This window comes from Carya illinoinensis, chromosome 11 (genome assembly GCF_018687715.1).
Source record: "Carya illinoinensis cultivar Pawnee chromosome 11, C.illinoinensisPawnee_v1, whole genome shotgun sequence".
NCBI classification, from domain to species: domain Eukaryota; kingdom Viridiplantae; phylum Streptophyta; class Magnoliopsida; order Fagales; family Juglandaceae; genus Carya; species Carya illinoinensis.
The window spans coordinates 9895551-9967639 of record NC_056762.1 but is presented as its reverse complement, the minus strand read 5'-3'; the positions used below and the strand labels follow the sequence as shown (position 1 = coordinate 9967639).

Below are 72089 nucleotides of genomic sequence, written 5' to 3'. Positions count from 1 at the left end.
TCCAAAATGATCAATTTAATTTAATGGTGTAGATCATATCACATTCTGACACTTCTAATTACCTTAAATAAATAAAATCGTTCTCTTGACACCATAATGAGTGGTAATATTGACTATGCTAATAAACTAAAACTTATGCGATTGGTCAAGTAACATGAGGTTCCTAAATCTTATAGAAATTCCACCATTGAATTTCTAGAGAACTGTTACAAGTCTCATCTCTTACTAATGGGACAGTTTAAATCCTTGATCTTCAAGATGAGGAGGAGGAAGATATTGACGTGGCACTACACCCCACATTTTTTGAGCCTATGCTGAAAGGTTCTATCAATCCTCTTCTCGAGGTGCCCTTTGAGTCCGTGGGTGGTTAGCTTCTAGCCCCAAGGGACTTGGCCAGTATGCAAAATGTTGGTGATGGAGTGGCTTTTCAGGTAGACTAAGGTGTTTCCATGCCATGTTTCCCTCCACAACTTCTGGTGGGGGATACTTTTATCCTTCAATTTGATTGTCGGGGACTATCCTTAAATGACCCTTCAAGCGTTAAGGTTAGCGGCAATTGTGCCTCGATTCCTTCTCCACCCTTCACTGTCTCCCATCTTGGTAGGAAAGTTTCCTTGCTAGCTAACACATAAAGGGTTCCTTGGGTGAGACTGAGCCCTATGGGGGAGTTGGATCAACAAGCCCGACCAGTGTGACTTTCACTCCCTGCTCACCTTTAGCTTCACCTTTATCGCCATTTTGAATAGGCTAGTTGCTCTAGGCCCATTTTTGTTGGTGGGGGACTTCGTTTCTCAAGACTACATTGTTCTTCTAAATCTTACTCTTTAAGCCCCACCTTGCAAGCAAACAACCGGGTGAAGGTGAGGGTTCTTATCTTCAGTAAGTTTTTCAGTTTTGATGACTATATTATTTGTTCAATATCTTCTTAATATTGATTGGTTTTATGTCTCATGGGTCATCGAACTTGCCGGGTGGATCGTAGACTGCAAGCTGTACCTAGAGGATAAGGGTCGCTCCCTTCATACCTATGCCAAAAAAGCTCACCAAATTATCTCAAGGGCAATGGTGGAGAGATGAAAGCTGATGGACCCCCATTCTTATTGAGAGTTATATTCACTAAAGGAGGATGTCGCCGACCTCTGGGATGGGGTGGCAGGTCTGTGCCAAGATCTGCAAAAGTCCAATGAAGAGGTGATGAGGCACCATTGAGGCCAAAGTTTTGGAAGAGGAACACAATGCTAAGCAGGATAAACTTCAATGCCTAGAGCAATAGTTGGAAGGAGTTAGCAAGCGAGCCTCAGAGTATGCCAACAAGCTAGTTGACTTGTTGAATTTTCGTCGAGAACTCAACGTGACTCTTGATTACACTCATGGTGAGAGGGCTCAGTTGGAAGCTCAGTTTGAGGCAGCCAACAAGGACCTCAAGCAGCATAATGAAGAGTTCCTTAAGCTCAACAAGGTCATGGAGATCCATAGGCAGAAATCAAGCAAATTCTAGAAGAGAGCTGCCAAGTTTGAGACTAAGTTGAGGGCTTTCAAGGAGGAGGTTGTTCATCTTTCACCTCAGTTTGTGGCAGCTAGGGGAGTTTGTGACAAAGCATAAGGGCTAGGCTACATATATGGTATGCAGAAGTTGAGGTGCCACTTGTTAAGGAATCCAGGTGCAAATTTGTAGTCGTTGAATTTGGACTTCATCAATCCCAATTGTGTTGTCTTTCACTTATTGATTCTCTAGGCCAAGATGTGATGCCCATCGCCTTTCTTCCTTCATATAAGAACCCTTGAAGACTATTGTTTCTTGTTCTATTTTGATTACTTCATGGACATTTACGTGAAGTATGTTTCATAGTTATACCATTTTGCCTCTAGATTCTTGTTGTGCTTGCTTGGATCTTGATACTCTATTCTTGTTTTTATTTTGATACTCGTTGTGGAGTTGATGTCTTTCTACATATGTTTGAGTACTTGCTATTATGACCTATTGATTTCTGTATGAGTACAAGGGTACTCAGTTTAAAGGGCAAGGGTTGAAGCAGTCAATGGACTGTCATTGCCCATTGATCGTTGTGCGAATGCGAGAGCACTTAGCTTAAAGGGGAAAGGGCTGAAGCAGTCTAGTGATTGTCATCAACTGTTAACCACCATTCAAATGCAAGAGTGCTCAACTTAAGGGGCCGAGAGTCGAAGCAATCAATGGACTGTCATCACCCGTTAGACACCATGCAAATGCAAGAGCGCTGGGCTTAAGGTGGTGACAGTCGAAGCAGTCAATAGACTATCATCACCCGTTAGCCACCGTGTAAATGTGAGAGTGCTCAACTTAAGGGGGCGACAATTAAAACAATCAAGAGACTGTCATCGCCCGTTAGTCGTTGTGTGAATGCAAGAGCCCTCAGCTTAAGGGGGTAAGGGTCGAAGTAGTTAAGGGGATGTCATTGCCCGTTGATCGCTATTTGAATGCAAAAGCACTCGCCTTACAAGTTGGGATAGGAACATCCTGAAATAATAGACACATAAGGTGGAAAGGAGATAATTTTTTCATCACATTCGATATACATGGATACAATTAGGAAAAAGTATTTCCTTAAGTGCTCGGCATTCCACAAGTGAGGTAGCTCCATTCTTTGTGCATTTTTGAGGCAGTACGACCTTGGTCGGTTGTTGGCAATTACTACATACAGTCCTTACCACTGCAGGCCAAGTTTCCTTTTATATATATATATATATATATAGTTGTTTCTGTTTCCTTTAAGACTAAGTAGTCAACTTTAAAGGACCTAGGCTTGACTATCCAGTTGAAGTAGTGCTTCGCTTTTCTTATATTGATTGTTGTTTGGACTTTGGCCTCCTCTCTTCTTTGTCCTAGTAAGTCTAAGATGATCTTCCAGCTTCTTATAATTGGAGTCTTGGTCAAAGCATTGGACCCTATAGTTGGGCATGTTGACTTCTATTGGTAGGTTACCTTGCTCCCATAGGTCAAGGTGAAAGGGGTTTTTCCTGTTGTTGCCCTGACGGTGGTTTGATATGCCCACAAAATCCCTGGAAGTTCCTTCTCCTAGTTTCCTTCTTATTGGTTAGCTTTTTCTTCATAATCCTAAACAAAATTTTGTTGGTCCCCTTGACTTTTTCATTGGCCTATGAGTGACCCAAAGATGAATATTTAAATTTGATTCCCAACTCTATGCACTAGTTGCAATAGTGATTAAAGACAAATTGTCATCCATTGTTTGAGATGATACTCCGATGAATGCCAAATCGACACACAATGGCTTTTCATAGGAATTTGGTGATGTTGTTCGTCCGTAATTGTAGCCAACACCTTTGCATCTACCTACTTGGTAAAGTAATCACGATGACAACTACAAACCTTATGCCTCCTTTGCTCGAGGCTAAGAGGTCGACTATATTGACTCCCCATTGTGAGAAAAGGCAAGGTGACTTAATCTATGTCAATTTTTCTGGCGGGGCCAATAATAGCCCTCTCTAATGGCTTTTCCCAATTGGGCTTTACCACCGGAGTGATTCTTACACACTCCATGTATATCAACTAATATGTATTATACTTCTTCCAATGACACACACCTCAGGAGGGGGCAAAGAAACCTCACATGTATAACACCCCATATATAAGAGTAAAGTGTGTCACTTTATTCTTAACCTTCCTCGCCTCCCATTTTTCATCGGGGAGTTCTCCAGCATCAAGTTACTTGATCACATCTAGTGTCCATTCCAATGCTTCTAGTTTTACTTTTGAAACTTCAATTTCAATGGCAAGGGTTTCCAGCGTCCTGTTTACCACTTCCCACTATAGTGTGGATTCCTCCATGCCAAGGTAGTTTGTCCTAGTTTTTTTGCCTGCCAGTTTTCTTCTCATGGTATTTGCTTGGTGCTAAAATACTAGAAGCAATCGTGCTTCTCTCATACTAGTTGTAGATGCTTTTTTAGTTTCTCGTTCATCGCATATTCTCCTATGACTTGACTGACAACTACCTGGGAATCAGCCCTTATATTGACTTCCTTCGTTCCTAATGCCTCGGCCATGGTGAGTCCCACCAGCAATGTTTCATACTCTGTTTCCTTGTTGGTGGTTTTGAAGGTAAGCTTTATTGCATAGCAGTGTTTTTCTCTAGAATCAATTGTGATATGTACCCCTACACCTCCTCCATGTGGCAGGATGAGTCGTCAACAAAACCTACCAGGGCTTTTCTCGTCGGTGCAACTTGGATTTCTTCTGAGAAGTTGATGAATTCAACTATCACATCTATCGGGATTTTCCCTTTCACGGTGAGAAGATACTCAATGTCGAATTTGCTTAATTCATGAGATGCCTATAGGAGTCTGGTTTTTAGAGCGCTTTCTTCAAATGGGGCTTCCTTTAAAACTTTGATTGAATGAACTTGGAAATACTCCCTTAGTCATTAGGTGGTTGTTACAACGCAAAGGCTAGCATGTCCATCCGAGGATAACATGCCTAAACTCTTTTGAAGGCTCGTCTCATGTAGTACACAACAGTCTTTGGCTACCCTTCTCCTCCTTCACCAAAGCCACTGAGATTACATCAAGTGAAACGGATATATACAAGTATAGGGTCTCCCCTTGTCCCACCTGACTAAGGAGTGGCTAGTTGGATATATACTCCTTTAACTTTTCAAACCCTGGTTTCATTCGTCATTCTAGGATTGAGCTTTCTGCAACACCTTGAAGAAAGGCAGTTACTTGTCCGTAGACCTAGAGACGAACCTATTAAGCATCGCCACTCGTCCCTCGATTAGCCTTTGCACCTCATTTATATTCCGAAGTGGCTTCATGTCAATTCTCGCCTTGATCTTTTCTGTGTTGGCTTCTATCATCTTTTTTGGGCACAAAAAGCCCAAAAACTTGCCTAAATCAACACAAAAGGCACATTTCATCAGGCTAAGTTTCATCTTGTACTGCCAGAGCACAACAAAAGCTTCTAGTGGGTTGGCTATATGTTGCTCAGATTCTCTACTCTTTACAAGCGTCTACATAAACCTCCATTTTTTAGTTTTTCTACTTATTGAACATATGACTCACCAGTCTTTGATAAGTTGCCATGTCATTCTTCAGCCCGAAAGGCATAACTTGATAACAATACAACCTGCGATCCATTATGAATGATATCTTCTCTTTATAGTCTTGGCTCATCTAGATCTAGTTGTATCCTGAATAGGCATCCATGAAGCTAAGCATGCGATGTCCTACCATGGAGTATACTATCAGGTCAATGAGCGATAAGGGAAACTGTTTTTCAGGCATGTTTTATTCAAGTTGGTAAAGTCAATGCACATCCTCCATTTTTTGTTTGACTTCTTTACTAGCACTACATTAGACAACAATTCAAGGTAGTGAGCTTCTTGAATAAATTATGCCGCCAGCATGCAGTCAACTTCTTTGGCTATGACCACATACTTTTTTGTGCTAAAGTTCCTTTATTTTTGTCAAACCTTCTTGGCCTTTGGGCTTATGAAGAGACAATGCTCAATGACTTTGTTGTTTATTTCAAGCATGTGTTCATGACTCTATGTGAACTTTGTGTTTGATCAAGAGATGCTTTAGTTGTTGCCTTATTTTGGGCCCTATTCTAGTCCAATCCTTGCGATAACTTCAGGATGGTTTAGGTCTAGGACCACTTGCTCTAGAGACTCATTTGTCTTTGCTTGCTTTAAGTTCTGCTCATCCTTAGTTTCCACCTCGTAATTAATGAGCTCCGATGGTAGTTATGGCACTTCTCCAAAACTTGAGCTTTCAACCATTTGCACGTCTTTCCCTCTATTCTTGAACTCTTGTACATAGCATAGTACTTGCTTGTCACGGACTTCTCCTACACCTATTTCCTTCAAAAATTTCATCTTCAAGAATAGGTGGAGGTCATGGCTTTTAGGTTATTCAAGTTTGGAAGTCCTAGAATAGCATTGTATAAGGAATGAGCTTTAACTACAAGAAAATTGATCATAATGGTGGCGATGGAAGGCCCTTTGGTAGCAGAGACAAGCGTAGTTATTGCACCTACAAGGTAGACCATGTCTCATGCGAATCCTTTCAATGACATGGGCAAAGGGCGTAATCGGCTTGGGTTGATTTCCATCTTTGTGAAGACATCTCGAAAGAGGATGTTGGTTGAGTTGCTGTTATGGGTCAAAATCCCCCTATTGGTGTAGTTGGCTATCAACAACATTACCACTAGTGCATCATCATGAGGGCACTAAACCCCTTCGAGAAGACTTCCTTGTATTTGTCCCTCTGAACGTGTGCTTTTCTTCCAGAGCAAGTGGAACCACCTTCGGTGAATCCTCTGCTATTGTCCATATTTTTCCCGAGGGCGCATTGTTCCTAGCCAAACTTTGATGAGAGGCATCTTCAAGATTTTCCCGTATTGTCCTTCATCGTTAGGACTTCCACTGCGGTGTGGCCTTTGGATCTACTCCCTTCTTTGACCCAACTGTTGTCTTCTAGGTGTTGAATATTGGTTGATTACTTGTTCCAATTCTTTGTTCTCCCTCATTTTTTTTCTATCTTCTTCTTCTTCAGGGAATAACAATCCTTTGTATTATATCCTTTTGTTTGGTGGTAGGTACAGAAGCAACGATTCTTCTGTTTCAGTCGCCATTGCCTCATGATTAGCCCTCGCTTTTTGGCACGTTCAGGCTCATGTGTGCAAATTTAGAAGATGTGCCTCTGTCCTGTCTCCTGTCATAGTGGCCTTTTTTGCATTCGCTAATGATGTTCCGTCGCTTGGCTTTTTGGAGCTTTTTTCTGCTTGTTCCAACTTAGACCTTCTCGGGGCAGTTAGAGTCCTGAGCATATCTTCTATGTTGACAAAATTGTCTACTCTATCCATAGACTCCCATAACGTTGTTAGAGTTCTTCTTACCAATCCCGCCATAAAATGGACTTCTAGGTCATACGCCTCCCAGAAGCATAGCGAAATTGATTTTTTTGTCCTGATCATTTGCAAATATGTGTTCCTTATTAAACCAAACTAGGTACGCCTTCAAGCTCTCGTCCTCCCGTTATTTGACGACTGGGAGGTAAGCAGCCGGTTACCTTCTCCATTTACTCGTCATGAACTGCGTTAAAAACTGCTTGATGATTTCTTCAAAGCTATCTATAGAGGCCAGGTATAGAGGTCCAAACCATCCTCTTGCTATCCCCTTCAGATTCAAGGAGAAAGCTTTACAAGCAATCTCTTCAAAAGAACCGTGGAGATTCATGTGGACTTTGAAAGTCTCTAGATGTTTGACAGGATCTTTAGACTCGTCGTACAGTTCCATTTTTAGGACTTTCAATTTTAATGGGAGTGGCACTACCATTATCTCACGACTGTAAGGTAAGTTGGTGTTGTTAAGTATAGTGTCAACTGAAAAGGATGTGCCTATCTTCCTGGACATCTCCTCATATTTTTCCATAAGATGATGGAGGGCCTGGTGCATCTTTTTTTCCTCCTTGTCGTTGAGTTTTGTCTTGGTCGTGCTTTGCAATTTCGCCTCATTTCTTTCGACGTGGCTCAATATAGCGTTCTCTACACTTTTTCGCCTAAGAGCCTCATTTTCTAGCTGGAGATTTTCTTGATCCAAAGTTATTTTCTTCATCCTTTCCTCCATCTTTATAAACCTTCTTTCCATCATGTTGTCTGCTCAAGCACTTGTTGTCGCTGTTTCTTGGTTGCAAATTATCTAGAAGCGTCTTGCCCCTCTGGATTTTGACCATTATGACAATTACTAGTGATAGTGGCGTGTGGATTTGAATTCTTTGTTGGCACGCGATGGTTATTGAGCTTTGATTCTTGTTTTGTGGGGCCCTGTCTTCTAGACCATGGCCCCCTGGTTGTGGGCTCTACCCATTTTTCATGAGGGTGCATTTTAGGTAGAGATGCGTATGCTTGATTTGATCATTTTAAGCCACATAAAACTTGTGAAAGGGAGTTCTATATATAATATTAAGATTTGCTTAAGCTTTTGTTGAATTTTAGGATCTAAATAGGAAGGAAAATAGATTCATAAAGTGAATAAATATATATATATATATATTTGTGTTAATTTTTATGAATATTATTAAATGCTTAATATTAGGCCTATGCAAAAAGCTCGATGGGCCGATCAACCCGTGCAACCCGATTAGGTCCAACTAGGAAAAAATCAGTTCACATCAAAAGTCTGTTTTGACTCTATCGGACCCGATGAACATCGGGCCGTCACTTGGAACTCGCTATTTTTCTTCACTTTCCCTTCAACATCGAACCCTAGCCGCTGCCCCCGTCTTCTCCTTGCGGTTCATGGTTCTTGGAGATGCAAAAATCATGGATCTGAATACAAGAACAACAAAAATCAAATTCAACAAATCTTCACATGTTCTCTCTCTACTCCCATATCTTAAGATTACGAGATTACGAAACCATTACAATGTCTTGGCTCTTCAAATCTTTCCAATTCGATGACCCTGATCTTCCTACTCCCACTCCCACCTCTCTTCCTCTCTGGAGCACTCCCCCTCCAACTCTCCACCTGCCCTCACACTCAACCCTAATTCACCTTCTAACAGCTGGTAAAAGACACAACGCTCATGGTTATGATGAACAAAATCTGGGCGAGCCTGGTCTTATGAGACCTAGATCCGAATAGAGACTTTTGGAGGCACGACTAGGAAAAACTAACATGGATTATTTTATTTTTTATTTTCTGGTGTTCTTTTATAAAAGACATTATTCCTGAAGATCAAACCTAGGGCTTTGAGGTAATTTAAAATGGGTTTATTTCTGGCTTTTTGATTATACTGGTTGTTTCTAGCTTTGGTAGTTTTCCTTTTGATTCTACAAGGAAGAGGATTGGAACCAATTAGTTGGTCATAGATCCATAGGAGAGTACGAAGGTGAATGATCTAAAGCTTTTGGGTTTCCTAAGCTTCTGCAAACAACAACCAATTGGTCATAGATCAGTATAAGAGTAAGAAGGTGAAGGATTTAAAGCCACTAGGTTTCCTACGCTTCTGCAAACAACAATTAGTTGGTCATAGATCTGTAGGAGAGCAAGAAGGCGAAGGATATGAAGTTTATGGGTTTCCCACAATTGGGTCTGTTTTGGAACGACTCATGTCTAATGGGTTTGACCTGATCCAAAATTTACGAGTCGGGTCGAGTCAAGTTGGAGTGATATTTTCATGTAGGTTGGGCTGGGCTGGGCCCAAATCTGGTTTGGGTGGGTCACTGTGTAGGCCTACTTAATATATAATGGTTTGATTTGTTCTCAACAACCATGCATAATCCTTGTATTGATAAATGCTCTTACTACAATTGCAGCCTTTAGAAGATGAGAATCGATTATGTAACTTCTACATATTAGGAATTACACAGATAAGATGAGATGCTCCTTGTATTGATAGATGCTCCTACTTAAAGTATCATATACATCATTAGTTCTATGCAAGAACTCCTTGTAATTGAAACTTTTTTTTCTCAGCGTAATTGTGAACTTATAAAATGAGTCTGTTTATCATAAAGAGATTCATTGCTTTTATAATATGGGATAAGAAGTGTTAGAATCACAAAAATGTCTAGTAAAAATAAAGTTCACAAACTAATATTAGTTATTAGATATGATACATCAAATATAATCGATAATAAAAAATAACTTTGCAATTCATTATGTTATAACAAACCATGTTAATTTATAAACTCTCTCTTTTTAATATATTTTTATTAATCAAACCTTTCATATATGGCATAGAGATGCTAACAATTATCTAATTTAAATTTATGAATCTATGATAGGTGCAGCTTGGTCCAAATATGTTGAGGTGGCTTTTACACCCTTTCAATCACACAATCCCATCGCGATTCTACCAATTATATAACAAACCAAATCACACCTAGTTAATTTATTTTTTCAAAGAAAATCCTAAAACCCTAAGATATAAAACCCTAAACTTTTAAAACTTGAATGTTAATTATCTTTAAGATAACTTCAAAATCACTATTTCGACTTCCATCCTGTGAGAGTCTGTTAGAATTGGCTAAAATTTAATATCAAAATATCGCGACGATCAAATTTCAATGATTAAAAATGTGGCTAATTTTTCATTGAACCAAAACGTGGTTGATTTTCGTTGAAGCTTGATAGCCATCATGAATTAAGAAAAAAGAGTAATTAGAAATTTTAATTGCGCATAGATAGATGTATTTTAGTTGTGACGAAATAAATGATATTAAAACTTTTAGTTTGGGCTTGGAAAACCTACAAGTAATTTTAAATACAATTATAGGATGTACAAATTTCATGTATTCCCTTTAGAAAAATGTAGATTCCACTATTAAAAAAGGAAAATGCTTCTTCTATCGAGAGAAGTTTCTTATTTTGTTTTTTTTTTTTAAATTTATTGGTTAAGGAATTTTTTAATGAGTCGTTTTTTTTTTTTCAAAATGTTTAAAGGGATTTAAAAAATATTTTTTTTAAAAATGTGTAATTTGCACTATTGGTACAATGTAGGGGTCTTCTCGATGACCCTCGCATTGTCTATTAAAAATGATTTTTATACGAGTTTCAGATTTATCAACTATTTAAAAAAAAAACTATGTGAAACTTGCCTATCTTAAGATTGCAAATATCATTTTTTTTTTAAATCAAAACATGCCTTTATTAAAAAGTATCAATTACAACTTTATCCTGTAAAATCAAGCTATACAAACCCTGAGGGCCATCTTCCATCCATACTAACTCTTCACTATGTTTAAAGGAAACTTTGCTAGAAAATCAGCAGTCTTGTGACTCTTGTTTGCCTCTCTAAAAGTATGAGTAACTAACCAATGAGGTTTGTTATTTAACATTCCCATTATATCTTCAATTATCTAGCCTCCCCACTCCCAATTCTCATCTCTTCTATTTACAGTTTTAACAATACTCAAAGCATCTCTTTCGAACTCTACTTTACCCACCTGCACCTCTTCACATAGCCTTAAAGCTTTCCACATGGCAATAGCTTCTGCTTAAGTAGCAGACATGGCATTAAACAATGGCATACAAGCAGATAGCAAAATATCCCCCAATTGATCTCGGATCACAATTCCAACTCCCATCCTCTTACTGTCCTTTATAAAAGCAGCATCCAATTGACCTTTGTTACCCCTTCCCTAGGCATCTTCAATCTCACCAACTCTCTTCTTGCATGGTTTTCCATTGAGCTTTCTATACAATTTGCTTCCTTAAATAAAAAATTGTCATCACAACTTGTTTAAAGACAGTGGCTGGGCTAGTAAACTGTGCTTCAAATATGAATCCATTACTTCTCAACCAGATGTTTCTTAAAATTCAGCAATAAAGCAGTGGACACGCTCCAGGGACAAAGCTTCTGTGACTCAGGTGGTTAACATTTCTGAGTGGACTGCCCCTCCTTCAGGCTTCTATAAGGCTAACTGGGATGTAGCAGTGAATAAGGGGAAATCCAGGATCGGTGTGGGAGTGATTGTGAGGGACTCGAGTGGTACGGTGATGGCTTCAATGTGCTCTTCCATGCTCTTAGACCCAGATCCTTTGCTAGGGGAAGCCGTAGCAGCTCTCAAAGCATCTACTCTTTGCTCTAATATAGGACTGGATCAGGTCATGTTAGAGGGGGATTCATTAGCAGTGGTCCAAGCAGTACAAAGCAGGGAAGAGTGCTGGAGTCCCACGGGTCTAGTGATCAGGGATATTAAGCTTGTATTGTCTAGAATCTGTACTTGGTCTATCCATCATATTTCTAGAAGGTTGAATGTAGTGGCACATGTGCTAGCTAAGTTTGCTTTGACATGTTCGGGGGAACATACTTTTATGGAGGATTACCCTCCATGTATTCGGAATCTACTTTAGTAATGAAATCTTCCTTTCAAAAAAAAAAAAAAAGATGTTTCTTAAAATTGTAGCAATCAGTTCTAGTTCTTCCACACTCAAAGTTTGTGTCATCTTCCTGCATACAAGCCCAAAATCTACTTCTTCTGATGACCACTTTTGAATTGGACTACTCCCATTTGCCTAGACATCCACTGTTGCAATACAACTCCAAATCACATGACAAACTGTTTCTTCATATTGATTACAGATTGGACAGCAAGGTTTTTCAAGCACCTTTCTTCTAAACAAGTTTCTTCTTGTTGACAAGCAATTATTTAAGGCTTTCCATAAGAACATCTTAATGACCCCTGGGACTTTTAACCTCCAAATGTCACTCTATCCTTCCTTTTCAAAAGAAACAATTGAAAACTCCCCTAGTATCATTCTTCTTCTCTGCATGTCAAAGTGATATGCAGATTTCACATTAAAGACCCCACTCCTTGAAGGTGCCCATATTTGCTTATCTAGTCTACCAGTTTTACTAAGAGGTCAGCCACAAATAATTCCTATTTCATCTTCGTTGAAAACTTCCTTCACCCCATCCACCTTCCACTCACCCTTACGTTAGTCAATTACCACAACCACCCTATCTTCCTCATAGAAACATTTAATAGGAGATTGGACTTTGTACGAGGATAGTTAAGGAATCCACCTATCTCTCCATATTTTAATACCCTCCCCATTGCCAACCCTCCACACTAACCCCTCTTTTAACATATCAATAGCGCCCCCACCCCCCCTCCCCCTCCCAAAATAGACTTCTCTAGATTAAAGAAGGACTTCTACCCAGGTTTGCCTCAAACATTGGATGATTATAGTACTTGTCATGCAAGACCTTTGTTGTAATGGACTCTAGATTTAGCAAAACTCTTCAACACTGCTTAGCTAAAAGAGCTTTATTAAAACTCTCTAGCTCCCTAAATCCAAGGCCCCCACATTTCTTTGAAGCTCCCATTTTGTCCCAGCCCATCCAGCTTATCTTTTTGTCATTTTCTTTAAAGCTCCACTAGAACTTGGCCATCTCAGCTACTATTTCCTTGCACAGATTTTTTGGGAGTGCAAAAATACTCATACAATAAGTTGGAATCGACTAAATCACAACTTTTAAAAGAACTTCTTTCCCAATAAGAGACAGGAAGTGATTCTTCTAGTTGTTTATTCTTTGCCACACTCTATCTTTAATACATTTGAAAGTATCATACCTAGATTTCTCAATCATTGTAGGTAATCCCAGGTACTTTTCAAAACTATTCTAAACTCGAGCACCCAGATCTTTTGTAATTCTCTCCCAATCCCCTATTCTTCCATTTGAGCTAAACATGATGGTAGTCTTCTGTTTGTTGAGGCATTGCCCTAAAGCCTTTTCATATAACTACAAAATGCTTATGATCTTCACCCATTCCTCCCAACATGCTCTTCCAAAGATGATGCAGCCATCAGCAAAGAGGAGATGAGTAAGCTTTATTTCTCCTCTTGCCACTGCCACACCTCTAATTAGATCTACCCCTTCTGCCTCATTTAGCAAACCACTCAAACCTTCAACACATAATAAGAAAAGATAGGGAGATAGAGGACATCCCTGCCTTAGACCCTTTGATGGTATTATCACCTCTCTAGGCTGTCCATTCAACAAAATAACATAAGAAACAATGTTGATGCAAGCATGATCAAACTAATCCATCTCCGCCCAAACCCCATTTTCAACATAATTGCCTCAAGATAGCTCCACTCAACTCTATCATAGGCTTTTGAAATGTCTAGCTTCAAGGCCATAGCCCCCATTTTACTCTTGAGTCTGGTTTTCATAGAGTGTAAGGCCTCATAAGCTACCACTATATTGTTAGTGATCAATCTGCCCAAGATAAAGGTACTTTGATTCTGTGAGACCACTCCATTTAACACATTTTTCAATTTGTTTGCCAAGGCTTTTGCAATGAGCTTGTAGAAGACATTGCACAAGCTTATTGGCTTGAAATCCTCCACCTTTACAAGCTCAGACAGCTTTGGGATCAAAGTTATGTATGTGAAGTTCAAGGAATTTTCTATCATACCACCATTCAAGAAACTGAGAGCTGCTTCATTGAACTCTCCACCAATAGTCTCCCATAAATTCTGATAAAAACAAGTAATGTAGCCATCTGGACCAGGAGATTTGTGAAGGCCCATATCTCTCAACACTGCCTCCACCTCCTCCCTACTAAATCTCTTTTCCAACTCCTCATTCATACAACTTATTACTTTCAGACCAATGGGATGTATGCATTCCTCAATAGCCTCTCTTGAAGGAGATTCAGATCTATACACATCAAAAAAGTGCCTTCTGAAAGCCTCAGCAATCTCATCCTCTTCAACCATTAAAACTGATTGAGCATCCAATACTGAAAGCACTTTATTTCTTTTCTTTCTTTGATTGGCACAAGCATGGAAGAATTAGTGTTCATATCTCCCAAGTTATACTTATTTCTTTTTGCCCTTTGCCTCCACCTTATATCCTCTTGCTCAAGCAATTTCCCAACCTCTTTTTTAAGCTCTTTTTAATTCAGCTACAACTTGAGGACCTTCCATATCTTGCAATTCTTTTATCTATTTTGATAGCAGCTCTATGTTTCCTCCCCTTTCCCTATCCCTCTTTTTGAAGTCCTTTGTTAGCTCACCACTACATCTTTGCAACAAATTCTGCTGCTTGATGGGTTCAAGTGTTAGCTGTTTCCTCTCCCAAACTTTTTTCACCACCATCTCACAATCCTCTTGCCTTAACCAACTTGCTTTGAATTTAAATAGAAACCTCCTTCTCGTCTCCCTATATCTTTCATTCCTTGCCATCATTAAAATAGGTTTGTGGTCTGAGCTTTTGGCAACCAAACCTTCCACCTTTACTAAATGGAACCTCCCTCTCCATTCCTTGTTTGCCACATACCTGTCAAGTCTTTCCTTTGTAAAAGTATGGTCATCATGACCATTACTCCATGTAAAACAGTCTCCCACATATCCCATATCAAATAATTCATTTGTTTCTAAGGCCTCACGAAACATCACCATCTGTCCCTTAGGTCTCAACTAACCCCTTAGCTTTTCACTTTGGGCCAATATTTCATTAAAATCCACTACAACACACCAAGCCATTCATTCTCTAGGTTTTATCCTAGACAACAACTTCCAAGTAAATTCCCTCTTGGCTGCCTCAGGGTGCCCATAAAAATCAGTGAAATTCCACTCTTTTGCACTACCTTCCTTTACTTTAGCATTGATATACCACTGTGAGAAACTAATAATCTTCACTTTCACTCTACCTTCCCAGAACAGAGCCAAACCCCCTCTTTTCTCAAGTGAGTCAACCACAAAACAACCCTTCATCCCTAGCTTAGTTTTCAATCCCTCCACTCTTCTTGTTTTCACCATAGTCTCCATCAAAGAAACCATAACAGGCCTCTTATCCTTAACCAAATGGCTAAGGTCTTGAACTATCCGAGGGTTGCCAAGCCATCAGCAGTTCGAACATAAAGTAATCATTGATCTTGGTGGGGCTGCTTAGCAACTTCCACCATAAAGTTTGCATTCATACCCCCCATTTCAACAACTCCCCTTCTTATTCTTTTTTTCCTCTCCCCTCCACAGTCCCAACCTCTTCTATGTTACATACTGCATTTCTTTTCAAAGCCATATTAAAAGCTAGAGACTCACCATAAGATTTTGAGACATGAGCCCTCCTCTTCCAGTTGTTGGTTCTCCCCCTCCTTAATTCATCATCATGCTGCAAGTTTGCTGAGGAAAACTCACTAGTAGTAGCATATGAGATTACCTCCTTAGGATCTTCCTTTGAGCTCATTGTAATTGGTACTAGGACATTATCTGCTTTGATCAGCTTTGGTTCCTCAACCCCTTGTGTCATCCCTAGCACCTTTGCCATTGTTGTTCCACCCTCCATGCTCCTCTTATCCCAAACCAAAACATCTTCACCCGTCACATCCTCTCCACTTTCCTCCCGATCAACACTAGTAGAGCTTCCTCCTATTCCTGTAGATTTTGACTATCTATCAGCTATACTATGACTAGCTGTTGAGGTCTCATCCAAGCTTCAAACTACTTTGAGGCATGCGATACCTCATATTTATGTGTATTTTTATTGAAAGATTATCTAAATTATTATAATAAGTAGTTCTCTTATTTTAAATTAAGGAAAAATCTATTTGCAAGCATAATTGTGCACTAATATGTGCACCAATCTAATATGATTGGTCAAAAAGTAGATTTTATTGAAAATAATGCTAATTTAAATTTTAAATATGAAAGAATCATTATTGGTACACAGATTAGTACGCAACTTTGCTTATATGTAGCAAAACTCTAAAATTAAACGTGTCTTTCGTTATATTATTTTATGATTTTTAAATTGTGAGATTTAAATAATGTGTTTTCTTGATATTAATAATTACTTCACATTTAAATTACTCTCTAACTTGAATTATTTTATTATTGAGTTTTAACTATTTTATTTTATTACTATTGAGTTGTAATGTTTTTATTTGGATTTTATTTATTTTATTGTGCTCATTATTTTAAAGTAGCTTATTGTTGAATTCTATTGTTTTATTTTATAAAGTCACTGTATTTAAATTATTTTATTTAACTCTTCGTTTTAAAATTTATTTTTATTGGATCAGTTTTAAGTCCTTAAGCTGAAAAAGTGTGGACATTATTTCTTTCCCTTCCTTTTTTCTTTTTCTCTCTTTTTCTTTTTTCTTTTCTCTTTCTTCTTTCTTTTTCTTCCTTCTTTTTCTCCTTATTCCTTCCCTAGCCCACGCAACCCTCTCCCTTTTCTCTTCTCCTCCGTGTGTCCTCCCTCCGCCTAGCATCGCTGTCGTGCACTACCAGATCTCACCGCCCACCCCATCGCCTTCCCCCTCACGCCGGCAAGCTCACCCATGTTGGCCATCACTCCTCATGCTCTCTCTCTCCTCCCCTGGCCCTGTGTAACCCGAATGGGTTGTGTAATTTCTGCGCAGCCTTGCGCCACCATCCGGCACCATCACCACCACCACAGCTTCCCCTTCCAAAGCCAACATCCTCCACCAATCTCTGTCCCTAACTTCCAGCTGTCTGCTTTCACAAAGCCCAAGACCCCTCACAGTTTTCTCCCCTTTCCATGGCCGTTCGCCGTCGCCTGGCCACCACACCACGAACAACGGCTTCCCCATCCACCAGTGACCTCCCCTATCCATTCTCATGCCCTACCGTGACATATATCCACCACACTCTCCCTTACTCTCCCACGACCTCTTTTCCTCAAAGTTGGCCAATCTCCTCCGTGCGCCGCCACCCAACGGCCACCAGCCACTATGATCAACTCCACTAACCTCCATGAGCCATTCCCTAGGCTTTCCTAGTCTTTGTTTGCCTTCGTTCAGATTTGGGTATTTTGGTACCCACGGCTACAGTGCATTGTGCACTATTAAATTGCTTTGCCGACGCCTTTTGCAGTTTGTTGATTCTTCGAAAATTATTTTAAAACACTATAAGTATTTTTCAAACTTATTTTAAGATTTAAATATATTTTTACTTTAACAATAATTTGTGATTGGTTGGTTGTGCCGGACTGAGTCTGAGGAATCGGGGGTCGGATGGATTTGAGGATGTAGTTATTTATGTTTGGGTATTTTATGTCATGTCATTTGTATTGCATGGTGCATGCATATACATGTGTTGAAAATTGAAAATTGGGTTTTTAAGTGTTAATAGATTTTTGGGTGCGTGTGTATCACGACCCCAAGCCGAGATAAGGCATTATCTTGGTGGAGCTCCTCTGGTCACTCGGGAGCGAAAAATACTGAATGACATCTCTTGGGTTGTCGTTGTCGTTGGGCAACAACAGGCTTGGACGATACAGTAATGCTATCGTGCCAATTCCGTGTGGCTGGTGGGGACTAGAGGATACCTGGTCATGGTACGTGCTGGGTATCGCTCGTGTAGATGTCACATGCATGGTCGTTACCTGTGGTGTGGTATAGGAACCAGAGTGTGTGGATGATCCCTAGGGAAGAGATCTCATGGTGCATACAATAAAATTTGAAACTGGTTTTGATATTGGATATGGGCTATCTTCTGGAAAAATGACGAGTTTTGGTTAAAGGATATTTGTTGGCCATTTTCTAGGAAAATGACGGGAATTTATAAGTGAATTTTTGTGGACCATTTTTTTGAAAAAAATAATAAATTTCTTATTTTGGACCATTATCTGGAATAATGGCAAGGAAATATTTTAATGGAATTGTTTGGGCCAAAAATAAGATTTTGGCGTGCGTTGGAAAAATGATTATTTTGGAAAATGTTATTTTCAAATTTCATGCATATGGAATCCTATTCATGCATATTGTTGAGATTTTAATGTATTTCTATCTTGTGGGTTGCTTAAATTATTACTTACCTGCGGTACAGTCTTTGGTACCATAGATTTTGATGTAGAGGACGAGAAGGTTGAGCCTGAGGATGGAGGATTGACTGGTGCTCTTAGTTATTATTTGGAAATTATTTTCTCTATCTTTAAATTATGTATTTTGGATTTACGATGTTATTGGAACTTGTAATATTTTTGGTAGGCTTGTGTTTAAGCGAGCTTGATTTTAAATCTATATTTAAAATTCTGGTACTTAGTTGAATGACTTTTATTAACTATTGCATTATTTTTGTTGTACACGTATTACATATACACACACTTAGCACTTAGCGATGAGATACGTGACCCGTGTTGTCATCATCCCCAATGCTTCGATTCCTGTGTTCCATACGTGAGAGTTAAAGGCATCACAAGGCACCTCCTTCTTGTGAACCCCCCACCTCTCCTCCCAAACCAAACACCCATGTTTAGATAGCATTATACAGCCACATCAAAAGCAGATCCAAGGTAATTTTTCATACCTAAAAGGGATCTAAATCTGCTTCACAGTCCTCCCCTGAGAATGATTTTGTAAGCTCGCACTACACTTTCACCCTCAGAAATTGACCCTAGGCCAACTCATTCTCCTCCCCTTCCACCTCCAACACTCCCATAATGGACTTGCCAATAGCTTTTCCCATTTTGCAATTCAACCCTCCTCGAGGCAAATTATACATTTGGATCCAGAAATTTGCCATGGAGAAGTTAAGAAGATGAGCATGTGTACTTCCATCAAACGGCTTTAATGCAAAGAAATAGTTGTCAAACAGTCATGGACAACCAGCAAGGACTCTATTCCTATCTCCCTGATTCGCAAAGGTCACCATGAAAATATTAGATCCATTCTCAGTAAATTCCATATACATGTTGACTCACCATATATTTCCATCGTCTTTCTCACAACCTCCTTTCCAATTACTTGATCTGAGCAAACTCTTCCTACTAGACTCCTTTCACCCTTCCTACTTAACTCCTCCATATCTTCCAAATCCACCGCTATCAGATTACTCTCCTCTTCATTTAATTGTAATTGCTCTCACTCAACTTCTATTTTCTCCATCTTCAACCTTCACATCCACCGTTAATGGTTGACTTCACCTCCCCTTATTCCCACAAGAATAATAGAGACTAACTAACTTCTTACCTGTCGCTTTTTGGAGGGGAGAGAGAGAGAGAGAAGAGTACCAATCATATGGTTAGTTTGTTGACCCTACAAATATAATTTTTTGATACTAATTTTACACCTAATCTTATATCTTTTTTCCCTTTAAAAGTAGATAGATCTCATAAATTAGGGTTTCGTTTAGATTCAAAAAGCATTTATCTCATCTCATCTCATTATTACAACTTTTTTAAATTCCTACACAAAATATAATAAACAATTCAAAATTTTTAAATATTAAAATAATGATAATAATATTTTGTTCAACTTTTATCTTTTATCTCCTTATTTGTTTTTAGAGATGAGATGAGTTGAGATTAAAATTGAAAGTTGAATAAAATATTATTAGAATATATTAAAATTTTTATTCAACTTTCATCTTTTATTTTCTCGTTTGTTTTCAGAGATGAGATGAGTTAAGATTAAAATTAAAAGTTAAATAAAATATTATTAAAATATATTATTTTAATATTATTTTTATATTAGATTTAAAAAAGTTAAATTATTTATTTTATTTTATGTAAAAATTTAAAAAAATTATAATAATTAGATTAGATAATATGTAACTTTTTATAAAAATGAAGAGACAAACCTTCTTGTCTCATTTCATAGATATTGTCGTATTTCTATCTGCCTCGCCGTTAATGGTGTGCCTCATGCTACGAGTGTATTGGGTATTTGTATCTAAAAATTTCACTTTACTTGCACCCCAAGAACAAGCATCAGACCGCCAACTTGTTCAACCTCTCGCTCCGGTCTGGACTCTGGAGTCTTCATTGTCGTCGTCATCGCCCAAAGAGGCTTTTGATATTTCCAACTTTTCGGGATTTTCGACATTACTGCTGTCATCATCATCGACGAAAATCGTCAATAATGTTGGTTCAGCTTCCTCGCTTGACCAACACTCTGAGAGACCCCTTCGACGTCGATCAGGCCTATCTCCAACGGAAATTAATCCTCCAAAACTACAATAGGCCTCGCAAGTAATCATTTTCTCTCATTCGGTTCCTCTTATATTCTCTTGTCATTTGCTGAGAAATCTTATTATTGTATGGGAAATTCGACTTCTGAATCTAGGAACTTTTAACGGTTAATCGAAATTAGTGGAACATATTAGTGGTATGATTTTCGGCGTTGAACTGACAAACAAAAGTTCTCATCTGAAGTGGGGTTGATACAATTTCTCTTAGTTAAACCGACCTTTTTCTTTGTATGATATAATCAAGTTAAGTTAAGGCCCGACATTTAATTATTTTTCCCTTATTAGCAACCAAATCAGAGAAGTGAGCTTTATAAGGATTATGAAATCTGTGATAGGTCCCATTGCTTGTGGCCTTTCTGGGGTTTATGACATTTGTGCTGGGTCCATTGCAAGCATTTTATTTCCAAATTGCTTTCTTTTCTGCTAAATAATATGGTAATAATTATTTGAATTTTTGAACCGTGTTATTTAGTTCTGGGAGCTCACTTGATGAGTCAGAGCTTGCCCGGAAGATCATACACCGGTGGGAAGAAGGTACTCTAATGCTGTACCTTCTTACTATATTGTAATTATGCACTAAAACACACATGCACACACTTTTGTTTCATGGAACTTGTCTTACTGTTTCTGTGTTAATGGGATTTTGAGGTGCAGCCTCTTTTGAAGTTCGACAAGCATACAAGCAGTTTATTGCGGCAGTAGTGGAGTTGATTGATGGCGAAATGCCCTCAGAAGAGTTTCACGAGGTGGCAGTTGCTGTATATCGTCTTTTTGGCGTGCCAGTGGAGGAGGACAGTGTTGATAGAAACATTGCCGAGAAGAAGTAAAAATTTGCTCTTCCAATGTTTTATGTTATTTCTGTTAATATGGAAGATAAAATGACTGAAGAATTGAATTTTGCTATTTCGTAGGCTGCATCTTTTTTTCTAACTTATGATATTCATAAATTGTATTAGCGAGAAATTCTGCATTAATAAGATAAAAGTGTGTAAAATATTGGTGACATGATAGACTAAAGACCAAAATTAGAAAAACCATATATGACTTACCAAATATAGACACTGTGGTGCTTGAATAATGTCCCTCTCTTGGTTCATCTGTTAAATGCAGATGAGTGTGTAACTTAAACTTACAAATATGTTATTGAACTTATTACTACTGATATGCAGGTTAGAATTGCAAAAGCTTCTTGATCACGTGGTTGCTGACACTAATCTGGAGAGAGTTGCCTCTCTATCTCAAAATCTTTTTGGGTTGGTATCAACCGACCATAGGTCTCTACATGATTTGGAGACGCATGTAAATGGGAGTTCTAATGATTTAGAATTTGGTGCTGACCTTATTTTTCAAGCACCAACAAGGTTTCTGATGGATGTTTCTTTGGAGGATGGGGAATTACCGGGTGTGGAAAGCTTTGCTCCTTATTCTTCGTTTCATGAAGGCTGGTTTGAACATAATGACTCTCAACATAATCCTAGTGCTTCTAATGGGGGAAACTTTAATTTGAGTTGTTTAAGAGATGCATGTGATCGGATAGTTAGGGAATGTACTTCACAGCTTTCCAGGGATGAACTAGCGATGGCAATTTGTCGAGTTCTTGACTCAGACAAACCTGGTGAGGAGGTATGGGTAGGCATTTTTGTTCGTGTTTTTAAGTGTTGCTATTGAGCCTGTATTTCATGACAACTAAGTTCCTGGTCATTTAAAAATATCTTTTTTAATTGTTTTGGAAGATTGCTGGTGATTTGTTGGATCTCGTTGGTGATAGTGCATTTGAGACTGTTCAAAACATTTTGTCGGTAAGGCTGTGAACTTTTCTTGGTGTTTTTATGAATTTAACCCCCCCCCCTCCCCAAACAAATATAAAAAAAGGAAAAAGTTTATTGATTTGGTTGCCCAGTTGCCCTTGGAGCCTTCTTCCAAACTTGCCAACTGGTGTTTGTAAAAGTAAATTGCTTTCTATGCTCCTTTCCAGACATGATCTATGATCGATTTTTGAGGAGTAAGTACTTGTTGGATTTGAAAGGTAAATAATATGTTTTGCTTTTCAAAAGATCTTATTTTACCTATAAGAAATTTTATCTTGCTTTTGAAAGGCATTGCTTAAATTTCTTTATTAGAACTGTGCAACAAGTGTTGTGCTGTCTTGTTAACACCTTCAAGCATCACAGTAGACTAGTTTATTCTTTTAAAGGAGGCTTGTTGTACCTAATGGGTTGAAATTTAATTCAATAAAGACTAACTACTACTTTTCCACATTGTCCTAATGTGACAGTTTTGAACGATATATTGTCTATTGTTGCAGTAGTCTAATCTGAAAATTTTCTGAATATGGATGAAGTTTCCTTTCCTTTTATCTATTTCTGCAGCACCGAAAGGAACTTGTTGATGCTATCCATCATGGATTTCTGGTACTGAAATCTGAAAAAACGGCTTCAAATGCTCAATCACGTATGCCAAGTTATGGTACTCAGGTATCATCTGGCTTTTATGTGAAAAACTTCTCTTGCTAACTTATAATTCATTAAAATGTTAGATTCTTCATCAATTCGTCTCTTGCCAATCCTGTTTTAGGTTACAGTTCAAACAGAGTCAGGAAAGCAAATTGATAAACTTCGGCGCAAGGAGGAAAAAAGACATAGAAGAGGAACAGAATATGGAGCTGAGAATGACTTGTCTGCTGCTGATTTTTCTTCTTTACTTCAAGCAAGTGAAACAAAAAATCTTCTTGATGATCTGGTTGGATCTGGCCCAGGGGCCCAGTCCCTAGCGGTTACTGCTCTCCCTCAAGGAACTGTCAGGAAGCATTATAAGGGATATGAGGAGGTCATTATCCCCCCAACACCAACCGCTCAAATGAAACCTGGAGAGAGACTGGTAACCCCCCCCCCCCCCCCCCCCCCCCTCTCTCCCTCTCCTCTTTTTTCTCACTTCCCTCCCGCAGTTTTTGTGATATATAGATTCATATTGGTCATGATAAATTATCAATCTTATTCTATTGATTGATTGTTCACCTGTTGCGCTTAAAATTGACAACTTCGAGATTTGTGGATTGGTTAGTGTGCAAGATCACGGGGAAAAGAAAAAACATATGTGGCTAATGAGTTATTTCTGTAGCAGATTACTGAGAGTTGGACTTGAAAAGAAAAATTGCTGAATTTGGAACAAAGCTTGTATGTTAAAAAATGGCATTTACAATCCCCCCTAATACCGTTATGTTACTTCTGTATGGTATTTTCGCCGCTCTCTCTGTCTCTCCCTGCCCCTCCATCCTTTTGAGTGCTTCAATGATTTTGAGATTCAGGATTTCTAGTCGATGCGGTTGCAACCATGTGCACTTGAGTTAATGTAATGATATGTGAGACATAAAAGTTTTGTTATTGATTTGTGATATTGAAAATAAATATAGGCTTGCCACTATGGACAAAGTGGTGTGATAGTTATGATAAAACACGCCAATCATTTAATGTTCTGTGCAAGACTGTAGCCTCCTATATATTTAAGACTTTCGAACTAGTTGTGCATGGGAGGTATTATCAGAGGTTACAATGAAATCCTTATATGCTCTAGATAGTCACTATGCTGGATGATTCTTAAAGATTCACTATGTTCGATGATTCTTAAAGATTCACAATCTTGACCAACACCAAGCGATATCAGTGTTAGGACCCTTTTCTTTTGAGCATCATATTGCAGTTTCCCTATGAATATGCAGATTATGTGGTATGGGTTGGCACCAAGAAGTGAGGTCTACAACAAAAATTACTGTACAGTGTTTGCATTGTAGGGTGTGCATCAATTAATCAAAATAAAAAGAAACCAGCTGTTGCCATTTCCCAGATTACTAAAATATTCTGATCTAACATGCTTCACAATATATAGAAACTTACCCTTGTCTTTCATCTTTGACACTAGCTTGAAGTTAAATGATAATTTAGTGCATGTTTGGGATTGCGGTGGGAAATGCAGCTTATAGTTTTAGGGTTTATAACTTATAACTTAAATAATAAGCTCTATACTTCAAAAGCTGTTTACTGTTTGATAAACATGTATCTAAAATACTTTTAAAGTGAGTTACATTAATTTTTTAAAAATAAACAGTTATCTGTAGGAGCTTTTCGATAAAAGCTTTAATTTGGTGCTTTTTAAAAAAGTAGACTTTCAGCTTTTTTAGGTGGTTAAAGCATTTTTTATAAATTTACCAAACATATCATTTTTTCTTTAAAAGAGCTTTTAAACAGTTAAAAGCACTTTTTAAGCTTTCAAACTCAATCCCAAACAGGCTCTTACTCTATTCATCATTCATAAGCCTTTAGATAGTTATCTCTTCTGCAGCCTTTGATGATTATATGATCATATCTCTGTTACATGGAAATTTTGTCAAACTAGATTTGATTTGCCTATGATTTATGTGTCAAATTGTACTATTAATTAGTATTGCTTGGTTAATTAATGATTGTAGGAGTCAATTGTTCGTATTGGTCCGTCAATTGTTCGTATTGGTCCTTTTTACTTTTTTCTCTTCAAACTATTGTATGTTGTCAGATTGAGATAAAGGAGTTAGATGACTTTGCTCAAGCTGCTTTTCGTGGCTACAAATCTCTGAACCGCATTCAGAGTCGGATATTTCAAACAGTTTATCACACTAATGAGAATATACTAGTGAGTTCTCTGTTTTTAAATATGAGGATATCATTGAAGTGAATTTTTGCCTTTAATATTTCCGAAGTGTTTTTTGTACATTTGCAGGTTTGTGCTCCGACAGGAGCTGGCAAAACAAATATTGCTATGATTTCTATTCTCCATGAGGTGCGCAATCACTTAGCCTTACCTTGGTTCCTCTGTTATTTTGGGGTTTTAGATTTTCTTGTTATTCTATATATTTTGAGGTGGAAGTGAAAAATTTCACAATTTGGTTCTATGAGGATGTGAAACCCTTGAGCACGATGTGCATTTAACTTTTCCATATGGAAGAGCTCATAAGATGTTGAAGGACCTGGAGAGATTATTACATCCGATATTGTATGGACATCTCCTCTGTTGTTTATTTTCTTTATTAATATACAGATAGCTTTGCTAATTCATAAGCATATATAGGTTATATGCATTCTCTGTCTCTGAATCGTATTGGGTCAAACAAGAATAGAATTAATATATTTGCCGATAAATAATGACAGTCACTGTACTTTTAGTTGTGATAACATTTTCAAACTCCAATTTAATTTGATTGTGCAACTTGAATTAAGAAAATGATACTGGCAGTGCCTGTTATAGGTTCTGAAATTAAGGTGTATGAGGTGAGTGATTTGTCTTATGGCAGATTGGTCAGCACTTCAAGGATGGTTACTTGCATAAAGATGAGTTTAAGATAGTTTATGTTGCTCCCATGAAGGTAAAACTAACAAATACTCTATCCCTTTTTTATTTTTTGTGTTATATACTCCATGTATTTGAGGGGTGGGAGGAGGCAGCATGAGCAATGCGATTGATATGATATTTCTGGTAATGATCTGTCTAGGCATTAGCTGCAGAGGTAACATCAACATTTAGCCATCGTTTATCTCCTTTGAACATGACTGTGAGAGAACTGACTGGAGACATGCAACTTTCTAAGAATGAACTTGAAGAAACTCAGGTTGACTCTTTTTTTATTTATTTATAAAAGTAGACATTCTTGGTTGCTATGGCAATATCTATGGAGGAAGCTGTGGCTAATTTTCTTAGTGCTTGTCAATCAGATGATAGTAACGACACCTGAGAAATGGGATGTCATCACCCGCAAGAGCAGTGACATGTCACTTTCAGTGCTGGTGAAGCTCTTAATTATTGATGAAGTGCATCTCTTGAATGACGATAGAGGCCCTGTAATAGAGGCACTTGTTGCTCGGACCCTCCGTCAGGTAAAGATTTAGTGGATCATCATTTCTTCTTATGAAATTTATACTTTAATCGTTGTAAGATAAATGAGTATTTTCAATTGTGACTATGCTTGTGAAGTTGGCTGAATTCTGTCAATTGTTCTTACTCTTAGTTTTCAGCTTTTGATGTCTGTCTAACATTAAATTATGATCTTTATGACCCTATCCCGCAGGTACAACACTTTTTTTTTATAAGTAAAAATATTATAAATATCAATAGGAGTAATCAAGTACACTGAATGTATACAAGAAAACACCTAGCCCATATTAGAGAGCCCCTAATGACCCAAAAAGCCCATGAAAAACAACCCAAAATACCCCAAGCCTGAATTGGAAAGGAACACACCTCCCCGACCCCAACCCCTTGTTTCCCGAATTCAAAAGAGAACCTCTCCTTTAACCGATGTCGCTTATGCTAGCTTAGAAAGTACAGATTTTTTTTGTGTATTAGGACATTTTGATAAGCATTATATCCTTCTTTCCTTTACTTTCGTATTTGTTCGTTTGTTATCCAGTTTGCTCCTGCAGACAGGCATGGCTCTATTTGTTTTTTTTTTGTTTGTTTTTCTTTTCTGGTGTTCCAAATTCGCTTTTCACTTTGCTGGTCTTGAGTATGTAGGTTTAAGTGATGACAATTTGGGTTTGAGTTTTTTATTTTAAAAAAATGATGCATAAGAATATAATTGGGACTCCTTATTAATGATGGGTAGCCTTCATGGTGTAATTTTGGTTATTAAATTACTTACCAAAATTTTTTTGTTATTAAATCAGTAATGATTTTTTGGGGTACTACTTGGATATTGTTAGTGTGTCCTAGGGTTTTCGCAATTGGGGTGATATTGTATGTAGATTGTTATGTTGATGTTACCGAAGTGTTTGTTTTGGCCATTGATACTTTAGCATTGCATCTCTTGTAGTCAATGGATAAGTGGTTGTACAATGTACTTCATTGTAATTCTTTTCTTTCTTTTACAGGTGGAGTCAACACAAACAATGATACGCATCGTGGGGCTTTCAGCCACTCTACCTAATTATTTGGAGGTATTTTTGGCCATATTGTTGCGTATAATTACCTTCTCATTATTCTCTAGATGCCAAATTTGAAGCCTCTTTTGCTTTTCAACTTTTAATATGAATTCCATCTATTTCATGAACACCTAAGGTCGCGCAATTTTTGAGAGTGAATCCAGAGATGGGACTCTTCTTCTTTGATTCTAGCTATCGTCCTGTTCCTCTTGCTCAACAGTATATTGGAATTAGTGAGCAGAACTTTGCAGCTCGCAATGAATTGTTGAACGAAATATGCTATAAAAAGGTTTATGCTTTCCACATTGGCTTACGTGCATGTAATTTGCTGGAGTGGCAATTAAAAGCTTTTTGTGTGCCAGGTGGTTGATTCATTAAGGCAAGGTCATCAGGCAATGGTGTTTGTTCATTCACGAAAGGACACTGCAAAAACAGCCCAGAAATTGGTATATTCCCCTACTTTCCATCAGGATGTAAATAGTTTGGGTGTGTTATTTGCCTTGAAATCCTTGAGTACTAGTTCGAATTAGTTATCATCCAAAAATATGGCTTATTATTCAATGAAGCTTTGGATGGTTGTGAAAGCTATTGAATCAGCTATAGCAATATAGCGTTATGCACCTTTTCAACTCACAACAACTGTTCTGTTCATGGATATATGTTACTAAATCTTCTTATTTGCCTGGGGTTTTGTTTTGGTATATAAAGCTGATGTTAATGTTGCCTTTTGCTCAAAAGAAAAAAGAGATGCATTCTGAAATGCATGACATCTTGTTGATTTTAGGAAAGAAAAAATCTACACAACCTCCTACTATTCACAGAACCTCCACACACCACAATTTTTTTAATTTTTATTATTTTTTTCTTTTTTCAAATATTTAATATATGAATAATGAATAGAAGAATTGAATTAACTTAAGAAGAATAAACACAAAAAAAAATTTAAAAAAAAAAATTAAAAATTTGAAAAAGAAGTGGTGTGTGGAGGTTGGGAGGTTGTGTGGCATTGCTCTTTAGGAAATGGCAATGTATATGATTATGGGTGGGTATTATGCATGTCTATTAGTGGGCAATCTTATTTGAGTCTTATCAGTGCACACTTTGCTTTCACTGATTCTTATTAGTGCATGCTTTGGTTTCACTAATATTATTTAGGGCATGTTAAACAGGTTGAACTTGGCCGAAAATATGATGATCTGGAGGTCTTCAAGAATGATACACATCCACAATTTAACTTAATAAAGGCAAGGAACTAAAAGCCTCATTTTTATTATGTTCTTCATGATTATGTCTCGCCTTTTATTCATTGATATCACTTTATTGTTTTCAGAGGGAAGTTGTTAAGTCCAGAAATAAAGATCTTGTTGAGCTTTTTGAATATGGAATTGGTGTTCATCATGCTGGGATGCTTCGTGCAGATAGAGGTCTGACTGAGCGTCTTTTCTCTGATGGACTCTTGAAGGTTAAACTCATTCAATTTTCAGTCTTAGCTTGGTACTTTTGGATTTTGGTGAGGTTTTTGTGCATTAATCTGCTGTTTTAGGTACTGGTTTGCACAGCAACTTTGGCATGGGGTGTAAATCTGCCGGCTCACACTGTTGTGATTAAGGTTTGTGCTTTTAATATTATTTACTGTATATGCTTGAATTACTGCAAATGATAGAGTTATCAAACTCCATAACCTAAGATATTGTATAATGGACTAGTGGGGTAATATCTTAAATTATCCTCAAATCAAATTCTTTGCTTCTAAAACCTCAATATCTTCACTTCTTTGACAGTTGACTTGTTTATAGAATCTCTTGTACTTTTTCTTGAAACAATAGATAGTTGGTAGTGGTTGTAGTCATTTTTAACCCTCCTCTGCCAAAAGGTTTAAATGGATGCTGTAATGTAACTTTTTCTTTTTGAGTATGCTTTTTTAAAGCTTTGACTTGCTGCTTGTAGTAAGCAAGTGCTCTACTGTCTGGTGGGGTGCTGACATCAAAATTTACTCTTGCCAGTCATGATTGGTTGTTTGCTACCAAGACAATCTGTTTTCAGTCGTCTTTTTTATTTAGCCGATCTGAGCAAGAGGACCTTTTCTGCATGGCCTTATTACTAGATAGCTTGAATCAAAAGTTGTAATGTCAATAACAATTTATCATAGCCAGAATCTGTGCATCTGTGTTGTTCGCTCAGTCAAGTGCTCTGCTTTCTTCATGTCTACAGTTTGATTGCAGAAATATTGTGTACACTCATGACTCATGATTGTTATGTGCTCTGCTTTATTATTGGTTGCAACCTGATTGCATCATTATTGTACTGATGAATATATAAGCTTTTGTAGCGCAGTAAGTCTCTTATAGCTTTTCCTCTTACATTTTGTTTTTTTCTGCACCTTCATCCTTCAGGGTACACAATTATATGATCCGAAGGCTGGTGGGTGGCGAGACCTAGGCATGCTTGATGTTATGCAGGCAAGACCTAAGATTTCCTCTTATAATACGTTAGAAGTTGACTTACTAGATACCTCTACTTTTTATTCACTGTCCAGCTGTTTTTTCTGTTCACATTCATGCCTCTATTTAGATCTTCGGAAGGGCTGGTAGACCTCAGTTTGACAAAAGTGGTGAAGGTATAATAATCACGTCCCACGAGAAATTAGCCTACTATCTGCGATTGCTGACGAGTCAACTCCCTATTGAAAGTCAGGTACTTGTATATGGCATTTGGTTGATTGTGGGAACTTGTAATATTTTGTTTGAGATGTATGTTTTGTGTTTCTAATGTGCATTTGGCGTGGTCAACAGAGAAAGAATTCGCTCTAAAACCATATCCCAAGGCCCTGATCAAATTCAAAAGTCTATCCTTGGGTGTGCAGAATATGAATGCGTTAAGTTATTGAAAATATTAAGTGCAGGTTGGCAAGTTGGAAGAGGATGTATATGTTGAAAAGTGGTAGACTCACCTTAATTGAGGGCACTCTTTCCAATTTGCATGAATATTTCTTGTCCTTGTTTCCAGTACCCTCTGGTGTGGCTAATCATATTGAGAAGCTCCAATGCTACTTTTTGTGGGGTGGATAGGTTAAGAGTTCAAAATTTACCCACTTAATTTGGATAGGGGTTTAAAGCTCAAAACTTGCTTGTGTTCATCACAACTATGGAAGTGGTTGTGGCAAAATCAATGAGAGAGGGAGTCTTTGTAGAAACTATAATAGATTCCAAGTTTGGTGGTGTTTGGGGTGTGGTGCTCAGATGAGGTACATGGACTGTATAGGGTGGGGCTGTGGAAAAATATCAAATGGGGTATTCTTTAGGTACACTAGACTTGAGGTGGGTGCGAAGATAGGGCCTCCAGGCAAGCTTTCCCAATAGTTTTTAGGATTGCACATGAGTAAGAGGTTTCAGCGGCTGATTTATTGGAGGTTTTCAGTGGCTCTTCATGTGGAATATCAATTTCCTCATCAAGGCTCAGGATTGGGAGGTTGGTGCTGTCAAAGAATTCTTCAATTTACTGTACTCTATTAGATTAAGTGCTGGAGGTATGGACAAGATTCTTTGGAGCCCTTCAAAGAAAGGGAAGTGCACTATATGTTCATTTTGTGAGGTCTTCACTACTCAGGGAGCATTCACTTTCCTTGGAGAAGCATATGGAGAAGTAAGGCACACTAAAAGCTGTTTTGCCTAGACGACATTCCTTGGGAAGATTGTTGCAATGGAAAACCTAAGGAAGTGGCAGATATTATGGTTTATTGGTGTTGTATTTTTGACAATAGAGCATAATTATTATTTTCTTCTTTTATCTATCAAAAACAATAGAGCTAATTGATAGATTGTTTGCTACTTCATTGCAAGGTTGCTAGAGGCCTGTGGAACGAGTTCTTTGGTAGAATGGTGTTAGTTTGGGTTATGCTTAGAAGGTTTGTAGACCTTTGTGGAAGTTGGAGAGGTTTATATGGAAATTCACAAATTTCAGCAGTGTAGAAGATGGCTATCATATGCTTCTTGTGGTGTATTTAGAGGGAAAATAATGATTGAAATCTTGAATATCATGAATGGACAATGGGTGAACTTAGATGTCTCTTCTTTAATACTTTGTTCCTATAGGCGATAGTTGGGGATTAAGGCTATGTTTGGGCACTTAGATGATCTCATCTCAAAATTTTTCATAATTTTCTTCCCAAACTTCATTCAAACATAAAACACTTTTCAATTTCAAATTTTCAACTTTTTCATGTAATCATTACCTAATCATTACAACTTTTCCAAACTAACAAACAAAACACAAAAAACAATACAACTTTTTCAAATTTCAAAACAAAAATTATATTCGAACAATATTTTAACTTTATAATATTTTTATTCAACTTTTTCTCTCATTTCCCAAAACCCAATAAAATATTTTAACTTAAATCATTTCACTACTATTCACAAATTATTTCACTGGTATTCACAAAATTCTCATCTCATCTCATTACTCAAGCATGCCCTAAGTTTCCATGGTGTACTTATATCTACTTATATTTCTTAATCAGGCTTTCTCTTGTATGCATTCTACGCATTCGATATTCCTATTGTTCTTATTAGTGACATTTTTTAAAACTTAAAAAAGAATAGTTGAAAGTCTAATGGATAAAACTTTTGGGACACATTTATGCAAACTTCAAACATATAATTTCCTGTTATAGTACATTATTTTGTGATGGGTTGTAGTCCTTATAAGGAAAAACGTTTTCTGAGTTTGAAGTAGAGGGGATTATGATCATTCATTCTGATAATGCCCCATAATGACTTATAAGTGTAGGTGGTGTATTAGATCCCATATTGCTTGGAAGGAAGAAGTTCCTGCCCTTTATAATGGTTCCAATGGGGCTCCAATTGTACCATTGACTAGTTTTTTTGGAGTAGGGCCTAGATGTGGCTTGGGCCTCTCTTGGAGCGTTACAAATGATATCAGTGTCAAACTTGAGAAACCAGAGAAAACAAGAAGAGTGCTTTTGGAAAAACTGACTATCTCGTTCAGCCATCTCTCATTATTCAGGGCATTAGCCAATGCTTTACAAGGAAAGTAAATATTATGCTATACATGGAAAGTCTAAATTATCTATCAGTTCCTAATATTCAGCAGCTATACACGGAAATATATTTTGTGTACAGCTAATATTAACAGAGAAATAAAGTCACATGTAATAGCCAAACATTCCTAAATTATATACGTTAACAATCAGATCCTATTCCAACCAAAAATGTGGAACATGAGTCGTACCACCTGAAAATGGCCCAACGGGGATGTTGGGAACTTAAGGGGGAGATACTTTATGATCAATAAAATTTTGTTTGCTGATAAAAAAAAGGAAAAGGGGGGGGGGGGGGGGGGGGGGTGGACATTGTGATACCATATTGACTAATGAGTGTAGGTAGTATATGTGATCCCAAAATGCTTGGGTGGGAGAAGTTCTTGTCTTTATAAGGGCTTGGGGCTCCAATTGTACCATTGACTAATCCTTTTAGAGTAGGTCGCATATGTGGCTTGGGCCTCCCTTGGGGTGTTGTTCATATCACCAAAAGCTCTTTTTTTTTTTTTGGGGGGGGGGGGGGGGGGGGTTGCCAATCAATGTCATTGCGGAAGATGTATATCGTGGCTATACATCTCTGAAGTCGTTCTCCTTCCCTATTAATTCTGATCCTTGTTCTTGGTCTCTATGAAAAGTCCATTTGATGGGAAAGAGTCCATGTTCAAGCCTTTTTTTGGGTAAGTAAGAATAAAATAAATAGGCAGAACGATACAAAATCACTAGGGCATACCCTATGCAACAACTGACATCATAGAGAGGCCCTGACCAACATCACAACTAAGTAGGGAAAAGGAATGAACAAGAACTACGATCTATAAGAAGTACAAGAAAGATCCCAAGAGCTAAAAAACAGCTATTGTCCATGGTGGGATGGAGCCCACGGAGGGAATTTGCAAAGCAAGGTGGTGAAAACTTCTCGAGTGTAAAACATAACATTTTGTGTGTAACATCACTTGAATACCTTTGGTCATATTCTGGCTCTTGTAGAGTATGGGTGCAATGCCCCAAGGGAAGGCTTAAGCCACATCTGAGCCTGTACTCCAAAATGACTAGTCAATTGTACAATTGGAGCTCCATTAGGTCTTTGATGGCCGCAATATTAACTAGGAGCAATCTAGGCAATTTTGAGAATTCGGTGGGTAATGGTGTATAAACGGTAGAACTTGGAGCATTTCAAACTGCCAAACCAAGGTGAAAGCCATTGTGGAGACCCTTAAGAAGTGTGTTAAAAAGGGGGGGGGGGTTAAGGGAGAAGTAATGAGCACAGGGGAACGCCCTTGGAAATTCAGTCTTAGTGAGAAACCAATGTGCTTTTTTGAAGGAGGTTAAACTTGCTTTAGAAAGAGTGGAATTGGGCATGAAGTGTTAGGGGCCAATGGACCTCCAAAAGACAAAATACCCATCCCATATACTTAGGAAAGCTCCAATTGATGGATTGTGTGTGCCATGGGCTACAACTTACAAGACTTCAATCCATTTTGTCACTAGATTTAGGGCTGGTTTGGATTCTAAGATGGTTTTAGATGAAAGATGAAAGTTGAATAAAATATTATTAGAATATTTTTTTTAATATTATTATTGTTTTGGGGTTTGAAAATGTTGAATTGGGATTTGAAAATTTTGAATTGTCTATTATATTTTGTGTGGGAATTTGGGAAAGTTGTAATGATGAGATGAGATGAGATGGAACGCTTTTTGAATCCAAATGTGGCCTTAAGTAAGTTGGATCATGGCAACATGGACCTTGTGAGTAGCTTCGGACCTAGAGACTTATTCCGTAATGGGCTAGACTCAAGAGCCCAATCAAAGAAGACAAGGGTGAGCACATGGATGCTAAGCCATGGATCTGTTCAGACCCTAACCTAAAACGATGGGTAACTTGAGAACCAAGCTTGGTATGGGGCATAATCCTTGGGCATGAAAGTGAACTCGGATGAGGCTTTGGGTTCCTTGCATTAAGATGCAATGCCAATGTTGCCGGTTGCCAATGTTGGGTCCAAACAACCGAAACGTCCCAACATGCAAGCTCAGCTACTAGTTGATGGCTAGACTCATTGGAGCTCAGGTTTCTTTCACATAATACACTGGTGGAGCTTTTGGTGCCAGAATTTTGAGGGTGAATGCTACTTTAGGAGCTCAAGTTTGTTTATCAATTCAATCCAATGGATCTCTAGCAGCCAAATAGTGGCAGTAAAGGGATATGATTCTTTTTTTTGGAGAGGACTCAAGTTATTGTGAGCCGTTGAATTGCAGCCCCTTGGCTATAAGGTAAAAGGCTTTTATAATTTTGTGGGTTTGTCTTGTGAGGGGTGAGGAAGAATTGATGGCTTTGTTTACTGCCATCAAACCTCGCCGCCACCAAAAGACTCTGATCAGGACTCCTATGTCGTCTTCCAAATCTTTGAATGAAGGAAACCACGAAATAAGGAGTGTGATTTGTTCCATTATTATTAAAGGTGGCACCTCTAGTAGAGGTAGTTGAAAGGGAAGGGGATTCTTATTGGTGAATGAGGACTAAGATATTGTCTTGGAATGCACAGGGGCTGAATGAGGGGCTTCGCCTATTTTAATTAAACTTTTATTTACTGATCAAAAAAAGAGAGGGGAAAATGGTTGGGGATTAAGAATCTATTTAGGGAGTGGAAGGCTATTTTTGTTTGAAGCTTGTGGGGCTGCTGGCGTGCAGATTGGTGTTTTTGGGATGCAAAAGGGCATTCTAGAGGGGTTTTGCTCATGTGGGATGAGGGCATCACTGAAAAAACTGAGGATATATGAGTGTATACATGGTAGCATGCAGCTTAAACATGTTGATTACAATCATTTTATGGGCTTTTGTAGGCGTTTATCGCCCTAATAATTAGGGGTGAGATTCGGCCAATTTGGACCAGAGAAACCGACCGGACCGGCCATTTTTTGACCAACCGGTTTGGTCCCAAATTACATAGGACCAAATTCATTCGGTCCGGTCCCCGGTCCAAGGGTTTTTCACCCTGGATCAGACTGAATGAAAAGTAAAAAAAAAAATTATTTTATTATTTATATAAATAATTATATATAATTAATTATTAATATATCACAATATTACGTAAGTATTATATTCTTTAATGTATAACTATAATATATAGTACTAGTATATGTTAATATATTAACATATTATAAGAGTTCTAGTATAAATTATAGTAGATGTATAAATTTATAATAGTATTAGTATAGTTAATATGTTACTATTAAATCACTATAACTACATAGAGTATTATTTAATGTAGTATTACCAATTTATCACTAACATATAGCATATTAGTAATACTACTAGTATAGTTATTAGTTATAGTATTGGTACTAAGTCTATAACTATATATATTTAAATTGCTACCTGTGTACTTGGGCTATGCCTATTTACTATGAATAAAATCTCTATTATCTATCAAAAAAATATATATTTAGATCAAGGTATTATTATATTCTTTAATTTATAACTATAATATATAGTACTAGTATATATTAACAATTGTACAATTTATTATGTAATTTTCATTTAATAAGTCACGTAATTTTAATTTAGTATTTTAAATAATTTTTTTTAATCAATTTACAAAAAGGGTTGGTCCCTAGGGATGTTCGGTCCGGGGAAAATGATGAATTTCGGTCCATCACCTGGACCAGACCGGACCGTGCTCACCCCTAAATTTGAAATAATGACTATGATATACAATTCTTTTGGGATGAGCTGGTGGAATTTTTTTGAGGTCTACTTGGATCATCTTTGCACTTGTGTTGTTTGTTATTGTGCTTTGAATATGTTTTTGGGCTGAGAATTTAATCTAGCCAAATCAGAGTTCGACCTTGGTTGGAACAGTTGTTGATGTAGAAGGACTGATGCATCTATTGGATGTAGAGTGCCTTCAATGCCTATGAAGTATTTGGGTCTTCTGTTTGGGGCTTCATTTAGGGTAAAATCTATCTGGGATGACATTATCGAGGAGTTGAAACGTTGTTTGGCTAGGTGAAAATTCTAATTATTGAAAGGTCGATGGATAAATCTGATAGCTAGTTCTCTTTCAAATTTGCCAACTTACTTTTGTCTCTTATCTCCATACCTATTGTGGTAGCCCATTGTCTTGAAAAACTTCCATATGATTTATTATGGTTACTTGTTATGGTTTTATGCCATGAATGAGATGAATTGTGGGGAACTGTAATAGAAATAAAATGCAGCAGAATGTGGGTATTCATATGATGTTAGTGGGTCTTTTGAGGTGTGGGTGTGGAAAAACATCATAATACAGTTGGGGGATTTTTCTCATGGTCTTCGGTTTGAGATGGGGATGGGCCTAAGATCATATTTCGACATGATGCATGGTGTGGGGACCAGCCTTTTTAGAATTTCCCATTGCAAGGAACCGTCGGTAGTAGAACTTATGCAGATTTAGAATGGACGCTGATGGAGTGTCAATTTTATTAGAGCAAGCTGAGAGGAGGTGGAGCTGATAAGATATGCTAGATTCTTCCAAAGATAAACCTGAGTTAAAGTATTTATGCCATGTGTTTTCCTTTGGAAAATCTTTGGAGAAAAAGGCACCATCAAGGGTAACATTCTTTGTTTGGTTGGCAATTCCAAGGAAGATGTTAATTGTGGATAACTTGAGAAAGAGGAATCTTGTAGTACTGGACTGGTGTTGTATGTTGTTAGCAAGGTGGAGAAAGCATTGCTCATCTTATGCTTTGCTGAAAGGTGGCTTGGGATTTATGGGAATCAATATTTCATACCTTTGGGATTGAATGGGTTATGCTCTGGTGGATTTTATGGCTTGTTGGCATAGTCGTGTTGGTAGCCAGAGCAATTTAAATGTTTGGAGAGTGGTCCCCTTGTGTTTGATGTGGTGTATTTGGTAGGAACACAATGCTTAACTTTGGAAGATTGTGACAGGATAGTGCTAGAATCAAGAATCTTTGTGTTCAACGCCTTTTATTTGTGGAGGTGGCATGTAATAGTTTCGGCACTTATAGCTTTCTAGACTTCATGGAGTTGTGTTTCTTTTTTAATCTGTACAGCTAGGTGTTTCCTATTGTATGCTTCCTTTGTACTTGGGTTGTGCCCCTTTGTTCCTTTGAATAAAATTTACCTTATCAAGGGGTTTCTGTCAAAGTTTTGATTACCATTTCGTTCCGGCAGAATTTTCCGTGCCAGAACAGTGACGGGCATGGTGGAGGTAGGTGTTCTGTACTGGGTCAAACACCGGTCGTTTCGGTCAATTTATGGCCCATTTTTGGTGTACCGGACGAAATGTATATTTCGGTCCGAGATGTTGAAAGCAGGGCATGGGCCATGGCATTTTTGTAGTTACTTTGAAACTCCTGGCCTTTTCGTCATTTTGGCTCCAGCACTTTGACACTCATGAAGATCCCATTTTCGTGTCTGGTAGCTGGCTTCTAACATAAACGTCTTTTCATCTTACACGCTGAGTTGACTCTCTCTAACTATTAAACAACTTGTATTAGCAATTGGACATTTTTGCTTATACTGTACTTGAATTGGTTGGAAACACAACAACAGCCACTTCGATAGAAATTAGTGGATTGAGAATGCTGTTTATGATTCAAGCGACTGGATTGACGTCAAACAAAATATACATGATATAAGGGTAATCTTTATACTGGCTATTATTCAAGTTAACAAGGGGTAATTGGACTGGAAAATTCAAATTCCATTCAACTGTAGTTATCATGAGCCCCTATATTTTTCTGAGCTAGTGCAAATTAACAAGTACATGGGTTGTTTGTCAAAGCAGGAATTAAAACGAGAGATAATATACAGCGTGTTTTGTGGTTTAAGGTCATTGATATTGTGATGCTGCTATTCTTGTGTTCTTCATCAAGTGCAAATCTTTGCTCATCATGCAATAAATATCAGGATATCTTGTTAGTAATTGGCTTACTTTTCATGTTTCATGATATCTCTCTTCATATGTGCAGTTTATTAGCTCCTTGAAAGATAATTTGAACGCAGAAGTAGCATTGGGTACAGTAACTAATGTTAAGGAAGCCTGCGCGTGGCTTGGATATACATATCTTTTTATAAGGATGAGGTTGAATCCTCTGGCATATGGTATTGGATGGGATGAGGTATGGTGTGTCTGTTAATGTAAATCAATATCAATTTATATACACATGTATATTGTATGTATATATATCTGATATAGCCTATTTCCTTATAATGTCTTGTTTGACAATTAAATATAGAAACATGTGGTCTAACATTTTTCTATCACTGTTTTGGATTCTACTTTTATTTATTTATTTAACCTTCCTCCCCCCCCCCCCCCCCCCCCCCCCAACCCAAAACCAAAAAAAAAAAAATAGTAGGCTGCATAATTGTTAATTGGTCTGGTGAGATAAACATATCAACCAAAATTAGATATTCATGTGGCAGCTTTGTCTTTACAGTTTTTTGCTCTCCCCTCTTTGGTGGAACGTCTTGATAATGTATATGCTATGAACACTTGGCTAGGAAGTCATGTCTGACATGTTGCCTTCCCTTTTCACTTGTTGAACATATTTTTGGGTTTTTCTTCCTGGCTTTGGTTCTTAAACAAGTTGCTTTTTGACTTGTTTTGGCAGGTTGTCGCAGATCCTTCGTTAAGTTTAAAGCAAAGATCTCTTGTAACAGATGCTGCACGTGCACTTGACAAAGCAAAGATGATGCGCTTTGATGAGAAAAGTGGCAATTTTTACTGTACTGAGCTTGGTCGCATTGCAAGCCACTTTTATATTCAATACTCTAGTGTTGAAACTTACAATGAAATGTTGAGACGCCACATGAATGATAGCGAGGTTGTTTGTTGTGATCTGTTGCATTTGCTACATGTTTCTGTCTGTGTCCTGATGTTCCCTTTTTTGTTACTTTTTTACTGTACCATCAGACTTTTATTTAAAGAAAAACATAGATTCAACCACAATTATATAGTGTACAGGTGTCATTCTCCAATTTTTGCGTGATCATCTTCTTCTGTTTTGTGGTTCCTTTGTTTACTTAAAGAAACATTATCATTTTTGTTTAAGCGGTACCAATTTTTTGCTACTGTAGGTAATTGACATGGTGGCCCACTCTTCTGAATTTGAAAACATTGCTGTACGAGAAGAGGAGCAGAATGAGTTAGAGACATTGGTGCGGACATCATGCCCGTTAGAAGTTAAAGGTGGTCCTTCAAATAAGCATGGCAAAATATCCATTCTCATTCAGGTTACCTTTTTCCTTTTGGTTTTGTTTTGTTTATTTTGTTTCTATTTTTAGGATGTTGACGATGTTTGCTAGCTACAAAGTGAAAGAAAAGGAGATTTAATGACTAATGTATTGGTTATTTTACTTGCAGTTGTACATATCTCGAGGCTCTATGGATACCTTCTCATTGGTTTCTGATGCTGCATATATAAGCGCAAGCTTGGCTCGTATTATGAGAGCTTTATTTGAAATTTGTTTGGGAAGAGGCTGGTGTGAGATGTCTTTGTTCATGTTGGAATATTGCAAGGCTGTGGATCGGCAAATTTGGCCCCATCTACATCCCCTTAGACAATTTGACAAGGATATTTCATCAGAAGTTTGTCCCATAGACCTTTTTCCTACTATCTGCTCAAAACGTTTTTTTGTTGTCTTGTATAGTTATGTTTCTCGATTGGTCCAGATACTTCGGAAGCTTGAAGAACGAGGGGCTGATTTAGATCGCCTACAGGAGATGCAGGAAAAGGACATTGGAGCATTGATTCGTTATGCAAATGGAGGAAAGGTACGATCATTTTGTGGACTGATGCTCTAATATCTTAAAGCTATTGGATTATATAAGAATTAGATCCTAATGAACCTTCTTTCTTTCTTTTTTTTGTGACATGGTAGTTGGTTAAGCAATGTTTAGGATATTTCCCATGGATTCAGTTATCAGCAACTGTAAGTCCAATCACCAGAACTGTTTTGAAGGTAATTTTATGGAGAATGCTTTTCTTTTTTTCAAACTTTTTGACATCAGAACTTTCCACCTAGTCGTGTGAAATTAAAAGTGTCATTTTTTATGGTATCAATATAAATTCTCAGGTGGATCTCTGTATAATGCCAGAGTTTATATGGAAAGATCGTTTCCATGGTGCCACTGAGCGTTGGTGGATTGTGGTTGAGGTGAAGACTCACTCTTTTTTTAATTATAATTTAAGTGAACGACTCTCTTAGATAATTTATCAAGAAAGTTAAGTGTAAAATTGTCTCTTTTGTGGGCTTGAAAAATATCTTTATAAGGTACTCAATTTTTGAAATCTTAAAGGTTGATGAATTTAGATTCCCAAAAACCTCTGCCATATCTAAATTTTATAATGGTGGTTAGTAATATAGGACTAAACTGTTTGTACAAGCTTAATTTTGGAAAAATTTCTTGCTGGTACAACAAATTGGTCATACTAATCCTAGCTTCATTTAAAACTGATCTAATTTCTTGCCCCAATTTTTTTCTTGTTTGTTCTCTTTCTTCTGTTGGAAAATATGCTCTTACTAAGTTTTAATGTTACTTCCCCATGGGTCATGGCTTCGCCTATTTTCATATTCTACATTGTAATAACTATATGTCATATTTTGCTACATCTACATTGGATACCAAAATGAATCTTTTAAACAGGACTCAGAGAACGATCATATCTACCACTCAGAACTTTTCACTCTGACAAAGCGGATGGCCAGAGGTGAACCTCAGAAGCTGTCCTTCACTGTGCCAATATTTGAACCACATCCACCCCAATATTATATACGTGCTGTTTCTGATTCCTGGTTGCATGCTGAGGCTTTCTATACCATTTCTTTCCATAATCTAGCGCTGCCAGAGGTATTAATTTTTTATTTTCTAAACCTAAGACACATTCACATTATAGCAGTATTGTGTCCAATTTTCTCCTACCAAGGCTCTGTCTCATATGAAGATTATGCTTTGTTCAGGCTCGTACTTCACACACAGAACTTCTAGATTTAAAACCTCTCCCTGTGACTTCACTGGGCAACAGTACTTATGAAGCCTTGTACAAGTTTTCACATTTTAATCCTATACAAACACAGGTTTGGTTGAAAAATTACACTGCAGGTTTTGTTATTTAATGCTTATTGGTTTCAGATTAGTAACAGTTTGAATTTGTATTATTATTTTTCTGTTATTGGGCAGACTTTCCATGTCCTTTATCACACTGACAACAATGTGCTGTTAGGAGCTCCCACTGGAAGTGGGAAAACCATATCTGCTGAGCTTGCCATGCTTCACCTCTTTAATACTCAGCCTGACATGAAGGTATGCCTTCAAATTTTCTTTATGCATAGTATAGAAGAAGATTGCTTTTGATATTAGTTTTTCCTTTTTCTTTTTCCAGCTTTCCTTTCTTTTTTTTTTCTTTTTTTTTTCCCAGTAGCTTTAATAGAATTCCTGTGTACAGGGGCTATGCCCTTTTGTTTGCTTTCATATTTTGAAATTTTTTTGATAAGTAAGAAGAATTTATTAATTCACATAATTAGGCATGGCCCAGGTGCACAGGAAGTATACAAGAGATGAACCTAATTACAAACTAAGCATTGTGAAAAGTAGCATAAAAGTCATGAAAACTAATCCATTCAATACAATAGCCGAATCCCAAAGTAACAATGTATGAAAGAAAAAGTCCTTGAACTCTCCCATCAAACATTCCCTATTATTAAAACAACGACCATTCCTTTCATTCCAGGTACACCACATTAAACATGGAGGCACCATCTTCCAAACAGCCGCGATTTGATGATTGCCCTGAACTCCTCTCCAACATGACAAAAAATCGACCACCCTCCTAGGCATGACCCAGGCGATACCAAGCCTAGTCAAGATTTCATCCCATGGAGCCTTAACCACATCATAGTAAAGAAAAAGATGATCCGTTGTTTCTCCATTTCTTTTACACATAAAGCACCAATCCATTATCAAAAGGCTGTGCTTTCTCAGCTTATAAATAGTCAAAATTTTCCCATAAGAGGCTGACCAGCCAAAAAAATCAACCTTAAGCGGAATGTTACTCCTCCAAATGCTCTTCCAAGGGAAAACAATGGAAGAATGGAGCGACATAACCTTATAAAAGGACCTGACCAAGACGTTACTCCTCCAAATATTCCCCAAATGAATCCAGAGCAACTGTCCTCCCCTTTGGCTTTTAAGATCAGCACCTTTAATGCGCTGTAAAATTCTGTGATCTCTCCAACCTTCCAATCTTGGACAGCTGTAATAAACCTCACGGACCATTGAAGAGAACTAGTGAAAATCTCCATGTTATCAGCAATTGAAGTATCCTTATCCAACACAATCCTATAAAGAGAAGGGAAAGCGTTCTGTAAGGCACCATCACCACACCAAATATTGTGCCAGAATCTGATTCATGTTTCCCTTCCCACCTCAAATCTGAAATTGCTGAAGAAATCTTCCCATCCATTCCAAATAAATTTCCAAACTCCCACTCCATATGCCCCTCTTACTTCATTTGGGTACCATCCTCCCAAATACTCCCATATTTGACATCAATAACATTCCTCCAAAGTGCATCCCCTTCCCAATGATACCGCCATAGCCATTTTCCTAATTGTGCACTATTGAAGGTTCTTAACTTTCCTGAAACCACCAAAAGATAAAGGGGTGCAGATCTTATCCCACTTAATCAAGTGGAATTTTTTCTCATCCTCTAAGCCTCCCCACAAGAAATCACGAAAATATTCTCTGATCTATTCACCACCCCTGCAGGCAAAGGGAATAAAGATAAAAAATATGTTGGGAGATAAGATAACGTGCTTTTGATTAAGGTGATTCCACCACCTTTGGACAAATAGATCCTCTTCCAACTCGCCAATCTACATTCAATCTTTTCAACAATCCCATCCCACATTGCCTTGGATTTATGAGGAGCCCCCAAGGGAAGTCCAAGATACTTCTAGGCAAGGATGACACCTTGCAGCCCAAGATAGCAGCCAATTCGCCTAAGTTATGAACCAAACCAACAAAATCCATTTAAGATTTAGATAGATTCACCTTAAGGCCGGAGGTAGCTTCAAAACAAAGCAATAGTGCCCTCAAGGAGCAAATCTGGTCGGGATTTGGCTCATAGAGAATCAGCGTGTCGTTAGCAAATAGGAGGCAAGAGACGTTTAAGCAACTATTCGATGAACCGCCCACCAAGAAACTCGAGATAAAGTCCCTATTCGTTGCAGCCTTCAACATTCTGCTCAACACATCCGTTACTAAAACAAACAAGAAAGGGGACCCTTGGTCCCCTTGTCTCAAGCCCTGAGAGCTATTAAAGAAACTTTCAGGGGAGCCATTTACCAAAATCAAGAATATGACAGTTGTGATGCAATATTTCATCCATTGCCACCATCTCTCCCCAAAACCGTATCTACCAAGAATATACACCAAAAAATCCTAATTAACATGATCAAATGCCTTCTCCATATCTAATTAACAAAAAATGCCTGGGGTGTCGGCTCTGACTCTACTGTCCAAGCATTCATTGGCATTGAGTACGGAGTCAAGAATCTATCTTCCCTTGACAAAGGTGTTTTGTGACTTCAAGATGATCTTCCCCATGACTTTACTCATCTAATTAGCTAGAACTTTTGAAATGATCCTGTATACCCCACTCACCAGACTTACAGGACGGAAATCTTTCACCTCCACCGGCCTTGCCCTTTTTGGAATAAGGGCAATGAATGAAGCATTAAGACTTTTCTCAAATTTCATTGACGTGTGAAATTCGAGAAAAACCTTCATGATGTCCTCCCTAACAAAGACACTAAGTACCTCATCCTCATCCTTCTGAGCAGGATTGGGACTTGATAAAAATTGAATGGGTAGTGGAATGGGTTAAGTATGTGGCATGGAAGTTTAACCACACGAAAAAGGAACATTGGGAAAGTAGGGAGGAGACTCAACAAATGTGACATCCGTTGAAGAGCAGGATTGTAGCAATGATATCCCTTTTGGGTTTTAGAGTAACCAATAAAGACACATTTAGTGGCATGAGGATGAGTAGCAGTAAGCAAGAGTAACTAACGATATCTCTCTTGACCATTGATGACCAGTCTCACCCATCATTAGGATGGGGAAGCTTTGTGGAGAGATGATATTGACTCCAAGTATGGGGGTGCTTGGTGAGGTTAGTATTCCAATGAAGCACAAGGGCAGGAGGGGGAGGCTTTGTGGAGAGATTTTATTGATTCCAATTATGGGGAGATGCTTGGGAATGTTTGTATTCCTATGAAGCACTAGGAGCCTATGGAGTGGGGTTGTGGAAGAGTATTAGAAGAGTTGGGGGGGAATTCTCTAGACATACCAGATATGTGGTGGGTGATGGCTTTAGGATCAGATTTTAGTAGGATAGGTGGTATGGAGACAAGGTCCTCAAGAATGATTTCCCTATAGTTTTTAGGATTGTGTGTGAGCAAGAGGCTTCAGCGGCTGAGTTAATGGAAGTCATTTGTGGTTCATCATAGTGGAATGTTAGCTTCCTTAGAGCAACCCAAGATTGGGAAGTTGATGCCTTCCCTAATTTTCATTTTGATTTACTCTACGGGAATAAGCAACCAGGAGGTAGATAAGATGCATTGTATCCCCTCTAAGAAAGAGAACTTCTTTGTATGCTCTTTTTACAAGGCTATGACTATTTAGTGAGGAATATTTGGATGAGTAAGGCACCTCTGAAGGCTGCGTTCTTTGTTTGGATAGTTTCCCTTGGGAAGATTTTGACCATTGATTATATGAGAAAACATTTTATTATTCTAGCTGATTGGTGTGTATGTGTCAAAGGAGTGGTGAAACGTTGGATTACTTGCTACTTCATTGTGATGTTGCTTGGGCTCCATGGGATGACTTCTTGAGTAGAGTTGGTCTTGCATGGCTGATGCCTTGAGAAGGTGGTTAATCTTCTAGCTAGCTATAGAGGTATTTATGTCTTTTGTGGTGCTTTTGGAGAGAAAGGAATCACAGGAGCTTGAAGATTGGGAATGCTCATTAGAAGAACTCAGAAGCCTACTTTTAGAAACATTATTTCTTTGCACTATAGCTATAGATTTTAAAGGAGTTAGTTTTCATGAGTTCCTTGTATCCATCACTTCTCCTAATTATGTCTTTTCTCTTGCATACTTCTTGTATATTGGGGCTACGCCTCTTTCTGTGTTTCAATATAAAAACATAGAAAAGGATTCTTAATTAGGTGTTTTCTCTTGTATACTTGTTTATTGGGGCTACACCTCTTTCTATGTTTCAATAAAATCTGGTTCTTACTTACCAAATAGAGAAAAGAATTCTATATAGTAGAATAACCAAACTGCCCCTGTATGTTGCTATACTATGGGTTGCAATATGCTTAAATTTCTGCCTGAATTCAGGTTATTTATATTGCACCATTGAAGGCTATTGTTCGGGAAAGAATGAATGATTGGAAAAAGCGACTTGTCGCTCAGCTTGGGAAGGAAATGGTGACTGCATTTATTTACTAGTCATTGATATGTTTTAACATATGGTACTTGTATTAACATGATGTTTTTATCAGGTTGAAATGACTGGAGATTATACTCCAGATTTGATGGCCCTCTTGTCAGCTGATATCATAATATCTACTCCTGAGAAGTGGGATGGTATCAGTCGTAATTGGCATAGTCGAAGCTACGTCAAAAAGGTCCATCTATTAATCATTATTGTTCATAATGGGATTTGTTTTCCTTTTATTATCTATTTTTTTTTTTTTATATCACAATACTGAATTGGTGGATGGCTGCTAGACATTAATGCGTAATATCTGCTCAACAGGTTGGGCTTATGATTTTGGATGAGATTCACTTATTGGGAGCTGATCGTGGCCCTATCCTTGAGGTATTACTTACCAATTGCTGTGGCCTTTTCCCGAGTGATGCTTTTAATCTATAACATATAATATTAAAACAAAGGCTAGGATGAATTTTGATCAATTCAATTTTTTTTGAACCATCAATCTGGTCTTAGAAGTTTGACTTTGATCAGTTAAAAACTGAAAATTTGTTTTTGTTGTCAATGTAGTCCAGTCAGGATCTGTTGAGAGATGGGTAAGTGTACAAAACAGTGATTTTTTTGGAAATTTTCCAGTTATGGATCAAATAAATTGAACAGTCACGTGCCCCTACAGAAATGATGTTGTTATGGCAGGGGTATGGAGGTGAGGCTGAAAGAAAGAGCACATTCTTGCCTTAATATGTTTTTAGATTAGGATTTTTAAAAAACCCAGACCTTTGGTACTAATTTTGTGGTGATTGTGGGTGATTTGGAGTTGTGATTATGGTGGATGTAGGCTGGCTTTTATTTCTAGGCCATCTGGGACTGCAGGTTTGGCAGCCACTGATGGGTTGGGTGTTTTGGATCATGTATGTGGGGTCATGAAGGGTTTTGAGCCATGGGCGTGGGACGGTGATGACTAATTGGTGGTGGGTGTTGGTTTTTAATCGCAGGTTTGGGTGTTGGGATTGTGGATGTGAGGTTATGATCGATTTTTCACAATGCGGATGTGATGGCTGATTGGCTGTTTTTGGGGGGGGGGGGGGGGGGGGGGGGGGGGGCAATGGTGATCGTTGTCAGGTGTTTCGGCGGTGTTAAGGGGTTTAGGTGTTTCCAACAGGATTTTTGTGTCTGTTTGGGTTGTTTATGGATATTTCTAGTGATTGGTGGGTTGTGTTTGACGGAGAGGCTTTCTGATTTTGGGAAATTTGATCAGTGGTGGTGGCTCTTTGATTGGGTTTGGTGATGTGTGGTAGTGGTTTTGGGTAGTTTCTGTGAAGGCTGTGGGTGTTTGGTGGGTTTTTTGGTGTGGTGACCAATGATCTTGGGGTTGAAGATCGGAAGTCATTATCAAAGGAAACTAGGGTTTTCTTTACTTAAGATGCAGCAGTCTCCTAATAGGATGTGTTTCTAATAGTTATCTTGTATTTAAATTAAACTTGTAGATATTTAGATAGGATAAAATCAGATTAGTTTAGATAGAGATAAAGATGTAGTTTGTTGAGATTAGATAGAGATAAAGATGTAGTTTGTTGAGATTAGATAGAGATAAAGATGTAGTTTGTTGAGATTCAAATTTGAATTCTCAATCTTATCTTTGTAATTATTTCTATATAATGAGAAGGAAGCACCTCAAAGGGATGATTCAGCCAACTCTGACAGTCATATGCCAACTTCTTTCAGCAGCCACAACTCTATTTTAAACGTCATTTCAGTGGAGCGTGGCCATGTTTTATGTGCCTTTATAAAATCATGGAAAATCATAGTTACCAAAATTTTCAAGAGATAATTACACTTTGCACCCTCGAACTACCCCTCCTTTTGCAATTTGCAACCTAAAACTACTAATAGGTTTCATTCTGCGTCTTCCGTTAAGGTCTTTCATTAAAATTATGCCATGTGGCTATTTTCATCTTAGGGTAAGATATTAACTGAGGGTGCATATTGCAAAATGTAATTTCCCAACTTTCGTCATTTTATTTGTTTTATTTTATTTTATTTGATTTTTATCATTTTATATACTTAGAAGGTATAGAATTTGGTGGATCATCAAATGGACGGGCTACATTGACAGCAAAGCCATAGGTTAATGTGTTGATGTTTAAATTGAAACCTTGGGAATCAAATTCAAAGCTACACGAAAGTTGAAGAGACCCGAATGTGTTTTAGTCCAAAAGAAATCTCTTTCTTCAAAATTTCAGAAGCCCCTGCTCTAGTATGTCTCTTGATGCAGAGACTTGCTAGATTTGGTAGTTACAATGGCTTACTTTGATGTTACTGTGCCAAGGAAATAAATTTTTTTCTTTTATTTTGAAGAGTAGATAATGTTAGCTGGCAAAATGGTAAATTTTCCAAAATTTTTTTTTTTTTTTGATAAGTAAAAAGTTTATTGATCCACGTAAATACGCAAAGCCTGAGTACACAGGTAGTATACATAGAAGTGCCTAGATACCACACTACATGCTACTGATAGTAGCGTACAAAACATCAAGACTTGTTCCATTCCATGCAATAGAAGAAGCCCAAAGCAACAAAGTGTGAAAGAAAAAATCCATAAATCTGTCTGGAGAGCGTTCCTTATCTTCAAAACATCGGCCATTTCTTTCGGTCCATGTGCACCACATTAAACATAGGGGTACCATCTTCAATACAGCAGCAATCTGACGATTGCCCCTAATCCCTCGCCAACAAGACAGAAGATCTCTCACTCTTTTAGGCATGACCCATGCGATACCAAGTCTCAAGAAGATCACGTCCCACAATACCTTGATTGCTTCGCAATGAAGAAGAAGGTGATCTACTGATTCACCATTGCATTTACACATATAACACCAATCCATAATGTAGAGTCCACGCTTTCTTAGATTGTCAATTGTTAAGATTTTGTCATGAGAAGCCACCCAACCAAAGAAAGCAACTTTAGGGGGAACCTTGCTCCTCCAGATACTCTTCCAAGGGAAGTCAATAAGGGAGTAGGTCGACAAAGCTTTGTGATAAGAACGAACTGAAAATTTCTTGTTCCTTGTGCCGATCGAGAGTAATCTGTCCTCCCTTCCTCCACTTAACTTCAACGCATATAACACACGAAAAAAATTAGTGATGTCTCCCATCTCCCAATCCTGTGCAGCTCTAGTGAATCGAACTGACCAAGTAATGGAATCAGTATTATTACACATATTATCAGCCATTGAGGACCCTTGATCCAACGCAATCCTATAAAGAGAGGGGAAAGCGTTTTTCAAGGCCACGTCCCCACATCAAATATCATGCCAAAATTTGATCTGTGTGCCCCTTCTCACGTCGAACCTGCAATTGTCAAGAAAGTCATCCCAGCCCTTCCGAATAAGTTTCCATACTCCCACACCGTAAGCCCCTCTGACTTCATTAGTGCACCAACCTCCCCAAACACTCCCATATTTGGCCTCTACAATGTTTCTCCAAAGAGCATCTCTTTCAAGATGATATCGCCATAACCATTTACCGAGAAGTGCCTTGTTGAAAATTCTCAAATTTCATAGGCCCAGACCGCCGCAAGACAACGGTGTGCATACTTTATCCCATTTGATCAAATGGAATTTCTTTGTGTCCTCTATCCCTTCCCATAAGAAATCCCGGAAGATCTTCTCCAGTCTATTTGACACCCCTGCAGGCATCGGAAATGACGAGAGAAAATACGTTGAGAGATTAGATAACGTACTCTTTATAAGTGTGGTTCTCCCTCCCTTGGACAAGTAAATTCTCTTCCATCCCGCCAGCTTACCTTCAATTTTCTCAACAATCTCTTCCCACATTGTCTTAGAATTATGAGGGGCTCCCAGAGGGAGTCCAAGGTATTTCATAGGCAAGGAGGTGACCTTGCATTCCAAGATAGCAGCCACCTCCCCTAAGTTGTTGACCAAGCCGACGGGAACTACTTCCAACTTAGACAAATTCACCTTGAGACCAGAGGCAGCTTCAAAGCAAAGTAGAAGGGCTCTAAGGGAGTGAATCTGATCCAAGTCTGGGTCACAGAAAATCAGCTTATCATCAGCAAAGAGAAGATGGGAAACCGTCACACTTCCATGGGTAGGAGCACTCATGGGTTCCCCGTCACACTTCCATGGGTAGGAGCACCCACTGAGTACCATGAGATGAAACCCCCATCCACCGCCCTGTCCATTATTCTGCTTAAGACGTCCATGACAAGGATGAATAAAAGTGGGGATAGTGGATCCCCTTGTCGCAAACCCCGAAAGCTGTTGAAGAAGCCTTCAGGAGTGCCGTTTACCAATACAGAGAATCTAGCTGTTGTGATGTAGTGTTTTATCCACTGACACCATCTTTCCCCAAAACCATACCTGCCAAGGATATATAACAGAAAATCCCAATTCACATGGTCAAATGCCTTTTCCATATCCAATTTGCACAAGATACCTGGTTTACTGGCTTTAATTCTGCTTTCCAAACATTCATTGGCAATGAGAACCGAGTCTAAAATTTGCCGTCCTTTTACAAAGGCATTTTGAGATGTCAAGATGATCTTCCCCATGACCTCGCTCAACCACTTTGCTAAAACTTTGGAGATGATCTTGTAGATTCCACTTACCAAGCTTATGGGGCGGAAATCATTAACTTCCACCGATCTCGCCCTCTTGGGGATAAGGGCGATAAAAGAGACATTAAGGCTCTTCTCAAATTTCATATAAGAATGAAATTCATTAAATACTCTCATAATATCCTCCTTCACAATGTCCCAACAGGCGTGAAAAAAAGCCATTGGAAAGCCATCTGGTCTGGGGGCTTTGTCTTTGTTCATACTTTTTAACACACCATACACCTTGCCTTCTTCAAAAGTCCTCTCCAACCAAACCGCACTTGAGTGGTCGATGGGGTCAAAAGCTAGACCATCAACCTTTGGCCGCCATAGGTATTGCTCAGTCAGGAGCTTATCATAAAAGTGAACAATGTGATCCTTAATAGCATCTCTATCCATTAGTGCCCTACCCTCCTTATGAAGGACCTCTATAGTGTTGTTTCTTCGATGGGAGTTTGTGACTCTATGGAAAAACTTTGTGCACCTATCTCCTTCCTTCAACCAGAGGGCCCGTGATTTTTGCCTCCATGAGATTTCCTCCATAAGAGTGCTTTTTTCCAGCTCGGTGACTACAGACATCTTCTTATCCCTATCATCAGCTGATAATGCCTCTTCAGCCTCTTGCTCTTCAAATCTCCGCAGTTCCAAGAAAAGTTTGTCCCGTTGTTTGTTGATATTCCCCAAAACTTCCAAGTTCCATTTTCTTAGATCATTCTTCAAGGCTTTTAGCTTCCCAGCTAAAACAAAGCTAGGAGTGCCTGTGAGCTGGTAGGAAGCCCACCACTGACTGACTTTCTCAATGAAGCCATCCACCTTCAGCCACATGTTCTCAAACTTAAAATATCTCTTCCCCTCCTGAAGTCCGCCATTGTCTAGTAATATGGGAAAGTGATCCGAACAAAGCCGAGGTAGTCGTTTTTGACATAGAGAGGGGAAATGGGCCTCCCATGAAGGAGAAACAATGAACCTGTCCAACCTCGACCAAGCTCTTCCATTAGACCAAGTGAAATCTCCCCCCGCTAGAGGGAGATCCACCAAATCTAACTCATATAAGAGGGCTGATAAATCAGCCATAGCAGTACTCGTGCTAGCAACCCCCGACCTCTCGCTTGGAAAGCGAGTGATATTGAAATCACCCCCTATACACCACGGGATCTCCCACCAACTACATAGTCCCGCTAACTCATCCCAGAGCATATATCTGCGGCTGTCCTCGTTTGGTCCGTAAACCCCTGCGAAACCCCAACCAAAACCATCATCCACATTCGTGAAAGAACAAGCAAGAGAAAATTCCCCTACGCATTCCTCTACAAAATTAATTGTTCTCTTATCCCACATAACTAGGATGCCCCCTGAAGCACCCTTTGAAACTAAGGTGGTCCATCCTGCGTAAGAGCAATTCCATAGACTTCTAATGATGTGCCTGTCAATATACTTTAATTTTGTTTCCTGCAAACAAATGACATCTGCTTTCCAAACCCATAATAAATTCTTTATTCTGAGTCGCTTGTTCAGGTCGTTCAAACCCCGAACATTTGAAGAAAGAATCTTGGGCTTCATGGATCACCAAGACTCACCCTATCCTTTTGTCGTCCTCTGTTCGCACTTCCTTCCCGTGCATCATAGTTGATGGAGCATGCAAGTCTCTTAAGCTCCCTATCCTTCTTTACCGCTGATTTAGCGAGTAAAGGCTGACCTGTTTGTATTGCAATGAGTAAAGCTTGAAGCTAGTCCTCATAGCCTTCGCAGGAAATTCCCAGATAATGACTCATATCGTTAACCTTCTGAATGACCCAATCTGGTTGCAGGTCAGCCCAAGGAGCTGCTGGTGGCAAGGAACAAAGAGGGACATCCCCCGCCTCCAACTCCTTGCAAACTAAGCGTAAATCTTCCCCGTAAAGAGCCCCTTCATCCGACGACCCCCCTTCTAGGGATGAGTCATCCACTTCTTCCAAATCAGTACAATATACCCTAGAGAGGGACTCGAAGAGGCTCAAGAATAGTTGAGGAGCTTCGGATTGGTCCTTCATGACTGGGCCTGTGGAAGAGGGGCCAACCTTGGCAGGTAGGAAGGCCGGCGACCCAGTCTATTGCACCGGCGACCCATTCTGTTGTACCGGCGAGAGGGAACTGACCTGGATGATAGGTACATCCCTTACGGCTTCAACAGGAATGTTTGGAGGGGCCCCACACGAATCCACCTGACCCAGAGTTGCCGCCGACAGGTTCTATGATGTCAGAACCAAAGGGGCCATCGACGAGCTTGCTGCGTCAACCACCATCTTTCAACGGGGAGAAAACGCATCCTAGGAGGAGCGTAACAACAGCGTACGGTGCTCCCCACCCTCGCCGGAATAGTCGTTGGCAGCCATCGGCACATTCTGTGCAGGCCCGGAAGTCGCTGGCGGTGAAGCCTTCCCACGCGAGGAAGCAAGCCTCTCCGTGTGAGAAGGCCTTTCTGTGGCCTGTCGACCCGAGGGGTTGACTGGGCTGGCAGCCTGTGCGTGAGGCCCTAAGGCCCGAGATGAGGTGCTAACAGCCCGTGGGCTAAAGGCCCGTACATGAAGCCCTAAGGCCCTTGAGGGGCTACTCACACCCACTTCAGCGGCTGCCCTCTGATGAGGGCTTACGGGCTTGCTTCCAGCGACCGGCCCATTCATCCCAGCAGGCCCACTGACACCATTTGGCATACTCCCATTTAACTCTGCGCACGCAGATTGTTTCTTCCCTCCATCCACAATGCCCAGTCCCATCACCATGCTTAATCCTTGATCTACCTTTTGCATCAAAAAGGAAACTTCTTCAAGGACTCTGGAAAGGTGAGCTCTGACAGCCCAAAAAACACCTTCAACATCTCCCAACATTTTACCTCCATTAGAAAGCCCCCCCATATCCACTGGGTATAGACTTTTTTTCCCATTTCCACTGGACAAAATAGAGGCGTATGATGCAGGAGCTTTCTTTTCCTGTCCATGGCCAGAGCTCCTTCCCTTCCTGAGAGAACCTTCTGATTGTTCCACCACATGTTCCGCCACCTTCTTAAGGTGGTAGGCGAACCCCTCCCAACTGCTACCCTTAGTGCCTTCTGGAATGATCAATGAGCCCCGTCTCCTGCCATTGCTGAACTCTTCCAACAAGAGGTAACAGCCCCTTGCATTTTTATGGTGTTGTAACGTGAAAATCCCATTACCCATCCTCAACTCCTTAAAGAAGACCTCACGCCAGCGAGAAGCAGAGGCTTCTTCCACCATTCTGACCAACCATGAAGCAGTGGCACCATTAATGTGTATGAACATAGCCATACACCTATTTCTCTCTGTTATACGATATCTATTGGCATCCACCTTCGTGAAAGAAAAAGTTTTTGACTCTACTGTAAAACGCCTAGTTTCATCCATCAGAACTAGTAGATGAAAACTAACTAAGAAGAGAAGAGAATGGAAGATGAAAGAAAGATAAGGGTGAGAAAGAAACTGGGAGGAAAACAGGGGACAAAATCAACTCCGGCGAGGGACGCCGGAGAGGGTTGGTGTGTGTGCATGCAGGTTGTACAGAGAGAGAAATCACCAGAACCAGAAACCTTCCAAATTTCTTAATGGAGGGGACAAAAATGTCCATCTGAAAATAACATAGAAATCTCTCAGTTCATTTGATTTGATATTTTGTTTCCTTTCTCCTTTCATTAGTCGACAAACCTTATTCTATTTGCTTTAATTCTCATGCTCAATTTCATAACTAAATGTTTCCAGGTTATAGTTTCAAGGATGAGATACATATCATCACAAACAGAGCGTGCAGTACGATTTGTAGGCCTGTCTACCGCTTTAGCAAATGCAGGGTATGGTTGTGCTTATTTTGATAATTTCTCTAGATCAACAGAATGCTCTTGCTTCTTCTATCAGATCTCACTTCCCTGTCTATCTTATGAAACCTTCAATAACATCCAGAAGTCAAGCTCAAGTATTAATACTATCAATTTACTTATAAAAAAGTACTAATACTATCAATTTACATTTTTAATTTTTTGGTGTAGAGTTACCATTAATATGTTTGTCTTTCATCCTCAATTATTTGGTCTCCAGTGAGAATATTTTTCCCCCTTCATATCTGTCTATATTTGAAACGTTTTAAAAGCATTAAATTGTGTATAAAAAATTGGTCTGAGCTACTTTCAAAGAATTACATTACTGAGTTAATGGTGGCTTGGGAGGGTCACTGGGGCAAACATGGGTAAATATGTTGAGAGGATGGGCCCTTTTTACTTAGGGCCTGTAATTTAAAAAACAATTATGCTTAATTCTTTGCACAAATGGGCTACAGTCCACAAGAATACGCGATTTGCATCCGCTGTGAATTTTACCAGTTCATGCTATGTGCCCCTTAAGAAGTTCATTCCCTTTCGTATACCCCAGTTTACTTGGGGCCACTGTGATTTTAATCAAATACGGTACCTTTACTTATTATAAAAGGAACATGTTTCTGACCCTCTAGGCTCAGTGACTTCACTTTGTAATTTTCTGATGCACTTTTTTTAATCTAGCGATTTAGCTGATTGGTTGGGTGTTGGGGAAACCGGACTTTTCAACTTCAAGCCAAGTGTGAGGCCTGTTCCTCTTGAAGTTCATATCCAGGCAAGTTGAAGTAGTGCTTCTCATTGATCGTTGTTCTTTATTATCATAATATCTGATATTTCTTGATCCATTGTTTAATTATATTTACTATTTTATGATATAACTCCCTCCATCCTCAAAAGCATGTGCTTTGGAAAAATGCACTATTTTTATGGGGAAAATAATGTTTTGACAATTCATAATTTGGTTATGATCCTCCAGAGTTGCCCTCTTTCAAAAGTAATGCTTTGACTTTTTTGAGATATACATAGTAGGTCCAAAAGAAAAATTAAAAAATAAAAATAAATAAAAAAATAAAAAAATTTTGGAGTAAGACCCATATGGGATGTTGAGAGTATCTGAATTTTTATCAATGGTTATCTAGCAAATATTGGGCTTTTATTTTCCCTTTAAAGTACACGCAAGTAGATATGGCTAGCTTTTCCAGGATTTGGAACTACAGAATAGAGTGGCATAATATGTATTCTTTCTTATAAAGTGAATTGTAGGTTATGTATATCTCTTTGTTATTGTCTTAATGGGTGTTATAAATTACAAACATGTCAGGCATATATATGCTTGCAAAAATTTATTTGTGAGTCTTTCATAGTAGTTCACTATGTCTTATTGTCTTAATGGGTGTTATAAATTACAAACATGTCAGGCATATATGCTTGCAAAAATTTATTTGTGAGTCTTTCATAGTAGTTCACTATGTCTGATTCAATCTTATAATGAAGCGAGTAATAATTTAATGCATGTTTAAGTGTTGTCATATTTTACACTTGATACACAATTATGATAAGAGCCGTTGATCAAGTTCTATGGTTGAGAAATAAACATCCTATCATGTTGGTACTATTAGTTGTTGAAAGTACATTACAGAACATGACCTGCTTTATTACCCTGATTAACAGCAACCATTCGTCATTTACTTTTGTTAGAATAGATGAGAAAAAACATTCTACTGCCTATACTATGGAATCGTCATAAGCTTATCTGGAAATTACTTTAACAACAACTACTACCATAAAATTTAGATTCTTTCATCAATCAAATTCTTGCTTATGTATAAAATATATATATATATATATTGAGGATCTTTTGCTCTGGATTTATGCGGGTGAACTTGTTCAAACTATAATGCTAGTTTTGATGCCCACTAAATGAGGTAGTGACTGATAACCCTTGTTTATGATCCTTTCTTATGGTTGATATAAAAATTGATTGAGGGCTTTAACATTTGCATGCTACAATTTTAATGCCTCTATTTCTGTGAACAGGGATATCCTGGAAAGTTCTACTGCCCCAGGATGAATAGCATGAATAAACCAGCATATGCTGCTATATGCACCCATTCACCTACAAAACCAGTTCTGATATTTGTTTCATCTCGTCGTCAGACAAGACTAACTGCTTTGGACCTCATTCAGGTGAGATCCATTTCATGCCTTGAACATGGATTATTAGATTTCCAGTACCATTTAATTTTTCTGTTTTTGTATTACTGAAGTTTGCAGCTTCAGACGAACAATCAAGGCAGTTTCTGAATATGCTAGAAGAAGCACTTCAGATGGTTCTTTCACAGATAACTGATCAGAACCTGAGGCACACCTTACAATTTGGCATCGGGTTACACCATGCAGGTCTGAATGACAAGGATAGATCTCTTGTAGAGGAACTTTTTGCAAACAACAAGATTCAGGCACTACCCTATCACATGAATATTCTTTCATTACTGTTCTGGTCGGGGAAAAAAAGGATGAATATGTTTTAACTCTTCGCTCTGATGGGGTACATCATACAATGCAGGTGTTGGTTTGTACCAGCACATTGGCGTGGGGTGTGAACCTTCCGGCTCATCTGGTCATTATCAAGGTGAGGAAATAAATTATGGTGTTTGTCTATATGGTTTGATGGTCTAAGAACTTGTCATAAATACAAATTTGACTTGCCAGAATTTTGCAGCCAGTGTTTTTTGGAAGTTTGACCTTTTCTATGCTACACATTTTTTTCCTTTAAAAGTATGGCAAGGATTAAAAAGTAACTAAAGAGTTATTCTGAGATATATATCCAGAAAAAGCCCCTATGGGTTGGCTCAAGTGCTAAGGACCTTGGTTTTGTTGGTATGTTCCCTCCAGGTCTAAGATTCAGAGCCTGTTTAGGATTGAGTTTGAAAGTTTAAAAAGTGCTTTTAATTGTTTAAAAGCTCTTTTAAAGAAAAAATGATATGTTTGGGAAATTTATAAGAAGTGCTTTAATCACTTAAAAAAGCTGAAAGTCTACTTTTTTACAAAGTACCAAATTGAAACTTTTATCGAAAAACTCCTGCAGATAATTGTATATTTTTAAAAAATTAATTTAAGTAACTTTAAAAGTGCCTTAGATACATGTTTAACAAACAGTAAACAACTTTTGAAGTATAGAGCTTATTATTTAAATTATAAACTATTAGTCTCAAAGTTATAAGTTATATTTTCCACCTCAATCCCAAACATGCACTCAATCATTAGGTGCAGACTGAGGGAATTTCCCCTTGAATTACTCTAGATGCACTTGTGGAAAACTCCTTGCCTAGGGCCCATGCACCCCTGGAAGTAGTTCGCACTTTGTTCCCGGCATCCGATCCAATAAAAAGATATTTATCCAGAAAATTATTGTCAGATTTACAAGTTTAGTGCCCTTTGCTCTTCATAGGCCAGTTCAAGCACCCTATCAATATACTCAAAAATATTCCTTCTCCTCAAATTAAGTTCACTTGTTTTGTGAGCCTGCCTGAATTGATATAGACAGATTTTGGCTGTCATAACATTGTATTGGATTTCCAATGGAATTTAAGAATCCAATACAATGTTTTAACCTCCAAAATGTTTCAAATTTTCTTCTTTTAGGAAGTCTTTAAAAAACAAACGAAATCCTTATATATTTTAACAGGTTTGGCACGTTTTGATTAGAGATATGCTTAAAAGAAAGCAAGTTTCAAAAATTTTCTTCAAGTTACTTCATCATCTTGTCACTTGAACATTTCTAGAATCATATCATGTTGAAGGTGAGAGATAGTCGTGCTTTTTCTTTCCTATGCAAGGGATATTCATGGTTGATTCCAAGTCTTCGTCTCTTATCTCTGTTATGTGAAATGTTTCAACTGTGAACGTTCCTAGCTTGTACAGATGATGTCATATGTAGGGGTGAAAAACTGACTGGCCATTTTAGTGGCCCAAACCGACTGAACCAACCAAAATGAGGGTAGAGAACCGTCTGGGCTGCAATCAGTTTGGGCCGCAAGCAGTCTAATTTTTGGGTCTTTTTTGTCTCTGTCTAGAGTATTTTGGGGCCCAATTAAAGTCCCAATTTAATGTAGTGCCATTTTTGAAGGCCAATTTTAATATTTGAGTTCCATTTTAATTTTTTAACTCCATTTTTAATTATAGGTTAATAAAAAAACGAATTACAAATAGTAAATACACTAGATAATTTTTTTAAAAAAAAAAAAAAAAAAAAAGGTAACAACAACAATACCATGATACCATCCACCACTTCAAAGTTCAAACTCCACTAGATGTATGATACACGTTACAAACCAAGTTATCAAGTCTCAAATTCACTCACAAATAGAAAAAATAAAAATTGTGAACTAAATAAAAGTTTTACAACTACAAAACCATAAGATGAATAAATATTCTTGAGTCTTCACTCATGATGCTTCAATCTCATCAATGTTGTGACATTTGATTGTGTGCCCAATTCTATATAGAAATATATATAAGAAGAAAACATCAAATATTAGTGAATTTTGATGTTGGAAAATATTAAAAATAAATTCTAAAAGCAAATGAATATTGAATTAATATCATAACATTACCCGATTCCATCATGAAGCTCTTCACATCATCCATGGACTCTCAAATATCAATACAAAGGATGTTTCAACCAGTTTTGAGCACAAATAATTGCCTCAAGGGGTCTTGGAGCCAATGAACTTTGAAAAGTTCAAACGCATGTACTCCCTTACCAAATGCTGACTGGAATGCAACGGTGGAAACAAGCATGGCCAACAAATCTCGTGCAATCCTTGCAAGTATAGGATAGTTAGCCTCATTAAGTTTCCACCAAATCAACAAGTCAAAAAAGGGGACCGGGCCTCACAACCATTTGATAATTATTGATCCACCTATATTTGATCCACTCATCGTTCCATCATGTCTCAGCATCGCCTACCATCATCTATGATTGTAGAGTTCGGAAGGGGCTCATTATATCGGCTAGTTGTGGTAGACCCGAATATCGCATTATACTCTTCATACAAATCCACTAACATGGATTGAGCACAATTGCAATCAACATTAACAACTTGCTTGGCCATTGCTCCTCATGTGTGGTGGGTCAATCTTCTCGTTCCCTTCCCAGCTGAACACTGAACCCTGGCACAGTTTTTGGCCAATATTTCCTTGGCATGCTTGTGGCCATACTCATCAAACAATGATTATCACTTTGGATCAGCCTAATCAATTCTTTTTGGAGTTGTCAAATCTCCTGAAAACTCGTGTTGGCCATGACATACAAAGAACCAGATAATCTCGTAGTTGCATCATAGAACATTTTTAAAAATCTTACAAATACCCGCACTTCCTCCCACTCCTCAACTCTAGGTAGGCCAATGTATCCATCAACAAAGTAAGAGGAAATTGTAATCCTCACTCTCCATTCGCTTGAAAGCCTTCTCAAACTTCTCAATTGATTCCAACATCATGTATGTTAAGTTCCATCGAGTTGGTACATCAAGGGACAACATTTTTTTACAATCAATTTTCTCTTTTTCTGCATCTCTTATAAACTTATCTAATCTTGCGGAGGAAGAACTCACATATCTAACTGCATTACGAACCGTTGTGACACTCCCTCAAACCCTCATTTATGATGAGGTTCAAAATATGAGCACATCTCATGTAAATGTATCCCCCCCCCCCCCCCCCCCCAAAAAAAAAAAAAAGACAAAAACATATTACCTGTCAAAAACTGCCTCAAATATTCAATTGCAAGGTCATTTAAGCTTGCATTATCAACAGTCACAGTGGATATCCTGTCAATGCCCCAATCAAGGAGGCACAATTCCACATACCTCCCACTAGTCTCCCTTGACACATATAATTAGGATTTTGGACCAATATCCATGTATCAATTGTCAATAAAATCCTCATGCCGCCATCTTTAAACAACTTTTTAAGATTTCATTTATATAGAAATAATTACAATGAATAAGATTGAGAATTCAAATCTGAATCTCAACAAACTACATCTTTATCTCTATCTAAACTAATCTGATTTTATCCTATCTAAATATGTACAAGTTTAATTTAAATACAAGATAAGATTAGAAGATAAATCCTAATCTATTTGAATTTCAGTTCTGTTGCATCCCAATAAAGTAGGAGATTAGCTGCCATGTAACCCTATCCGCAACTTATTAAAGAAAACCCTAGTTTTCCTTCGATAACTTTAAACCTAGATTCAAGAGACCGACACACCTTCCTAAACCCTTGCCTTTCCACAACTCTAAATGGCAACTTATCTACAATTACCATCTCTGCAATCACCAATCTTATAGCCCCTTCACTATGAAATGAGATGAGATGAGATGGTTTGTGAAAACAAACGAGGACTAAGACTCTAAATTTGGTTATAGTTCACAAATCTTTTCACAATTCAAATCACATATTCACAACAATATATCCAATGAACCACAATCTAATTTTTACATTTTTCATGCAAAAAATTACACCAAACCGAACATGTAATCACTCACAGCAAGAAATAGGGTCTTGGTTACTGTTCACCCCTAATCCAAAAGATTCAAAAAATTTGGTCCAAAATTTTGAAATGCCTATACATAGATAGATAAACAAGTTAGACATCAAATAATTGGAAGAAATCACAAATTAAATGGGAGCCGAAAAGTATTATACTTTAATATGCAAACATCCTGCGACAGCTGACAGCAGGATGTGAGGAGCAACTTTTGGGACCGCCTATCTGTGGTTCTAGGCCACTGGTGGAATGCCGGATCGGGCAAAGGGAGTGCCGAGAGGATTCAGTTGAAAAATGGAGAAGGGGGATTAGGGCATCAGCCTAAACCAAAATGATGTCGTTTGGCTTATTAAGTCAAACGGCGTTCTTTTACTTTTTTTTTATTTACTCTTTTACTGAAACAACCGCCATTTAACTTTAGTTATGCGGCGTCATTTTATGTAAGTATAAAAATTACATATATAATCAGTCAGTTCACCGGTTTGGACCCTATGCAAACCGGTAACCAAACTAATTTTTATTGGTTTCCGCCTCATTGGACCGCTGACCAACTGGTTCTTCATTAGTTCCGGCAACCAGAGCCTATTCGGGTTGGTACTGGCTGGTTGTATCGGTTACTGTTCACCCTTAGTCATATGAATAAGATTTGGGACAAGCCCAGCAATACTTTTATACCCCCCCAGTCCTTGGGACAAATTTCACTTGTTTTTTTTATTTATTTTTTTAATCTCCCTAATCAAAGTTCTAGATTGAAATCTTTTATTAATTGTTTCTCATGCTAGTGTTGCCATATATTCCCACAACATTCACGAAATTTGGAACTTCACTTCTAAATTTTGATAAATGCCTTGCGTTGGTTTTTAAGTTCATTCTTTGCATAACTTTTACAAAATCATGAGATATTTTAAGTGGCAAATTGTGCTCATCATGCTTATGATAAATTAGTGTTTTATTAAAATGTATTTTCTGTTGTACATTGCCCTTTGCCATACAAAATTGACTTTCAATTTTTGGCATTCTTTTAGCTCAGAATGATTCTCTTTTGCCATGGTAAGACCCTTTTTTCATTCCATGCATGCCTTATTTTGGAAGAGAACTGCATTTTCGTTGCAGGGAACAGAATATTATGATGGAAAAGCAAAGAGATATGTTGATTTTCCAATCACGGATATCTTGCAAATGATGGGTCGTGCTGGCCGCCCACAATTTGATCAACATGGGAAAGCAGTCATACTTGTACATGAACCCAAAAAGAGCTTCTATAAAAAGGTTAACTCAATGTAGTGACTGTATATGTTGTCACTTAAATCGTTTAGTTTCTTGGGAAACTAGATTAATTTTGGCGTTTATATATATGCAGTTTTTGTACGAACCATTTCCAGTTGAGAGCAGTCTGAAAGAGCAGTTGCATGAGCACATCAATGCAGAGATAATTTCTGGCACTATTTGCCATAAGGAGGATGCAGTCCATTACCTTACCTGGACTTACTTATTCCGTAGACTGGTATAATTTTGGTGATTACAGAAAATAAATATATGATAACTCTATATGTAGAGGTTATAAGTGTATTTTATGAGAGAATCTTGAAAAGTTGTGACTGATGGTCTTGAATGTCTGAACGAGGGAAGATACCTAACATATCCAACACTCTCCCCTCCCTCCCTCCCTCCCTCTTCCTTTTTTTTCTCCAAGTGCCAGTTCTGAAAATAATTAAAACTTCTTTCATGCAATATTCAGAACATGACCAACTAATGAAGAAAAAAGATATTATTGTGCAGATAAAAATTTTCTTAACATCTGTTTTGCTACAGACGGTTAATCCAGCTTACTATGGATTGGAGAATACAGGTCCTGAAATTCTAAGCTCATATTTATCTAGGTAAATTAACTACCTGATCTCATGGATTTTTATTTTTATTTTTTATTTTTTGCAACTCAACAAATACCTGTGACACTGCTATGATGGGTAACTATTTTATTTTTGTCAGCTTAGTGCAAAACACGTTTGAGGATCTGGAAGACAGTGGATGCATCAAGATGAGTGATGACAGCGTGGAGCCTACAATGTTGGGTTCAATAGCATCTCAGTATTACCTTAGCTACATGACTGTATCTATGTTTGGTTCAAATATAGGTCCAGATACATCACTTGAAGTAAGCTGTCCTTCCAATGTTTTCACTTTTACTTCCATTATTAATCATGGCTCTTAGAAGGGATCTTCATTATAGGTGTTCCTGCATATACTCTCTGCTGCCTCTGAGTATGATGAACTTCCTGTGCGGCATAACGAGGTACTTCTGACTACGAGGAGCCCAAACTTGACCGACTGTCCTTTTATATGAAATAAGAGTGACAAGCATGGAAGGAATAAGTCGTGCATCTGTGTCTTTGCCCATATTATATAGTAACCTCATGTTTTTCTTTAAGAGTAAGACACTTTTTAAAGAATGGCCAAGTGTTGTGCTTTTGCGTTTAAAAAAATAAGCACTAATTTCTGTTAAGGTTTTAGAAACTGTTTGCGATGTTGTTCAGAGCTCTGTTACTGTGTTTTGAAGCTGTTTCGGGGTTAAAAGTTAATTTATCAAAATCTGAAATTGTTCCTGTGGGTGTTGTTCAGAATTTATCAGATTTGGCAAATTTATTGGGGTGTAGGATCTCTTCTTTGCCTTTGAGATATCTTGGGCTTCCTTTGGGGGCTTCTTTTAAAGCTGTGGACATTTGGGATGGGGTGATTGAAAAAATTGAAAGGAGGTTAGCAGGTTGGAAGAGGATTTATTTGTCTAAGGGGGGTAGATTATCTCTTATTAAAAGTACTTTGTCTAACCTGCCTACGTATTTCCTTTCTCTTTTTCCTCTTCCTGCAAGGGTTGAAAAGAGAATTGGGAGTTTATTTCGGAATTTTTTATGGGGTGGTGTTGGTGAGGAAAAGAAGTTTCATTTGGTTAGTTGGAAGAAAGTTTGTCAACCTTTGGATGGTGGTGGCTTGGGGATTAAAGATTTGAAGGTCTTCAATAAAGCTTTACTAGGCAAATGGCTTTGGAGATATCATTTGGAAAGTGAAGCCCTATGGAAAAATGTGATAGATGCAAAGTATGGAAGTTTGAGGGGAGGTTGGTGTTCAAAAGCCTCTAGTGGAGCATATGGGGTGAGTTTGTGGAAATTTATTAGAAAAGGATGGGATTTTTTCTCCAGTAATATTAGGTTGAAGGTTGGAAATGGTAAAAGAGTCCTCTTTTGGCATGATTTGTGGTGTGGGGATGCTGCTCTCAAGCTGGAATTTCCTGCCCTGTTCAGAATTGCAAGGGATCAAAATGCTGCTGTTTTTTATTCCTACTGTGTCAGCAATAATAAGGTTGTTTGGAATGTTTTTTTCAAAAGGGATATTAATGATTGGGAAGCGGATGAAGTTCAGGCTTTGTTGGCTAAACTTTACAGTTTTAAGCTGGTAACTGAAAGGGAGGATAGCATGGCATGGTCTTCTGCTGGAAATGCTAAGTTTTCAGTTTCTTCTTACTATAGAGTTATGTCAAGTCATGGTAGTTGCGTTTTCCCATGGAAAAGTATATGGAAAGTGAAAGTTCCAAGGTTGCTTTTTTCTGTTGGGTGGCTTCTTTGGGCAAAGTTTTGACAACTGATAATCTTAGAAGGAGAGGACTGTTTATTTCTGATTGGTGTGTTATGTGTAAAAAGGATGGAGAATCTGTAAATCATCTTTTCCTTCACTGTGAAGTGTCTAGATTCTTGTGGGATGAGGTTCTGAGTTGGACAGGTTTGCATTGGGTGATGCCCAAAGATGTGGTAGATTTATTGGTAGGATGGAAGGGTTTGAAGGGCTGTAAGAAGGCAGCGTCTGTTTGGAAGATGATTCCTCCTTGTCTCATGTGGTGCTTGTGGATAGAAAGAAATAGGAGATGTTTTGATGATAATGAACGCACTTTGGAAGATCTTAGGGTTTTTTTCATGGGCACTTTGGGTTTTTGGGCGAAAGTTTATGTAATGGTGGATAATTTCCTGAATCTGTTTTAGTTTTTTTTGGGTTTTTTTTCTTTTTGTTTTCAGGAAGTTGTAGGTTTATCCTTTGTATACTTCCTGTGTACTTGGGCTTATGCCTATTTCTTCAATAAAATTATTACTTATCAAAAACAAAAACTGTTTGCGATGGATGCCTGCTGGTTGGAACTTTGGAAAGAAGTAACAAAAGCTAGAAGCCCACTAGGGAGTGCTTTGAGATATATGTAGAGAATTTAGATTTCCTTTTCCTTTTTCTCTTTTTTTTTTTTTAAATGTTTTGAAATAATCTACACAACTGATTTAGATGTCAAGAAATGGTGAACATCTCCAAACTTTCTTATGGTTCGCTCTTTGCTGAATTTTAAGAAACAACCACCTTGTGAAGTTATATAGCACTTGGTTCTTTGTTCACTAGTAAGTCAATCAGAAGCAAGGGGTTAGGGAAAAGAAGTATACGAGTTATGTTAGTTTGTTTAAGTTTTTACTTCCATTTCCAGTTCTATATCTACCTTTTTTTATAGGTATAGGTAGTTCTATATCTACTTGAGATAGTATCTCTAGGGCATGCTAAGTTCTTATGCTGATCATGATTTAAAGGTTCAGAACAAAAAAAAAACAGATAAATTTTATTTTTTATTGAGTTTTAAAATGGTCTTTCCATCATAAGTGATTAATTGTAGAATGTTCATGAACTTTTACTATGATGTCTCGAGTTTTGGACCCTTTAATTCTAAGATTCATGCCATCCATTCTTGCTTTCCCACAGCTTAATTGTTCTTTTAAGAGGTCCGTATTAACTTTTGTATTAGGAAAATTACAATGAAGCGTTGTCCAAGAGAGTGCGATATATGGTGGATAGGAATCGGCTGGATGATCCACATGTCAAAGCAAATCTGCTCTTTCAGGTTGGAGCTGTCTTTGACTTCAAATTTTGTACATCCGTACCTATCTAATTTCTGGTTTCCCAGTTTTGCTATTTACTTACACTACGATTCTGTGGGATTTAGGCACATTTTTCTCAGTTAGAACTACCCATCAGTGACTATGTCACGGACTTAAAGTCAGTGTTGGATCAAAGTATACGGATCATCCAGGCCATGATAGATATATGTGCAAACAGTGGATGGCTTTTGAGCTCAATTACTTGCATGCATCTTTTGCAAATGGTCATGCAGGTATCCTCCAAATCAGTTGCATATCCAAGTATTTTCAGTAAATGAAAGATTTAACAAACCTATAGGGATCGTGCTAGGATATTAATCATGGCTATCTTCTCTAACGCTCTAACAACATCAGTTTTTACAGTATTTTGCATGTGTTATTGTGATGAAAGCTCCTTTTTTTATGTTTTAATAATTATTGCCTATGTAAATTCCAAAATTTAGATAGATGTCACCAGCCGCTGAAGGCTCACATGTATATTCTTGGTATTAGGGGTGAATTTTTTTATTTTTTATTTTTATAAGTAGTATTAGGGGTGAATATACCCCTTCAGCGTGTGCACACAGAAATTGCTGAAATTCTAATTTGTGGGATTTATTTTGCTCATTTTGTTTTATTTTATAGAAATATCACTTTCCCTTCAATGCCTCTTGTTTTTTTCAAATGTTTTCAGGGATTATGGTTTGATAAGGACTCCAGCTTATGGATGTTGCCATCCATGAGTGACGATCTTGCGAGTCTGTTAAACAAAAGAGGAATTTCCAAAGTGCAGCAGCTGTTGGATCTTCCCAAGGCGACTTTGCAGACTACAGTTGGAAACTTTCCTGCTTCAAGATTATATCAGGTACAGAGTGCCCTTTTAAGTCGTATGCTTCTAAAAAAATTTTGACCTTCCATCTACATGGGATCCTTTGTTTTTCTTTTCCTAGTTTTGTTTTGCCGTTGAACATTCAATTTTATCCTTTATCTGTAAAGATTACTACCATTAATTGTCTGCATGTGTTTGAAAGATCACGAGAGCCAGTCTAATGGATAAGAATGGTGGTAGCAGTAAGTGGTATCATTTTGAAAGAGTAGTAGGAAGTGTGTGGTAACCGCCCCAGTTATGGGGAGCAGGAATCCATCTCCATTTGTCCACTGATCTGACTCCACTTCCATTTTGTTTGTTTTTATTAGAACACAGCCCAAATTTGTTGCCAGTAGAATTCCTATTCTGGGTGCTATTTTCTTTTGGGTTGGGGTTAGCATTGACTTGAGCTATATAAAAGGTGACACCTGGGTAGCATTGACATCATTGCTTCTTTTCTGCTGGTGAGAATATCGATAGATTTATTTTTCGGTCAATTGATTTCAGTAGTTACCAATCTATCATATCTTGTTTTACCAGGATTTACTACACTTTCCACGTGTTCAAGTGAGATTAAAACTTCAAAGAAAGGGCAATGATGATGTAAAGGCTTCCACTTTGAACATCAAATTGGAGAAGATCAATTCCAAGCGGAACGCATCAAGAGCGTTTACCCCTCGATTTCCAAAGGTAAATTTCACCTCATTATAACAATGGTTAGTCACACAAATTGAGCTTGGAATCACTTTCACAGGTAAAAGATGAAGCATGGTGGTTGGTTCTGGGTAACACCTTCACGTCCGAATTATATGCTCTGAAGAGAGTCTCTTTCTCTGATCGCATGGTCACACACATGGAGTTGCCATCGACTTCGACTGGTCTTCAGGTCAAATTTGATTGCCTTTACGCAGATCAGTCCTTCACTCCCTTCTTTTATATTAATGTACTGAATATTGTTTTTCCATGCAAAGTTGGGATGCAATGGGTTGGGTTTGGGACCTGAAAACCCTGCCAAAAGCCAATGCCAAGTAGAATATCGAATCCTGAAATCTGTCTCGAATCAGATTGGATTTAGGATCTAAAATCCCAAACATGCCCATCTGAATAGCAAAACACCTTATACCTGACTCATTGTGCGACACAAACATTTTCTGCCAATAATACATCGGAGTGGAAAGAGAGATTATTCACAACATCCATTAACTTCCTTAACAATCAATTTAATTCCTTTGAATTGCTTAAACGAAATTAATTTATTAATATGGAACCTCAAAAAATTCTGCAAGATAGAATGAAAGGAAAAAATACGGGTGTAAGAAAAAACCAACTGAATCGAACTAGACCGGTTCAGTCGGTTTCGGTTCCTAGAAACCAATTAAAAACCGGTTCGGTACTGGTTTCAAGATTTGAAAACAAATTGGACCAAACCAAACTGAAATATATATTTAATTCTTTATATTATATATATTGTAATATTTTAAATTTTTATGCTATATATTACACATATTATAAAATTAATGTAACATGAAATTTTAATCTTATTGTCTATGCTTCCTTGATACAAACTCTCTCTTATATATGAATATTAATATTTAGTTATTAACATGTTATCATTTATCTTTATATATTCAGTTACATACTTGCATATATGATGGGTATACGTATAAGTATATATATAATATGTAATTCTTGTTTTTTTTTTAAGCTTAGTAGTTGGTAATGAGTTCTTCTATAACTTTTTTTTATATACTTTGGAGTTGGACCTTTTACTTTGGTGGTTACATTTGCAATTGTTTGTGTATTTTTTCTTTTTTAGATTTTGTTTGTTTGGTTAATTCGTTATATCCATGGTAGTTTTTAAAATAAAGTTTTGGGCTCTATCATGTTTGGGGTAAAAAAGGTTTTCATTTGGGTAAAAAAAACCAAGTAGCCCAACAAAAAAGCCCAAAACCGAACCAAAACCAAAATCAAAAAAATCAAAAGTTCCAATTTTTTGGAGGAATCGGTCTCAAAATTCTAAAACCGACTTAGACCAGTTTAGTTTCAGAATATGTTTAAAACTAGACTGAACTGAACTGAACTGATTATATTATACCCCAAAAAATGACACGAAAGTGAGAGCTCTGGGATGTGGGATAAAGGGTTGTACGTGTCTACCAGTCTTGTAAGTTTGCTACGCCAGTTCGATCCCAAGAATGCAACTTGTCTGGATCCCCATCGGTTTTAAACAAGGCAGGTTGTGTACCTGGAGCTCATTTGCCATCCCTTTTCATAATAGTTGTGTTCCATTTTGTTTTCATATTATTACCTGCTTCTTGATACAAGTAAAGGAATTATCAGTTAGACAGGAAAGGAAATTTGAATTATATTAAAGGAGTGAGATGCATGGGTGGATTGCAATTGCACCTCGGAGGAGACTCACTTCTAGTATACAAAATGTTCTGTGACTTAATGAAGTTTTTCGTGCTAACTTTGTATTTGTGTTTGTGCGTTGAATTGAAGTTGTTCAATTCAATGAAGTTTCGAGTACTAATTCTGTGTTGTCTGTTTCCAGGGTATGAAATTGATTGTAGTGTCAGACTGTTATCTTGGTTTTGAACAAGAACACTCCATCGACAACCTTACTTACTGAAGTTCAGCAACCATAGACGGTATGTGAATAGTGGATGTTTTGGATCCAAGTTTTGTGGAAGGGTGTCTTGCTGATTCAACATCCAAAGAGAGTGGAGTAAGAAAGTAGAGTTTTTGTTCTATAGTAATTAAGTATCATCTCGATTGATACATCCTACATTTGAAAAAATAAACATCCTTCATATTTTTATAAGAATTCTGAATTTCATAAACAGTTATTATTATTCAACTGGGCGTTTCTATGCTAACGTGGATGGAACCTAATTAATATTCTTATAAAAAAAAAAAATCAATTACAGTTATTCAACAAAAATGATAATCTCATTTGAAAGTTACGAGATTTTAGTAAATTAGTTCTTATCTGTCAAGTATTACCTAATATAACAAGTAAAAGAAGAAAAACCAAGTTATGGTGGAAGAGTAAGGCTTCGTTTGGTTATAGATGAAAGTTGAATAAAATATTATTATAATATTATTTTTGTTTTGAGATTTAAAAAAGTTGAATTGTTTATTATATTTTGTATAAGAGTTTGGAAAAGTTGCAATTATGAGATTAAAAAAAAAAAAAGATATTTTGATAATGTGATTGTAATACCCAAATCTAAAAGTAAAAGTTAATGCTCATTATCACCCACCAAAAAAGCCTCTCTTCCTATGATGGATAGATAGATATGCGCGAGATAGTTTACTGAAAGTATAATAAAGATGGACATCTATTCACCATTAGTTATGGTTGTAATGCCTAGCCATTATGAGGGGCATTATGCCTTGTACATGAAGGTATGCGAAAAATTGCTAGTTTAGCTGTTGTCCTCACTGCTTAATTGGTAGAGATGATCTTACTTTGTAGACATTTTAAAGTAATTTCCAAGTTCTGGAAATTAATTAAATATATTTTTTGTCATATTTACAAGTACTATGGAAAGGTACTCTCTACAAATTCTATTCATATAATTTCAATGTCCTCAAAGATGCGCACTTTATGGATATCTTTTCTACATATGCCGTAATAAGTTAAAATAGAAAAACTCTACAAACGAGCTACATACATATCATACTCCTATCTCAATATGATGAGGTGGTATTACCCATCAACTGTCTTTTGAATTTCTCTTCAAAATAGTTAAGGATGATTCAAGGGGATTGAGAAATATTATATTTAATATAGTAAAATGAAAGTTGGATAGCAGTGCAGTTTGTAGCATATTACTTGTTCAAATATAGAATAGTTTACAATAAGATTGAAAGTGTCCACACTTAGGGCACCCGGCCTGAAATACACTATTCCGACTTGACCCCAAAATAAATGGTTAACCGAAAAGCAATTTCCGAAAAATGTAATTAACCGATTAACTGAACTCAAATCAATTCAGAAGGAAGAGGGTATTTCAACCCCAATTTTCCAAGGAAAAAAAAAATCATAAATATCATTATTTTTAGAATTTACTGACTCCACATTATTCTGGACCATCCTCCTCCCATGAAACAAAACATGACATTCTTCTAGACCAACATATTTGTCATGAGAGCTATCAAATCCATGCTTTTGTAATTAGCTGGAGAACCATTTGCCTATTACGTTAAATCAACACTTCCCTATTAAATTTTTATGCATATAATATGCCTACCATCATTGCCCAATTCAGCACTCCCATTTGAACGAAGCAACTGCTTGGCAAACTTGAGGATTTGCGGGATTGCGAGTGGAAAAGAAAGGCTTCACTTTGGTAGTGGCATAAAGGAAGGAGACGACTTGGTAGTCGGAAGCGGGCTCGAAAATGACCTTGTGGAAGGAGTAGGCCTTGCTTGGCAGAAGTCACTGCATTGGAGGATGAGTTTGCATAGGAGAGATTGAGTGGGTCTAGTAGAAGCCATTTTTCCCAGCTATTGCTTCCTAAGAGTTATGACCATGATGGTTCAGCTTCAAATGATTGGTTTGTTGTGTTCATGGCTTCAATGGAGATGTGCTTCATTTACATGTTTGATTAATTAACGGGTATTAAACGACCCTTCCGTAAATTGTAATAATACAGAAGCAAAACGGATGTATTCCATTTTTACTCTTTTCAATTTGGGTCATCATAAGCGGAATTTTTGGGTCAGGTCGAGTGAATGGGTTATCTGTATAGCTTAGCCACACTTGTAAAATAGGTGGTCAATATAATATATGAAAAATAGTTTTTTACAATAGTTTAAAGCATGATTCTTATCACTATGAGTTACACTAGAAGTCATTATAAGTATTTCAAATTATTAAAAGTAATAGATGCATCCTGCACTGTAAATAAATTAGAAGTAGCAATATGTGACCGACTCGTGAACCCAACATAAATACGACACTAAATTAGTGAGTTTAAGTTTGATGTTAACGATTCGGGTCAAAATCACAAGTTTATTGTTTAATTGTAATATTAAAATATCTTAGTATGCTTATGTTTTTATTGTTGAGATTGTAATTCTGAACCTATGCTCATATTTGTTATTATAAGATTTAATTTGTAATATTGATTTATTATATTTTAAACTTTATTAAATATTAATATTTTTTTGTTAGTTAGTCTTATTATTTTTTAAGCTAGTAATAAATATAAGTTTTGACTTTTCTATAAAATTATATTAATCAGGTTAAATGAGTTATACATATTAATTCAACCCATTTATA

At 37.8% G+C, this 72089-nt stretch overlaps 2 protein-coding genes across 4 annotated transcripts; one reads left to right on the top strand and one right to left on the bottom strand.

Annotated features, from left to right (window-relative positions):
• Positions 1 to 14459: 14459 nt before the first annotated feature.
• LOC122282195 lies at positions 14460 to 14915 on the bottom strand. Its single transcript, XM_043094146.1, has one exon. The coding sequence runs from the start codon at positions 14913 to 14915 to the stop codon at positions 14460 to 14462; it is 456 nt and encodes a 151-aa protein (XP_042950080.1).
• Positions 14916 to 20117: 5202 nt separating this feature from the next.
• Positions 20118 to 69656, top strand: LOC122280700 (DExH-box ATP-dependent RNA helicase DExH14). Of its 3 annotated transcripts, XM_043091680.1 has the most exons (49): positions 20121 to 20451; positions 20923 to 20984; positions 21105 to 21273; positions 21620 to 22073; positions 22184 to 22249; positions 22820 to 22924; positions 23025 to 23327; positions 24996 to 25112; positions 25200 to 25259; positions 25771 to 25842; positions 25969 to 26085; positions 26189 to 26350; positions 27344 to 27409; positions 27531 to 27683; positions 27757 to 27840; positions 28564 to 28638; positions 28725 to 28856; positions 28938 to 29003; positions 29788 to 29853; positions 29966 to 30088; positions 38427 to 38576; positions 39072 to 39284; positions 39538 to 39693; positions 39824 to 40048; positions 40133 to 40234; positions 40342 to 40422; positions 40537 to 40617; positions 41108 to 41311; positions 41422 to 41538; positions 41642 to 41764; positions 45868 to 45957; positions 46032 to 46157; positions 46289 to 46351; positions 54329 to 54417; positions 55120 to 55210; positions 56473 to 56622; positions 56703 to 56894; positions 57002 to 57067; positions 62108 to 62263; positions 62355 to 62498; positions 62807 to 62874; positions 62984 to 63149; positions 63225 to 63287; positions 65817 to 65912; positions 66015 to 66182; positions 66623 to 66793; positions 67337 to 67486; positions 67551 to 67682; positions 69351 to 69656. In XM_043091680.1, the coding sequence occupies exons 1-49, from the start codon at positions 20342 to 20344 to the stop codon at positions 69426 to 69428; spliced, it is 6273 nt and encodes a 2090-aa protein (XP_042947614.1). In that variant the 5' UTR covers positions 20121 to 20341; the 3' UTR covers positions 69429 to 69656. The 3 variants fall into 3 exon arrangements, with proteins under 3 accessions (XP_042947616.1, XP_042947615.1, XP_042947614.1); XM_043091681.1 differs by lacking the exons at positions 65817 to 65912; positions 66015 to 66182 and having other exon boundaries at positions 20120 to 20451; XM_043091682.1 differs by lacking the exons at positions 63225 to 63287; positions 65817 to 65912; positions 66015 to 66182; ... (2 more) ...; positions 67551 to 67682; positions 69351 to 69656 and having other exon boundaries at positions 20118 to 20451; positions 62989 to 63142.
• Positions 69657 to 72089: the final 2433 nt, after the last annotated feature.

Bases quoted from the DNA above. Each gene is read 5' to 3' on its own strand.
- LOC122282195 (XM_043094146.1), bottom strand. From the start codon at position 14,915: ATGGTGATGTTTCGTGAGGCCTTAGAAACAAATGAATTATTTGATATG.
- LOC122280700 (XM_043091680.1), top strand. From the start codon at position 20,342: ATGTTGGTTCAGCTTCCTCGCTTGACCAACACTCTGAGAGACCCCTTC. The intron at 41,539-41,641 runs GTTTGGTTGAAA...GTTATTGGGCAG, and splicing joins TTAATCCTATACAAACACAG to ACTTTCCATGTCCTTTATCA. The intron at 55,211-56,472 runs GCAAGTTGAAGT...TTCTGTGAACAG, and splicing joins CTCTTGAAGTTCATATCCAG to GGATATCCTGGAAAGTTCTA.